Source organism: Hordeum vulgare, chromosome 2H (assembly GCF_904849725.1).
Source record: "Hordeum vulgare subsp. vulgare chromosome 2H, MorexV3_pseudomolecules_assembly, whole genome shotgun sequence".
NCBI lineage: Eukaryota > Viridiplantae > Streptophyta > Magnoliopsida > Poales > Poaceae > Hordeum > Hordeum vulgare.
Genome location: NC_058519.1, coordinates 65,741,026 through 65,813,114, shown reverse-complemented (window position 1 = coordinate 65,813,114; position 72,089 = coordinate 65,741,026). Strand labels below are relative to the sequence as shown.

Below are 72,089 nucleotides of genomic sequence, written 5' to 3'. Positions count from 1 at the left end.
TCAGTCCCGTCAGAAGAGCTATTATGATAGCAAGCACCATGACATGTCGTATGAGCTTGATGATTTTGTCTATCTCAAGGTGTCGCCTATGAAGGGTATGCAGCGTTTTGGCATCAAAGGCAAGCTTGTGCCTCGTTTCGTTGGTCCGTTCAGAGTGGTTGGCAAGAGGGGCGACCTCGCGTACCAGCTTGAGCTTCCGTCAACCTTTGCAAATGTCCATGATGTGTTCCATGTTTCTCAGCTTCGGAGGTGTTTCAAGAACCCCGAGCGCAGTGTGCATCTTCAGGATATCGATCTTCAGCCTGACCTCTCTTATCGCGAGCATCCAGTTGCGGTTCTCGAGGCGACTGAGCGCAAGACCCTTAACAAGTCTGTCAAGTTTCTCAAGGTGCAGTGGTCACACCATTCCGATAAAGAGGCTACGTGGGAACGCGAGGATCACCTCCGTTCCGAATTTCCCGATTTCTTTCAGTCTTAGATCTCGAGGTCGAGATCTTCTTTGTAGTGTGGGAGAGTTCGTAATGCCCCAAGTGTAGGACTTTCCCTTTTTGTAACCTTCCATGTGGGACCACCTTGACTTTGCCATGAGAGTTGCTATGCATGTATGATTTCATGTGTCACCTTCTATTTTGCATTAGCATGCATGCATCCATGCCATCTCATTCCTTGCCTTACCTTATGTTTGCATGTCATGTTCATGTTGGGTTATGTTCTTACTAGGAGTTAGTATTGTGGTGAGATGAATGCATGTGATCTTGTTAGGTGTGATGTTGTGGTTTGGTAATATCTTGTGTTGATGCTCATGTGATAATGGTGTGTGGGTAGGAGTGAGTGCTAGCCATTTCAAGCTCTTAGCTATGTTAAATCCTTTTTCCCTCCTATTATCTCATGTCAAAATTCCTTCTTCCCAAAAGTGATTCTAAAATGTGTGGTGGTTAGAGTAAATTGTGATTATGAGGAGGTGTATTTTTGTTGATTTATTCTTTGGTTTTTAGAGGTGCAAATAAACCCAAAACAGTAAATTAATTACTGTTTTGCATTTATTTCAAATGGCTCCAAATATTGCTTTCCTATTTTATTCTAATGGGCCATAATTCCTTATGACCAGCAGGTTTTTCCTTTTGACTTTTATCCCAGTAGTTTATTTTGTGTAGTATTTTCCTCCCTGTGTGGTTTTTGCCTAAATAGAAAACCCCCCCTGTGTATTTCTTCTCTTCCCGGACGCAGCATGGGCTTCCTCCCGTGTTGGCCCAGTACGTCTTCCTCCCGTACTGGCCCAGTAGGTCTTCCTCCCAGCGCGAGGAGCCCAGGCCAGCAACCCCCCTCCTTCCTGACGCCGTCTCACCCCCGCGCGTGTTGCTTTCCGTCAGAACGAGAGAGAGAGAGAGAGAGAGGAGTTGACACCGTGAGCAGCAACGTCGAGGCCCCTTATAAGTGCGTTGGCGTCCGTGCCCTCTCCCCCTCATCTAGGGTTCCTCCTCCCCTCCCATCTCGCGCCGCCACCATCTCTTTCCCCATCTCTCTTCCACTCTTCTCTGTCAGGTAAGGTAGTGGTAGGAGTAGCAGCAGACAGTAGGTCATCGCCGGCGACCGTCGCGCCCCGCCTCCGTTCGCCGCCGTCGCCATGTCCAGGCGCTCGGGGTGGATCCCTGTGATCCATTCCCGGCGCTAGAAGCCCCGGAGAACGGCCACGCCGACGACCCCGAGCCCGTCAAGGACGTGCCCGCGGTGTCTTCTCCTCCCCTTCGGTTCTGCAGCGCAAGGACGTCTTCATCGACGGCTTCTTCCCCTCCGGCGCTCCTCCTTCCCGAGCGGCGCCCCCTCTCCTCCCCAAGGTGAGGACGTCGCCTCCCCTGTGCCTCTTCCTCCTTAGAGCGGTGGAGCTATCGTGTGTTCGATGTCACCCTGCATGTTACGGTGTTGACAGTCCAGCAGGTGGGATCCGTCGTGCAGTAGCTTAGCGTGCACGAGTTGGGCAGCAGATTTCTTCCTCTCGTATGGAAGTGTAGGTGTGCAGTAGTTGTGGCCTTCCTGTCGCCTTGTTCTCGGTAGACGCAGTGCAGCCACGTAGATTCGTGCGGGTTCTCCTCCTGTCTAGGGCGCCATGCGGGCATGCACTAGCAGCAGCAGGGTCCCCTTCCCGCGTAGATAGGTGTTCATCAGGTGCAGGCTCTTCCCCTCGTCGGTTCGCAGCGTCGTGAGCAGAGTACGTCGCGGTAGCGCAGCGCAGCAACGCCGGCAAGGGAAGCCCGTCAGGATCTCTGTCGCTGGCGTTCTCAGTAGACAGAGGGTGATTTCTGTTAGCTTTTTTGTATGAGTTTCCCCCCTCTGTCAGTTATCTCATCGTAGCCCAGTGGTCGTTCTCATATTGTGCCTGATGAGAGGTTCTGGGTTCGATCCCCCCTCGGCCTATTTTTGGGTTTTGTTGATTCGGTGCACAGTGGCCAGTGAAGCATGTTCTCTTTGCTTCCTTCCTCTTTACAGTCGACATATGTGTTGGTGGTGCAGTGGCTAGGTGGTGCCTTGTGTACCAGGAGGTACTGGGTTCGATTCCCAGGACCCCTGATGTTTGTTTTTGCTATCTTTTTTTGCTGCCTTTAAATTGTTCTTCCTCTTCTTTGTGCTTGGGCAGCAAGGTGGCTTTTTATTCCTTTTCCCTGCTAGTATAGTTAGGTTAGATTAATTGGGTGTGTGTTTTGCACACAAGGGTTTGTTAGATGATGCTAACCTTGAGATGCCTATGATGATTACATCTAGTGGTGTGAAGTACACTTGGTAGGAGTTGTGCATGATAATGTGGTTTCTTGTGAGTGTTGTTCTTATGGTATGAAAGTAGCACTAGTGTATCATGTGTAGCCCATCTTTTGAGTTTCAGGTGGGCTAAGTTGATCTTGTAGTTTCTTTTGCTAGCATGGATTTAGTGGGGTGGATGCCTCCCCCTCACCACATGGACTTGAGGTGATGAGTTGCACTATGTGGCTATCTTGTTAGCATGTGTAGGTGTGGATTACTAGATAAGCTAGGGTAGTTTGTTGTGGGGGTTGCACTTTGAGGATGACATGATTCCTAGGGTGATCCTAGTAATGCAAATGAGAGTGTGTACCATCACATGCCCATATGTGGGGGTGTGCATACTCTCTTGTTAGCTTAGAGTTATTGTGTGTTAAGCTTGATGCTAGTGCTAGTGAGGTATTGTGTGTGTTGGTGTTGTTGATGTGCATGACACAAACATGGGGTTCAAACCCCCATGTCACTTTGTCATTGTGCACATAAAACTCACCTATGTACTGTCATCTTAGAAGCATACCTTATGGAGTTGCATTTACATTTTGTTGGAAGTTTGGTCCTTGATTCCATGGTATAGATGGAGCCCAAGGGCATGGATCTTTGTGTGTTAATAGTAGGGGTTTGTGCTCAACACCATAGTGGTGTCAATCACCTCTTGGTAACATGTGTGTGCAAACTATGCCTAGACAAAGTGGGCATGTGGCTGGAAAATTCCAGATTTTTGAACTCTGAAAATTTCACTAAGTCTGGGATGCTGGAAACATTTTCTTACCCTGTAGATGAGGATGTTCTGGTCATTCTATTGAGAACTGGACTTAGTTCAGTGCTAGTATTTTGAACCTGGTATGTGTTTGAAGCTTCCTGTCAATTTTCAAGTCATTTGGAGTCCAGTTGCTTGTGTTTTGATTGCTGTCAAAAAGCTTCAGAACAGAAACAGAAACTCAGGTGCAGGAATTTTCACTAAGTCCCTGAGATCTGATGGTTTTGGGAAAGTTTGTAGTCTTGTATCTTCTAGAGTTTAATTCCTTTTGCTGTGATTCTTGCTGGGGCTTGTAGTGTTCTTTGTGAGAAACAGCCACATATATTATTTGTCATGTTTGAAGACCTGTAGCTATGTTGCATGTTGCTTCCAAACAGCTAAGATGCAGAAACTGGCAGATTATGTAGTTTTGCCATTTTGTTCAAAGTTTGTGCTTAATTGCTGTTGTGGTGATCTACCTTGCTCCATTTCATTCATGTTGTGTTAATATATGTCTTGGCAACCTGGGAATACCAGATTTGTGCCAAATGTGTGTGAGGTGTTGATTCTTTCACGTAGAGCTTCATATCTTGTATCGTTGATTCCCGTTGATCCGTAGCTCCGTTTGCAATGTACTTTATATGGTTTTGCACCGTTTTTACGAGCTGCATATGTTCATATCATTCACATGCATGTCCAAATAGTTTAGTGCAAAGTTCTGTCCAGAAACTTGTTGTAGTTTATTTTGCTTGTGCTAGTGATAGAAATAGTGGTGCATGCTCAACTTTCATCTCATGCATCATGTGATTGTTGCATTTGGTGGTGTTGCTGTTCATTGGCTGTTATTCTTATGTTGGGTAGCACCGGGAGCGGAGAACGAATACGTGGAGTTAGGAGAGTACGTGTAGGACGATCCAGAACCATTCCAAGCTGAGGATATCACAAGCAAGATGATATGACCTTGATCCCATCTCTAGACTTGTTATGTTAGTTTCGACTCCATGTCAAATTGCTCGCTGCCTACCACTGAAAATATATTGCCTCTTCATATGCCATGAGCCTATACATTGAACTCTTTCCTAGCAAACTTGTATGGCTAGGTAGACTTGCTCAGCTACTAATGTTAGCATTGTTAGTTGCAGGTGTTTTAAACTCATGTGGTGACATGAGCTTGATATCATTATATTAATTTCTGTTATTTAATTAATGTATCTATATACCTGGTAAATGACGGGAGGCCTGGCCTTTTGCCGGGTGTCTTGTTCCGTTATTGCCACCTTAGTTACCGGTTATCGGTGTTTGATTCCATAATGATCGCTCCTAACACGTTTGGGGTTGTTATGGGGACCCCCTTGATAAATTGCGTAGTGTTAAGGCTTGTCCGGCAGGACCCAACATTGGTACTATTTGCTAATCACCTAATAATAATCTGCATAGGGAATAGCTACCCCGAGGAATTTAATCAACAACCCGGGCCAGTGCTCCTCATGAGTGTTGGTCCAAACCAGAGCAGCTTATTACGCTCCCCGGGGCAACTCGGTGTTTTGGCGTGGTAACCATCGCTCATCCGGCGTGTCCTGAGACTGAGATACGCGGCTCTTATCAGGGTCGTCGACACGTCGGGAGGTCCTGCTAGTCTTGTCTTGCCTTAGCAGTATATCTTGCGTATAGGAGTCCCGGTGAAGCTTTGGTTTTCCCCAGAGTTGAGGTTTTCCTCTAAGGAATCCGACGAGATCACGAGATTCGTGATAGAGGATGCCTTTGCGGCCTGTGTTCGTTTGTGATGGACTAGTTGGAGCACCCCTGCAGGGTTTAATCTTTCGGAAAGCCGTGCCCGCGGTTATGTGGCAACTTGGAAATTTTGTTAACATCCGGTATTAGAGAACTTAAACATAAACTAATAAAATATGCCAACTGTGTGCGTAACCGTGACTGTCCCTTCGAAGATCTCTCTTCGATCGGGAACACGGTGGGGTTATGATTGACGTAGGTAGGTGTTCAAGATCACTTTCTGATCAAGTATTCTCGATCGTTAGCGTAGACCACTTTCACTTCATTTTTTGCGTAAGTTAGCCACTTATTCAATCATAGGTTGCAGCAGCTTGAAACACTCCATCCCTTCCTTACCCAAATAACGTGACTAGATTTGGCACCAAGGTCCTAGATTGCTGAGTCCCCGTGGCTCACGGATTCCTCCAAAACTCCCAGCAGGTACAGGTATCCCGGAGACAGATGATCCCGACGGCACCCAGCTGGCGTGGTAGTACGACGAGGAGACAGATCGCCTTTACGTGAACTATCCAGAGGACTGAGCCGTGGTCGTGATCGTGGGCCTGCAGCGGGTAGCATAGCATTTTCCTTGTTCTGTAGTCCGTACCGGAACTACCTTGTTTGTATCTGCGTTGTACTATGTATTGTTAATAAGAAGACAGTTGAATCCCAGATTGTCTACTGTAATTATTATTATGTGCTATGTTTACTTGCTTGCGAAACGCTTAGATGCGCTTCTTTCCTATTCGGGGCCTCGACCCCCAGATCGGAAAGGACCGCATCTTGGTCGTTATAAGTTGGTAATCAGAGCCTTACGACCATAGGAGCCTTTGTGTGATCGTATTTGGCCGAGTCGAGTCTAGTAAATGTTTTGAGTCTTAATTATATCAGAGAGTAGATTTCATTTTTCTCCTCTTCTTTGCTCTGGTGAGACTTCCGTCTTAGGAAATCTTTAACTCTACTCCTTTTCTCGCTCAAAATTTTTTTAGGATCACGCGGGTATTTGTGAAATCTATATGATTTCGATGTGACGGAATCATGTCCTGGTGCCTCCTATATGCTCTAAGTATCAGGGGAGTTGAGCTCCAGGGATTATCGCGCACATCGCCATCATTCAGATTTCTGAGTATCTAAGAACGAAGGGTGTTCGTTGTTGCTTCAATACGGGTAGTGGTGAGATGACCCCGACGTCCCCAGTACTGGTGTAGATTGTTCGGGGGTACTACCACACTTTGTATTGTTGTGATCACGAGGATCTGTTGTAGACGAAGGTCCGAGATGCTGGTTGTGTGTTGAAGGATGTGATACAGGTGACGGCTTAGTTTAGGAGTTGTGTGAAATACTCCTTGTATCCGGGTGCCTGATTGCATGACCAGTTATTTCGGGAATTCATAGGTGGGATATCTGGTAGTATCTTATAGGACTATCTTCCTACAGACGCTTGATTGAGGTTTGGGAAATCTCGATCATATGTTTGTTCCGAGCAGTTCTAGCTCACACTTGTTTGATGTGGCCCTTATCGGAATTTTGTCGTCTGTTACTTTGAGAATGCACTCTTGCTTTGTTGTTCGAGTGCAATGCTAAATTCTATTCAGATATTATGTCTTTTGATTCAGCTTATCTTCAATTATTCTCTGGACTAATATGCTGTCCGTCTTCAGGATGGCTCCACCAACTCGTCAGACCCCAGCGCGTGATGATATGCCGCCTCCACCTCCTCCTCCGCCACCGCCGCCGCCTCCTCCTGCAGAGGCCTGGCAGGCGATGATGGCAGCTACCAATGCAAATACTCAGATGTTGTTGCAGTTGATCCAGGAGAGAGCCAATCATCAGCAGGGCAATTTCCAGGAGGGTGGCAATCACTTCGCCAGTCTGAGTCAGTTCCTGTCAAACCAGCCTAAGACGTTCACTTCTTGCGACCAGGCGTTTGATGCGGAAGATTGGATCCGTGATATGAACAAGCATTTTGAGTGTAGCAATGTGCGTCCAGAGGATTATGTCAAGTTTGCAACATTCCAGTTGAAGGGGCAGGCTTCTATTTGGTGGCAGCAGCTTAAGGACTCCAGAGGTGGCAGGGTGATGTCTTGGGACGAGTTTTGTCGTGACTTCAGGTCCCACTACATTCCTTCTAGTTTTGTTGAGGAGATGCGTGAGAAGTTCAGGCGCTTGAAGCAGGGCAGCAATTCTGTGTACAAGTACAATGTCAAGTTTCACGAGCTGGCCCGTTACGCGCTGCAGGATGTTCCGGATCAGAAGAGCAAGATATATCAGTTCAGGGGTGGCTTGAAGGAGGATTTGCAGTTAGCACTCGCTTTGCACGATCCTGAGGAGTTTGACAAATTCTATAACTTGGCTCTCAGAGCAGAGGCAGCCTTGCTCAGGGTGGAGAACTCCAAGAAACGTTTCAGAGATTCCAGCTCCTCCTCGACTCCGGTGGTTCAGAAGCAACAGAGGTTTTGGGTTTCTCCTCCTCCTCCTCGGCACTCTCAGCAGCCGAAGCACTCAGGTGGACGTGGTTCTTCCCACCCACCCAACCCTGGCTTCCAGCAAAGATATCAGCATCAGAAGCAAGGGCCTCCTCAGATTCAGTTCCGGCAGCCAGCAGATGTCACTTTGTCACAAATGTGGGCAGAAGGGTCACTATGCCAACAAATGCACTTCTCAGCTCCGTCTGCCGCCTCCTCCTCCAGGCAAACCTCCTAGCAACGCTCTTGTGAAGTTCAACCCCAGATCAGCTCGAGTCAACATGGTGAATGCAGCTGAGGCAGAAAAATCATCGGATGTGATCATGGGTAATCTCTTAGTCAATGATTTTCCTGCTAAAGTCTTGTTTGATTCTGGTGCTTCGCATTGCTTCATCTCCAAGCCTTTCCTAGCTAAGCATGATATTCCTGCAATTCATTTGGATAGTCCCTTCCGTGTGGTTTCTCCGGGCATGCGCCTGAGTTCGTTCATGAGGGTTCCGGATGTTTCTATCAAAATGGACAATTATGCTTTTCTGGCATGTCCTATTGTCTTGGGCAAGTTCGACATTGATTTGATCCTTGGTATGGACTGGTTGGCCATGAACAAAGCATCAGTTGATTGTGCAGCTAAAGAAGAGAAACTGACCCACTCTTCGGAGGATGTGATTATATTCGCGGCGCGCGATGACACAATCCGCTTGTTCTCCTTGAATGAAAAGGGTGAGATCAATCCCATTGAGCAAGTTCCAGTAGTCTGCGAATATCAAGACGTGTTTCCTGAAGAGCTGCCAGGCATGCCTCCGCACCGTGAAGTGGAGTTCGTCATTGAGCTTGAGCCAGACATAGAGCCAGTGTGCAAACGGCCGTACAAGCTGGGTCCAGAAGAGTTGAAGGAACTCAAGAGGCAACTCGATGAGCAGGAGCGTTTGGGTTTGATCAGACCAAGCTCGTCTCCGTGGGGATGTGGTGTTCTGTTTGTCAAGAAGAAGGATGGTACGGAACGGCTGTGTGTCGATTACCGCCCATTGAACAAGAAGACAATCAAGAACAAATATCCACTTCCGAACATAAATGAGTTGTTTGAGCAGCTGAAAGGTGCTAAAGTATTCTCCAAGCTTGATCTCAGAATGGGCTATCATCAGATTCGCATTCGCGAGGAAGACATTCCAAAGACGGCATTCAGGACCAGTTTTGGCTCATATGAGTATACGGTCATGTCTTTTGGTCTGGCTAATGCTCCTCCGACTTTTTGCCGATTGATGAACTATATTTTCTCGCCATTCAAGAATGAGTTTGTCTTGCTTTATCTCGACGACATTCTGGTCTTTTCTGAGGATGAGGAAGAACATGAGAAACATCTCAGGTTGGTGCTTGATAAACTGAGAGAATACAAGCTGTATGCCAAGTTTTCCAAGTGCTTGTTCTGGCTGAAAGAAGTGGTGTATCTTGGGCATATTATCTCTGCCGAGGGCATTAAGGTTGACCCGTCCAAGGTTCAAGCCATTGTTGAATGGGAACCTCCGCAGAATGTGAAGCAGCTTCGAAGCTTTCTCGGTCTTGCCGGATATTGCAGAAGATTCGTTGAGAACTTCTCCAAAATCGCCAAGCCGCTCTCTAGTCTTCTTCAGAAGGGTGTCAAGTATGTGTGGTCTCCAGAGTGTCAACTGGCTTTCGATACACTCAAAGAGAAGCTTACCTCCACTCCGGTATTGGCTCCTCCGGATGATTCCAAGCCGTACCAGGTCTTTTGCGATGCTTCTCTCCAGGGTTTTGGTGCAGTCTTGATGCAAGATAGGAAGGTGGTTGCTTATACCTCCAGGCAGCTGAAGCCTGCGGAGAAGAACTATCATGTGCACGATCTCGAGCTAGCAGCTTTGTGCACGCCTTGATGACTAGGAGACATCTCTTGTTGGAACGTAAGGTTGAAGTTTTCACCGATCACAAGAGCCTCAAGTATATCTTCACTCAGCCTAACTTGAATCTTCGGCAAACACGTTGGGTGGAAATGCTCCAGGATTTTAATCCGAGTGTTGAGTACACGCCAGGCAAGGCAAATGTTGTGGCAGATGCATTGAGCAGGAAAGCATATTGCAACAGTCTGATTCTGCAACCTCTCCAGCCGGGTCTTTCTGAGTCTTTCAGGATCTCAATCTTCAGCTGGTTCCTCAGGGTTTTCTTGCGAACCTTCAGATCTCTCCTACCTTGGAAGATCGGGTCAGAGCAGCTCAGCTACTTGATACTATGGTGAAGAAGGTCAAGATTGGTGTGGGGAAGAGTCTTCCAAAGTATAAGTGTTTCACTCTTGATGCCAGGGACACTTTGTTTTTCGAGGACCGTCTTGTCGTCCCGAAAGGTGATCTCAGGAAGGTGATCATGGAAGAAGCTCATAATTCTCTGCTTTCTATTCATCCGGGAAGTTCCAAGATGTACCATGACTTGAAGCAAACGTTCTGGTGGACCCGTATGAAGCGTGAAATTGCACAATTCGTTAACGAGTGTGATGTATGTCGAAGGGTGAAAGCAGAACATCAAAGACCAGCGGGCCTCTTGCATCCTTTGACGATTCTCGAGTGGAAGTTCGATCACATTGAGATGGACTTCGTCACAGGGTTTCCGAAGTCCAAGAAGGGCAATGACGCTATCTTCGTCGTCATCGACAAATTGAGTAAAGTGGCGAATTTCCTTCCAGTCAAGGAGTCCATTTCAGCAGCTCAGCTGGTAGAGTTGTACACCTCGAGGATTGTCTCGTTGCACGGTGTACCTATGATGATCTCATCAGATCGCGGGAGTATCTTCACTTCCAAGTTCTGGGACTCTTTTCAGTCTGCTATGGGCACGAAGATCCGCTTCAGCACAGCGTTCCATCCTCAGACTAGTGGTCAAGTGGAGAGAGTGAATCAAGTTCTTGAGGACATGCTGAGAGCCTGTGTTATCTCGTTTGGCATGAAGTGGGAGGATTGTCTGCCTTTCACGGAGTTCTCGTATAACAACAGTTATCAAGCTAGCGCTGGCAAGGCTCCGTTTGAAATTCTCTATGGCAGGAAGTGTCGTACTCCGCTCGGCTGGTCCCAGACAAGCGAGCGTCAGATCCTTGGCAATGATATGATAGAAGAAGATGAGGAGATGTGTCAGATCATTCGCGACAACCTCAGAGCAGCTCAGTCCCGTCAGAAGAGCTATTATGATAGCAAGCACCGTGACATGTCGTATGAGCTTGATGATTTTGTCTATCTCAAGGTGTCGCCTATGAAGGGTATGCAGCGTTTTGGCATCAAAGGCAAGCTTGCGCCTCGTTTCGTTGGTCCGTTCAGAGTGGTTGGCAAGAGGGGCGACCTCGCGTACCAGCTCGAGCTTCCGTCAACCTTTGCAAATGTCCATGATGTGTTCCATGTTTTCAGCTTCGGAGGTGTTTCAAGAACCCCGAGCGCACTGTGCATCTTCAGGATATCGATCTTCAGCCTGACCTCTCTTATCGCGAGCATCCAGTTGCGTTCTCGAGGCGACTGAGCGCAAGACCCGTAACAAGTCTGTCAAGTTTCTCAAGGTGCAGTGGTCACACCATTCCGATAAAGGGGCTACATGGGAACGCGAGGATCACCTCCGTTCCGAATTTCCCGATTTCTTTCAGTCTTAGATCTCGAGGTCGAGATCTTCTTTGTAGTGTGGGAGAGTTTGTAATGCCCCAAGTGTAGGACTTTCCCTTTTTGTAACCTTCCATGTGGGACCACCTTGACTTTGCCATGAGAGTTGCTATGCATGTATGATTTCATGTGTCACCTTCTATTTTGCATTAGCATGCATGCATCCATGCCATCTCATTCCTTGCCTTACCTTATGTTTGCATGTCATGTTCATGTTGGGTTATGTTCTTACTAGGAGTTAGTATTGTGGTGAGATGAAAGCATGTGATCTTGTTAGGTGTGATGTTGTGGTTTGGTAATATCTTGTGTTGATGCTCATGTGATAATGGTGTGTGGGTAGGAGTGAGTGCTAGCCATTTCAAGCTCTTAGCTATGTTAAATCCTTTTTCCCTCCTATTATCTCATGTCAAAATTCCTTCTTCCCAAAAGTGATTCTAAAATGTGTGGTGGTTAGAGTAAATTGTGATTATGAGGAGGTGTATTTTTGTTGATTTGTTCTTTGGTTTTTAGAGGTGCAAATAAACCCAAAACAGTAAATTAATTACTATTTTGCATTTATTTCAAATGGCTCCAAATATTGCTTTCCTATTTTATTCTAATGGGCCATAATTCCTTATGACCAGCAGGTTTTTCCTTTTGACTTTTATCCCAGTAGTTTATTTTGTGTAGTATTTTCCTCCCTGTGTGGTTTTTGCCTAAATAGAAAACCCCCCCTGTGTATTTCTTCTCTTCCCGGACGCAGCATGGGCTTCCTCCCGTGTTGGCCCAGTACGTCTTCCTCCCGTACTGGCCCAGTAGGTCTTCCTCCCAGCGCGAGGAGCCCAGGCCAGCAACCCCCCTCCTTCCTGACGCCGTCTCACCCCCGCGCGTGTTGCTTTCCGTCAGAACGAGAGAGAGAGAGAGAGAGGAGTTGACACCGTGAGCAGCAACGTCGAGGCCCCCTTATAAGTGCGTTGGCGTCCGTGCCCTCTCCCCCTCATCTAGGGTTCCTCCTCCCCTCCCATCTCGCGCCGCCACCATCTCTTTCCCCATCTCTCTTCCACTCTTCTCTGTCAGGTAAGGTAGTGGTAGGAGTAGCAGCAGACAGTAGGTCATCGCCGGCGACCGTCGCGCCCCGCCTCCGTTCGCCGCCGTCGCCATGTCCAGGCGCTCGGGGTGGATCCCTGTGATCCATTCCCGGTGCTAGAAGCCCCGGAGAACGGCCACGCCGACGACCCCGAGCCCGTCAAGGACGTGCCCGCGGTGTCTTCTCCTCCCCTTCAGTTCTGCAGCGCAAGGACGTCTTCGTCGACGGCTTCTTCCCCTCCAGCGCTCCTCCTTCCCGAGCGGCGCCCCCTCTTCTCCCCAAGGTGAGGACGTCGCCTCCCCTGTGCCTCTTCCTCCTTAGAGCGGCGGAGCTGTCGTGTGTTCGCTGTACCCCTGCATGTTACGGTGTTGACAGTCCAGCAGGTGGGATCCGTCGTGCAGTAGTTTAGCGCGCACGAGTTGGGCAGCAGATTTCTTCCTCTCGTATGGAAGTGTAGGTGTGCACTAGTTGTGGCCTTCCTGTCGCCTTGTTCTCGGTAGACGCAGTGCAGCCACGTAGATTCGTGCGGGTTGTCCTCCTGTCTAGGGCGCCATGCGGGCGTGCACTAGCAGCAGCAGGGTCCCCTTCCCGCGTAGATAGGTGTTCATTAGGTGCATGCTCTTCCCCTCGTCGGTTCGCAGCGTCATGAGCAGAGTACGTCGCGGTAGCGCAGTGCAGCAACGCCGGCAAGGGAAGCCCGTCACGATCTCTGTCGCTGGCGTTCTCAGTAGACAGAGGGTGATTTCTGTTAGCTTTTCTGTATTAGTTTCCCCCCTCTGTCAGTTATCTCATCGTAGCCCAGTGGTCGTTCTCATGTTGTGCCTGATGAGAGGTTCTGGGTTCGATCCCCCCTCGGCCTATTTTTGGGTTTTGCTGATTCGGTGCACAGTGGCCAGTGAAGCATGTACTCTTTGCTTCCTTCCTCTTTACTGTCGACATATGTGTTGGTGGTGCAGTGGCTAGGTGGTGCCTTGTGTACCAGGAGGTACTGGGTTCGATTCCCAGGACCCCTGATGTTTGTTTTTGCTATCTTTTTTTGCTGCCTTTAAATTGTTCTTCCTCTTCTTTGTGCTTGGGCAGCAAGGTGGCTTTTTATTCCTTTTCCCTGCTAGTATAGTTAGTTAGATTAATTGGGTGTGTGTTTTGCACACAAGGGTTTGTTAGATGATGCTAACCTTGAGATGCCTATGATGATTACATCTAGTGGTGTGAAGTACACTTGGTAGGAGTTGTGCATGATAATGTGGTTTCTTGTGAGTGTTGTTCTTATGGTATGAAAGTAGCACTAGTGTATCATGTGTAGCCCATCTTTTGAGTTTCAGGTGGGCTAAGTTGATCTTGTAGTTTCTTTTGCTAGCATGGATTTAGTGGGGTGGATGCCTCCCCCTCACCACATGGACTTGAGGTGATGAGTTGCACTAGGTGGCTATCTTGTTAGCATGTGTAGGTGTGGATTACTAGATAAGCTAGGGTAGTTTGTTGTGGGGGTTGCACTTTGAGGATGACATGATTCCTAGGGTGATCCTAGTAATGCAAGTGAGAGTGTGTACCATCACATGCCCATATGTGGGGGTGTGCATACTCTCTTGTTAGCTTAGAGTTATTTTGTGTTGAGCTTGATGCTAGTGCTAGTGAGGTATTGTGTGTGTTGGTGTTGTTGATGTGCATGACACAAACATGGGGTTCAAACCCCCATGTCACTTTGTCATTGTGCACATAAAAATCACCTATGTACTGTCATCTTAGAAGCATACCTTATGGAGTTGCATTTACATTTTGTTGGAAGTTTGGTCCTTGATTCCATGGTATAGATGGAGCCCAAGGGCATGGATCTTTGTGTGTTAATAGTAGGGGTTTGTGCTCAACACCATAGTGGTGTCAATCACCTCTTGGTAACATGTGTGTGCAAACTATGCCTAGACAAAGTGGGCATGTGGCTAGAAAATTCCAGATTTTTGAACTCTGAAAATTTCACTAAGTCTGGGATGCTGGAAACATTTTCTTCCCCTGTAGATGAGGATGTGCTGGTCATTCTGTTGATAACTGGACTTAGTTCAGTGCTAGTATTTTGAACCTGGTATGTTTGTGAAGCTTCCTCTCAATTGCCAAGTCATTTGGAGTCCAGTAGCTTGTGTTTTGATTGCTGTCAAAAAGCTTCAGAACAGAAACAGAAACTCAGGTGCAGGAATTTTCACTAAGTCCCTGAGATCTGGTGGTTTTGGGAAAGTTTGTGGCCTTGTATCTTCTAGAGTTTAATTCCTTTTGATGTGATTCTTGCTGGGGATTGTGTTCTTGGTGGGAAACAGCCACATATATTATTTGTCATGTTTGAAGACCTGTAGCTATGTTGCATGTTGCTTCCAAACAGCTAAGATGCAGAAACTGGCAGATTATGTAGTTTTGCCATTTTGTTCAAAGTTTGTGCTTAATTGCTGTTGTGGTGATATACCTTTCTCCATTTCATTCATGTTGGGTTAATATATGTCTTGGCAACCTGGGAATACCAGATTTGTGCCAAATGTGTGTGAGGTGTTGATTCTTTCACGTAGAGCTTCATATCTTGTATCGTTGATTCCCGTTGATCCGTAGCTCCGTTTGCAATGTACTTTATATGGTTTTGCACCGTTTTTACGAGCTGCATCTGTTCATATCATTCCCATGCATGTCCAAATAGTTTAGTGCAAAGTTCTGTCCAGAAACTTGTTGTAGTTTATTTTGCTTGTGCTAGTGATAGAAATAGTGGTGCATGCTCAACTTTCATCTCATGCATCATGTGATTGTTGCATTTGGTGGTGTTGCTGTTCATTGGCTGTTATTATTATGTTGGGTAGCACCGGGAGCGGAGAACGAATACGTGGAGTCAGGAGAGTACGTTCAGGACGATCCATAACCATTCCAAGCTGAGGATATCACAGGCAAGATGATATGACCTTGATCCATCTCTAGACTTGTTACGTTAGTTTCGACTCCATGTCAAATTGCTCGCTGCCTACCACTGAAAATATATTGCCTCTTCATATGCCATGAGCCTATACATTGAACTCTTTCCTAGCAAACTTGTATGGCTAGGTAGACTTGCTCAGCTACTAATGTTAGCATTGTTAGTTGCAGGTGTTTTAAACTCATGTGGTGACATGAGCTTGATATCATTATATTAATTTCTGTTATTTAATTAATGTATCTATATACCTGGTAAATGACGGGAGGCCTAGCCTTTTGCCAGGTGTCTTGTTCCGTTATTGCCGCCTTAGTTACCGGTTACCGGTGATTGATTCCATAATGATCGCTCCTTACACGTTCGGGGTTGTTATGGGGACCCCCTTGATAAATCGCGTAGTGTTAAGGCTTGTCCGGCAGGACCCAACATTGGTACTATTTGCTAATCACCTAATAATAATCTGCATAGGGAATAGCTACCCCGAGGAATTTAATCAACAACCCGGGCTAGTGCTCCTCATGAGTGTTGGTCCAAACCAGAGCAGCTTATTACGCTCCCCGGGGCAACTCGGTGTTTTGGCGTGGTAACCATCGCTCATCCGGCGTGTCCTGAGACTGAGATAGCGGCTCTTATCAGGGTCGTCGACACGTCGGGAGGTCCTGCTAGTCTTGTCTTCCTTAGCGGTATATCTTGCGTATAGGAATCCCGGTGAAGCTTTGGTTTTCCCCAGAGTTGAGGTTTTCCTCTAAGGAATCCAACGAGATCACGAGATTCGTGATAGAGGATGCCTTTGCGGCCTATGTTCGTTTGTGATGGACTAGTTGGAGCACCCCTGCAGGGTTTAATCTTTCGGAAAGCCGTGCCCGCAGTTATGTGGCAACTTGGAAAAAAAATTTAACATCAGGTATTAGAGAACTTAAACATAAACTAATAAAATATGCCAACTGTGTGCGTAACCGTGACTGTCCCTTCGAAGATCTCTCTTCGATCGGGAACACGGTGGGGTTATGATTGACGTAGGTAGGTGTTCAGGATCACTTTCTGATCAAGTATTCTCGATCGTTAGCGTAGACCACTTTCACTTCATTTTTTGCGTAAGTTAGCCACTTATTCAATCATAGGTTGCAGCAGCTTGAAACACTCCATCCCTTCCTTACCCAAATTACGTGACTAGATTTGGCACCAAGGTCCTAGATTGCTGAGTCCCCGTGGCTCACGGATTCCTCCGAAACTCCCAGCAGGTACAGGTATCCCAGAGACAGATTGTCGTGGTTTTGTCACGGCACATGTCCTCGTGAAAGGACTTAGTATGGGAACCATCGCACTTTGGTGGCGACTCAAAGGGGTTGAACAGGAGGAACGCGGCGGGTTACCCAGGTTCGGCCCCTCGCGTGGAGGTAATAGCCTACGTCCTGCTTGGCGTGTATTGATGTGGATTCAATTACAAGAAAGGCGTAACTCGCCTCACCTAGCACTCGATGATTTCTAACCTCCCTCTCCCCCTTCAGACTCGCCTTTATATATAGGTCGAGGCCTTAGGGTTTTACAAGAGTCCCTTCCTCCTTACAAATCGTGACCACCGCGGTCTCTAAGTCGCCGTCTTGCAAAACCCAAAGACCTTCCATAAATCATAACCATCCCGCGGCCTTGAACCGCCCAGGCTGAGGCCCAACTAGCCCCAAAGGATGAATCGCCTGACTAGTAACCCGGCCCATATTGGGCGGGTCATTTAATAAGCAATATCCCCAACATTAGGCCCCAAATTGACTTGAACTTTCATGCCAATGCTTCCGCTTTAGTTGAAGGTGATTCACTCCTTCGTTTTCCTCCATACGCCAGAAATTTTAACTCGCCAACCGGTACCGGAAAAATCTTTGAGTCGCCAATCCATTTCCCGTCAGCATCTTCCTTAGCCCTCGATCTCCGGGAAATTTAACACAATCCCAACGTATCTTTTAGTGCATCATTATCCCAAATTTTTCGGACGTCATCATGGCAAATCTTTTATTCCCAAACGGTTCCCGCTCATGGAGCCTTGATCCCAGCGCCCGTCCTGATAAATAGGCGGAAGGGACAGGGCTGGCACTGGCCACCTACCAGTCTCGTCAGTCCCCCCCATTATCGCAGCAAAAAACCGCACCGCTTCCCAAGGGTTACGCCGCCGGCCGCAACTTCCGCCCCCGTTCGAGGAGCTCCAGCGCCGCCCGCAAGCCGTCGCCGTCATCAAGCTTCGCACCTCGGTCGATCCGTCCGCCGTCATTGCCCATCGCGTCATCACCGGCAACCTTGCTGCTCGCCCCGAGCTCCGTCGCCGCCAGAGGCCTCTTCGTTCATCGGGACCCCCGCGCTTCCCCAGCGATCTCTGTCACCGCCGGTCTTCTTCGACCGAGAACATCAGGTTAGATCCTCGTTCCCTCTCCTAGGAGTAGGTTTATTCCCTGCTCGCATCTTTGCCATTGTCGTAGCTTTGAAGCTTTCCGCTCGTAGTCATTCATCTTCCCCGAATCCATTAGTCCGAGCGCCGCTAGGGTAGCCAGTGCCTTGAATAATTTTAACCATTCGCTGTTCTTGCGAATTTCTGAATACAATATCTTCTTCAAACAAGGGGCATCATCTGATAATACATTGTTCATCACCTGATAATACATTGTTCATGCTCAGCCATATTCGTAGGCCTTATATCTGTTCGGCAGATCCATTCCTCGTTTACTGTTTGTAAAAAACTGGTTGTAACCTTCATTCCCCCCTTAGTACTTCGGAACGAATAGATTTTACCATCCACAGTAATGTTGCCTTTGGGAATAGCCCTGCTTCGATAAATCGCCATATCAATCCAACCCGGCCTCTTAGTCTGGCGGGTTAACGGGAGCTGATCCCGATTCACATAGTAAATGTTCAAGACATGTAATACCATACTTCTACCTATTTGTAGCATGGGTGCCGTTTTCAAGAGCGATTGGCTTCCTACCAAAGTTGATGATGTTGTTTTAGCTAATTACGTGAAAGCGGGATGTTTGGATCCTCAAGATTTCATTGGATGGCGCACCGGGTTGGGAGAAGACCTCCCCAACCCCAAAGAAGGGGAAATAGTAGTCTTTGTGGAACACTTGGAACGGGGTTTTAAGCCGCCCGGATCCAAATTCCTTAGGGACGCTTTGACCTTCATGAATGTCCGACTCCAGGATTTGGGACCCAATTCTATAAGCAACTTGAGTCAGTTCCAAGTCCTTTGCGAAGCTTATCTGCGGATCGAACCTTCCGTTCCTCTATTCTGGCACTTTTTCCATCTGAATCGCCAGACGGAATTCCACAACGGCCCCAGTTTGGAACTCGGCGGCATCAACGTCCAGCGCCGTAGGGATAGTCCGTTTCCTTCACTCATCATGCCTAGCCATCCCAAGGGCTGGGGTGAATCTTGGTTTTATTGTAAAGAAACGTCCCCTGCTGGTGAGAACAAACTTCTGGGCTATAGGCCAACCCGCCTTCCGGTTAACTTCAAGCTCCCCGACAAGCTCACCGAGGAAGAAGAGTCGGAGTTCGTCCCAATTTTGTCCGAACTGAGATCCTTGACGAACAATGGGTCTTACCGGGGTTGACCTGATCCGCTGCTGGGTCGAATGGCGGATTCTTCCTCTAAGCCGCCGAGATGGTCTAATGTGTGAATTCGACGGCACTCTGGATCATCCCCAATGCTACTTTCACACAGCACTAACAGAGAAAGACATTGTCGCCATCATCAAAAAACTGACCGGCGAGCCCGCAGGAAAGTGCGGCCAAATCGGCCTTAAGCCCTTCTGCAAGATTAACCCGGCGCCCAAGGTAACCAAAGCTGACCCGCCCTTGATCTTTATTCCTTCTGTTTTATTGCCATTATAACTTCATGCCATATATCTTTCCAGAAAGGCGACAAGTTCTGGTCCAGGAGACCTAAAAAGCAAGCCATGAAGACTGCTAAGCCGCCCTCCAAGAAAAACAAGGGCAAAGGTAAATCTGCTGCGGTCGAGCCATCTGAAGTCGACGAATCTCAAGCCGGCGACGCACTTTCAGAGGTACAAATCCGTCCCCTTTTCACTCGCCACCTATTACTTTCGACCTCTTATCCATATCTCCCATACTTCTTGTAACAGAATGAAGAAAACGAAAGCTAAGAGGACTCCGTTGAGGTAATTTCTGTTTCCTCCGATTCATCAGCTTCCCCGCCTAAGCCGGCCCGGCGAATATGTGGGAAAGTCCCCTTCTCACATCCAGATGCCCATTTGGACCCAAATTTCTTATTGAAGAGAACACAGCACGCCTCAAACCGGAAGACACGAAGTCACTCCGGCGATCTAATATCTGGCTTGCCAGCAACAAACAAAAGAAAACCAAGCGAGGTACCTTTTTTATATAAGAACAACCATTGTTCATGCTGCTTTGGATTACATCTGCAACCCGCCTGCATTATTAATGTATAATTCCTGCAGAATTCTCCCCCTCTTCCGGCGACTCAGCAATGTCAACACTTCCACCAATGATTCGAGTTCCGGGGTAAGTCTTTTGCCTTGACTTTTTGAGAGTAATGATCTTTTTCAATTCCTTAACTCGCTTATCTCCTTTGGTTAGGGCACAAGCCAAAAAAAGGAAAACCAGTGGATCAATCCCTGACGCAACTTCCGAACTTCCAAGGAAATCAACTCCGACTCAAGAGGATCCGGGTCAAGCTGAGCCGGCCATGCAAGTGGATCTTCCTGAGTCACCGAACGAAACAGCGGACGCCCCTGAATCGCCAAACATATTGGCAACAGCGGATGACCCAGACGCTGTAGTCATTACTGGTTCCGGTTTTTCCAAGCCGGCGGCGACAGTTCTGTCCAAACACATAGCATCCTCCTCTCAAGCAATCCCCGAGTCTGGGCTCTCCAAGGCGAAGCTTTCCGACTATGCAAATCTGGAGTTTAGAGAACTCTGTTCTGGCTTCGCAAGTCGCCTGGAAGCGAGCTATGAGATGGAGAAAAATCTGCTGAAGATGTTAAACGACAAACATGAGGTAAATTTTATACTCTATATCATTCCCAGTAACCCCCAAGGGCTGGGTCATCAGTAAAAGATGAGCCGGGCCTTAAAAAAAACTTCGCGACCAATAACCCCCAAGGGCCGGGTCATCAGTAAAATGATGAGCCGGGTCTCAATTTCTGTATAATTTTCCTTGAGAAATTATACATTAGCCCCCAAGTGTCAGGGGTATTGCCTTGCAATAATTCTGAGACTTGTCTTTGTTTTAAAATAGGAAAACCTTGCCCAGACCGAACTAGCGCTGGGCGACTTAAGGAAAAACTTAGCTGATCAACAAGATGCCCGAACTCAGTCGGAAGATAAGTATAAATTGGCTCTGGTTGAACTGGAAAAGCTCAAAGCCGAGTTAGAAAAAACTCGAGCTGACCAAAACACGGCTTTGAAGAGAGCAGAAAAAGCTGAAGCAAAGCTGGCGACTGTCCAACAGGAGCTGTCCGGCTTAAAACGTCATATCTCTAACATGACGCAAGCCATCTTCGATAAGCCTTACCTAAATCTCCAATCTTATCCCCTCCTTTGGGCCAAATTCCTGACGTTAAGTTACCGGTTTATCAAATTCCAGGTCCAAGAGTCGCCAACCTGCAAGAAGACTGTGTGTTGATGCTGAAGGCGATCTATACACTGACAGAGCAACTGTACACAGGCAGTGTGTTGTCCGTCAAAGCTGTAATGGGCGCGAAAGAGCCGATTACTTCCATCAAGAAAGTACTTGGATGTCTGTCCACACTTCCTCCCCAGATTGGCGAGTTAACTCGGTCAGCCGCCCGGAAAGGCGTCCTGACGGCCCTGAGTCGCTGCTTAGCGTATGCTCCGGAGATTAATTTGGAAGAAGTAGCCGTCGGCTTCTCTCAGCTCAAAGACGATGGCTCGGAATTCGTGGAAGAGGATTACCAGAAAGTTGTCAAGGATTCTCGGTTGGCTGCAACCCAACTCGCCGCCAGTCTTGATTTAACGAAGTATCAGGCGGCTTATGACGGTAAGAATAAGAAAATCAGCCCGCCAACCTTCGTGGTGACCAACCTAATTCCTCGGCGACCCAAGAATGCCTTCGACTGGGAAGCAGACCTGGCATCAATCTTGACCGATGAAGACGATTTTGCTTCTTTGTCCAGGTGCAATTGGGTCTTGGGCGACTTACAAATCGAAGCCGGTCAGAGCTCACGCCAGGATCTAGCGGAGTAGACTTTTCTTGAATTTGGCCCGCGAGCCATGTAATAGTCAGTACTATCTTTTGATGACATCTTCTGCAAGAAAAACACTTATACCGCTTTTGAGGCGGTTTGAAATATTTGGTCCGCCCTTATAAGAATCTTCTGCAATGCTTAATCCGCCAAGGATGAAACCTTGAACACATCATCTGTGAAAACAAAAGAACTACAAATAGTTTCAGCAAACATGCAGAAAGGATAAAAATCTCCAAGATTAAACCATAACACGAGTAATTTTGTCGGCTCATACGGTCGCGACAGGGGGAGGCGAGTCAGAAGGCTCGTGCACCCACCCTAAATGCAGGTTTCGTCGGCTCATACGGTCGCGACAGGGGGAGGCGAGTCAGAAGGCTCGTGCACCCATCCTAAATGCAGGTTTCGTCGGCTCATACGGTCGCGACAGGGGGAGGCGAGTCAGAAAGCTCGTGCACCCACCCTAAATGCAGGTTTCGTCGGCTCATACGGTCGCGACAGGGGGAGGCGAGTCAGAAAGCTCGTGCACCCACCCTAAATGCAGGTTTCGTCGGCTCATACGGTCGCGACAGGGGGAGGCGAGTCAGAAAGCTCGTGCACCCACCCTAAATGCAGGTTTCGTCGGCTCATACGGTCGCGACAGGGGGAGGCGAGTCAGAAAGCTCGTGCACCCACCCTAAATGCAGGTTTCGTCGGCTCATACGGTCGCGACAGGGGGAGGCGAGTCAGAAAGCTCGTGCACCCACCCTAAATGCATGTTCTGTCGGCTCATAAGGTCGCAACAGGATGACACAAATTGCTCTTTTTAAGGAAGAAGCCCCCAAGTCGGGGAACATTTTATTACTTCATAATGAAACTGAAAAACTTACAAAGCATGGAGTTTTTAAGAACTCAAGTGTAGTAAGGCCGCAAATGGGCAATATTCCAAGGGCGAGTTGACTCAGCCTCTGTAGTCGGTCGATCAGGCCGAAGATCCATCAAGTAGTAAGAGCCATTGCGGAGGTTCTTGCTGACGACGAAAGGCCCTTCCCAAGGGGGCGAGAGCTTGTGCATGCCTGCCCGATCTTGTATCAGACGAAGTACCAAGTCGCCCTCCTGGAAAGCCCGACTCTTAACCCGGCGACTATGATAACGCCGCAGATCTTGCTGATAGATGGCCGATCGAGCCGCCGCTAAGTCACGCGCCTCTTCCAAGGCATCCAAGGAGTCCTGACGCGCCAACTCGTTATCTTGCTCCACATATGCGGCGACTCTAAGAGAATCATGCCTTGTGTCGGTAGGAAGGACAACTTCTGCTCCATAGACCAAAAAGAAAGGGGTGAACCCCGTGGACCGATTCGGGGTGGTCCGGATGCTCCATAATACCGAAGGTAGTTCTTCAACCCAACACCATGGGGTCCTTTCTAGGGGAACCATGAGGCGAGGTTTAATCCCTCGTAGGACTTCCTGATTCGCCCACTCTGCTTGCCCGTTTGACTGCGGGTGAGCAACTGCAGAAATATCAAGCCGGATATGTTCACGGCGACAGAAATCCAGCATCGCTCCTTGGGACAAGTTAGTACCATTGTCCGTGATAATACCGTGTGGATATCCAAAACGGAAAATCAGCTTTTTCAGAAATTTGACCGCAGTCTCCGCATCGCAAGCTCCAACAGGTTCCGCCTCAACCCATTTAGTGAACTTATCAACCGCCACCAATAAGTGAGTTTTCTTGTTAGAGGACATCTTAAAGGGACCGACCATGTCCAGCCCCCAGACCGCGGAAGGCCAAGTAATGGGAATCATCCTCAATTCTTGAGCCGGCACATGAGCCTGTCTCCCATATCGTTGGCACCCCTCACACCGCCGTACTATATCTTCTGCATCTGCATGAGCCGTCAACCAGAAGAAACCATGTCGAAAAGCTTTTGATACCAAAGAACGTGACCCGGCGTGATGCCCGCAGTCTCCAGAATGGATGTCGTTTAGGATTACGCATCCTTCCTCGGAAGAAACGCACCGCTGAAAGACCCCTGAAGCACTTCGTTTATATAGCTCGCCATTAATGATGACCATGGACTTGCTACGTCGAACGATCTGGCGAGCCAAAACTTCGTCGTTGGGTAACTCGCCACGAGCGAGATAAGCCAGATAAGGAAGAGCCCAATCCGGAGTGGCATGGAGAGCCGCCACAAGCTGAGACTCGGGATCTGGTATCGCCAATTCCTCCTCCGTGGGTACAGTCACCGATGGTTTATGCAAGACATCCAAGAAAACATTAGGGGGGACCGGTTTTCTCTGTGAGCCGAGTCGCGAGAGGGCATCAGCTGCTTCGTTGAGTCGCCGATCGACGTGATCAACCTGGTACCCATGAAAATAGCCCGCCACGTCAGATACAGCTCGCCTGTAAGCCGCCATCATAGGATCCCGAGAGTCCCAGGTACCCGAAACCTGTTGCGCCACCAAATCTGAATCCCCAAAGCATCTGACTCGGGTTAGGTTCATCTCTTTTGCCAGTCGCAAACCGTGAAGCAGAGCTTCATATTCTGCCGCATTATTTGTGCAAGGGAACATGAGGCGGAGAACATAGCAGAACTTATCTCCTTGAGGGGATATCAACACCACACCAGCCCCCGAGCCCTCCAACTGCCTGGATCCATCAAAGTAAATAGTCCAATAGGTAAGGTCAGGCCGATCTTCCGGAGCCTGAAGCTCCGTCCAATCGTTAACGAAATCAACTAGTGCCTGGGACTTGATGGCCGTGCGGGGGGTATATTGTATGTGATGCGACCCAAGCTCTATCGCCCATTTGGCGATTCGCCCTGTTGCCTCCCGATTTTGGATGACGTCACCGAGGGGCGCGGAACTGACCACGGTGATCGGGTGCTCCTGGAAATAATGTTTAAGCTTTCGACTCGCCATGAACACCCCATAGACCAGTTTCTGCCAATGTGGGTATCGTTGTTTGGAAAGAGTTAACACCTCACTGATAAAGTACACCGGGCGTTGCACCGGGTATTCCTTTCCTTCCTCCTTTCTTTCGACGACCACAGCCACGCTGACCGCTTTGGAATTCACGGCGATATACAGGAGCATAGGCTCCTTTTCAGTCGGGACTGCCAGGACCGGCGGGTTAACCAATTGATGCTTCAAGGCCTGAAGCGCCTCGTCTGCCTCCTCTGTCCATACGAATCGGTCGGACTTCCTCAACAATTGATAAAGAGGAATCGCCTTTTCTCCGAGGCGGCTCACGAAACGACTTAGAGCCGCAATGCGACCCGCCAATCGCTGAACTTGATTAACATTCGTCGGCTTGCCGAGGGAAGTAACCGCTTCAATTTTGTCCGGGTTAGCCTCGATGCCGCGCTCCGATACCAAGAAACCCAGTAGTTTTCCCGCAGGTACGCCGAAAACGAATTTGGTAGGATTTAGCTTCATCTGATATACCCGTAAATTATCAAAGGTTTCCTTAAGGTCTTCCAGAAGTGTCTCCTCCCGGCGGGTCTTGATCACAATGTCGTCAACATAAGCATGGACGTTGCGGCCGATTTGGTTATGAAGACAATTCTGGATGCAGCGTTGATAAGTCGCCCCTGCGCTCTTGAGCCCGAACGGCATGGACACATAGCAAAAGGCCCCGAAGGGGGTTATGAAGGCCGTCTTCTCTTGATCTTCCACAGCCATTTTAATCTGATGATAACCTGAATAGGCGTCCAAAAAGCACAATCGTTCGCATCCCGCCACCGAGTCAATGATTTGGTCGATGCGGGGAAGAGCGAAAGGATCCTTGGGACAAGCTCTGTTGAGGTCCGTATAGTCGATACACATACGGAACGTGCCATTCTTCTTGAGTACTAACACCGGGTTAGCCAGCCATTTGGGATGAAAGACTTCCACGATGAACCCGGTGGCTCACGAAACGACTTATCATCCTCAGCCGGGATCCTTGGTATCATCGGCCTCGGCGTACCTAGTGAGGGTGTCCATCAGTTCGCCCATATCCTGAACTTTCCATTTGAGTCGCCCCAATTTCTGGACCAGCGGTTCATAGTGGCAGTTGTGCTCGAGGATAAGCACAGCTTGCGCTGCCGTGATGCCATCCGATGAGTGGATAATTTCCGCGACTCGCCGCGACCAATGGTGCGCCGACTCATCCGGGCGTTGTACGCAGTGTTGTAAGTCGACGATCGTCATCGGCCATTTACAGGTTCCCCGGAAGTTTTTGATGAAACGCTCTTTTAGCTCGGCCCAGGACTGGATAGAATTGGGGGGTAAGTTTTTCAACCAAGTGCGCGCCGATCCCTCGAGCATCATGGTGAAGTACCTAGCGCAAACCGCCTCGTTTACGTCGAGCATGTCCATGGCGATCTCATAGCCCTCGATCCATGATGTTGGTTCGAGATCTGGTGTGTAATTAGGCACCTTTCTTGGTCCTTTGAAATCCTTGGGCATTCTTTCGTTTCAAAGGGATGGGGACAAGCAGGGCACCCCAACTCGCCCTTCGGTCCCCGCGAGGGGAGTCTGGGCCTCTTGAACGACGAGGAGACAGATCGCCTTTACATGAACTATCCAGAGGACTGAGCCGTGGTCGTGATCGTGGGCCTGCAGCGGGTAGCATAGCATTTTCCTTGTTCTGTAGTCCGTACCGGAACTACCTTGTTTGTATCTGCGTTGTACTCTGTATTGTTAATAAGAAGACAGTTGAATCCCATATTGTCTACTGTAATTATTATTATGTGCTATGTTTACTTGCTTGCGAAACGCTTAGATGTGCTTCTTTCCTATTCGGGGCCTCGACCCCCAGATCGGAAAGGACCGCATCTTGGTCGTTATAAGTACCGACCTAGGAGCCCCCTTGATTGATCGAACTTGGCCGAGTCGAGTCTAGTGAAAAACTACTTTGAGTCTAGTTATATATCGGAGAGTAGGATTCTTTTTTCTCCTCTTCTATGCTCTGGTGAGGAATCTTGACGTAATAATTTATTCTACTCCTCTTCTCACTCAAAAAAAATTTAGGATCACGCGGATATTTTTGGAATCTATATGATGCCGATGTGACGGAGTTCTGACTTGGTGCCTCCTATCTGCTCTAAGTCTCAGGGGAGTTGTGCTCCAGGGGATTCTTGAGCACATCGTTATCATTCAGATTTCTTAGTATCTCAGGACGAAGGATGTTCGTAATTGCTTCAATACTAGTAGTGGCGAGATAACCCCGATGTCCCCAGTACTGGTGCAGATTGTTCGGGAGTACTGCCATACTTTGTATCGTTGTGATCACGAGGGTCTGTATTAGATGAAGGTCCGAGATTCCGGTTGTGTGTTGACGGATGTGATACAGGTGACGGGTTAGTATAGGAGTTGTGTGAGATTACTCCTTGTATCCGTGTACCAGATTGCATGACCAGATATTTCGGGAATTCATAGGTGGGAATTCAAGTAGTTGCTTATAGGACAATCTTCCAACAAATTCTTGATGTTAGGTTGGGGTTCGACATCTAGTGGATTCGTTTGTTCATGGTCGACTTACAACAGTACACGTTGTGTCTTAAAGAGTCCTTGTAGCTTGCTACGACTCGGGGACGCTTCATATGTCGGGTGCACTACTTGATGGCTACTGTAAAATCGAGCCCGTGTGATCCTGTCCACGAAAATATCGGACGAAATCTTCCTCATGAGTTTGTTCTCGCTTGTTTCATAAGCCTCACCCTTTGTTTTGTTGGAATGTGGTAATTCGTGTTGCTTCGATGTCAATTGGTGATTTCAGATCTTTCCTAATCTGTGTTCTCATATTTTTTATGTGAGAATGCAAATACTTTTGCTTAATAAATTCTCTTGTTAATTCTTGTCAACCGGAGTCGTCATGTTAATTCTTTTCAACCGGTATGTTTCTCTTCTAGTAATCCTATCCTCTCCAATTCTTGCAGATCTTTCTCGCATTTATTCCGGAGTTCATCTCATCTGTCCCGAGTTGTCTTTGTTTTTCCCCACCCTCCCGCCCTTTTTCTCAGTGATTCAATTTTCATCCAAGAGTTTTCTTTTCATTGTGCTTCCGCTATCTCTTCTTCCTTTTTGTAGCCGGTGATTCATTGTGAACATTCTCAGGAGTCGAGTTCATCATTTCTTCATTTTGTTCCTTCCCGGTGAATTTAATTCAGCTATCCGTGTTCATCATATCCTTTTCATCCTTGTAATTCTCTTTCATGTTGGAGATTCTTTCAGCCTATCTTGGTTATTCATTCCTCTCTTTTCATCCGGTGCGTTGAAGATATCTCAGAGTTTCTTGTTTCAGATCTTTCATTATTTCAAGGTTCTCAACCTCATCTAGTTTTCATTTGTACCGGTGCAATATCTCTCCTTATAATCAGTTGTTTCAACGGTGATTTCTTTTAGTGGGCCCATAACCCACAGGTTTTTTTCCCAGGATCTGTTTTAGCTCTTGTAATCTTCCGGAGATCTTTAATTCTTTTCAACTGTGACGTAAGTATGAATTTCATCAGTCATATCCCTTCTTCAAGATCTATTTGAATTAATTCTATTATTTGGCTCAACCTTGCATCCTTCTTTATTCCAGAGTGTCTCAGCTATTCTTGGTGTTGTTCCTCGTCATCATTCTCAGCTTGCAAATTCGAAGGAAACACTCTCTCAGTCTTTTCCCATTCTTGTGAAGATTGTCATCTCAGCTTCGCGTTATCCTCTCATTTGTTGTCAATCATGAGTAATCCCTTTCATGCTATCCGGTGCAGTTCTGAGTTGTTTTTATTTCTCGTTCCTCCGAAGGTCATCATTTGAGAAGATTCGTCGTTCTCAGCTTTCAGCTTTCATCCTCAATTCTTCTCCATTGTTGTCTCTTCGTTCGTCTCTCGATTATCCGGTGCCTTGTTCAAGTTTTCTCTCAGGTGGCTCATGAGCTCTTCATTCTCATGTTTCTCCATTAATTCGTGGTGTTCCCATGCAATTGTGAATTATTACCGGTGTTTCTGGCAACATTTCTTCTAGTTTGTGCTTTATCTATCTCTCTTTAATCTTTTCAAGAGGAATAAGTTGTATGCTAAATCTGTTGCTTGTCATCAATTAAACTTGATGAAGGATAAGCATAACATAATTCTTATTCTTGTTTCATAATGATTTCAATTCTTCTTCCAGAGTGACTCACGATATCAATTCGTTTCTCAAGTGTTCTTATCTTTTCTTTTCCGGAGTTGTAAGTTCTATCTAGTTTATCTCCGTGAGGCTTCATCTAAATCTTGGCAGGTCATAATCATATTCTTTTCTACCTTCATATCTTTGCATCGTTCATTTGTATACGGAGGTCCTTCTTCGTGGTTCATCAAGGATGTGATTCATTCTCATGTGTTCTTCAAGATTCCTGTTGGAATACCTCAAGTATTCTTTCTCTTCCATTTTCGGTGCATTTGTTCTTCCGTTATCCTTTGAGGTGGTATTATAGCATTCTTGTTAGTGTAGGAGCCTCGAAGAGTTTTCCTTTCAAGAATGAGATTATTAAACCCACCAATTCTATGTTCATCGGATATTTTCAACCCATGATTTCTTCATTTGAGCTATCTTGGTTTGGGTTTCACCTAAAGCTTTTCCTATGGATTACGCTATCATGGTGCTTGTCATTAATCCAAGTTCTCAATGTATCCTCTTGGTGTAAGATTGTTCATATCTTGTTTCTCCCAATCTATCCTTGTTTCTTTTAGTGGTTGGTTGTCACCTCATATTGGTTGAGATGATCTTCATAAGCCCACTACTATCTTGTTCTTTCGTTGTTGGTTTTCCAACTACTATGTCAATTCTCTATCTGGAGGCTCTTCAATTCTATTGTGATGGTAGTTGTCATTCTTTTTCTTCATTCTCTTCTTCCATATGAGCTAGTTCATATTCTCTTGTTCCGGAGGCATTGTGATATTGCTCTTTTGGGTCTATCTTGTTGTTCTAGCAAGATCATGGTCTTCCCTTGCTCTATTTAGTTGTTTGTTATGAATATTGTCTATTTCTTCCATCTTATCGAATTTTTTTGTCCCATTTTCCTACCGAAGTGCTGCCGAAATTTTCCGTGAATTCTTGCTTCTTTCTCATATCAGTCCTCATCTCCTTGCAACCTTCAAGGATCGTTGGTTTCACTCGTTTGTCAAGAAGCGACTAAATTTTACCTTGTTCTTTCTCATCCTCTCCCCCTTTCATTCTTGGATCTCGGGGCGAGATCCTCTTGTAGTGTAGGAGAGTTGTGACAGCCCGATGCCGACGCTCCAGAAGATTCCCCTTTTTCTTTCCGTTTTCGTCATGTGTCTATTTTGTTTTGTCGCATCATCATCGCATCATGCGCATCATCAGCATTGCATCGGCATCCCATTGCCGCCGTTTTTCAAACTTGTATCCGCTAGTAGTTGCCGGTTCTCGTCGTTGTCCGTTCTGAGTCCGACCGCACTCGCACGCGCCCGCGGCACCGTCGAAACCCTGTTTTAAAGTGTGCGTTAAACTTCCTCTGATGGGGTTGAGATTTGACGTGCGGTCTTTATTAGTTATAGCTAGGCCGCCTGCCGGATTTTGTCGTGATCGGAGTCCGTATGGTACCCGAACGGTCGAGTAGCGGCACCGTATTCGGTCTACCGTCGGACGTCTATCGGTGTTTTAAAATTCGTTGCCGCGCCGCCCGTTCTCCCTCTCGTCTCCGGATATCCACTCTCCACGGCCTCGTAACCATTCCCGCGTTCAGAATCGTCTGAATCCGACTGCGCGGTTGAAACCGGGGCGGATTTTCGCTAAACCTAGCCCCCCCCCATTTGCCTATATATAGACCCCTGTGCATTTTTAGGCAGCCAACCCCCTCTGCCTCGAAATCCGCACCACCCCTCAAACCCTAGCCGCCACTCACTATCTCTCCCTCACCAGCCGCCACGGGCCCGCCGAGCCCAGATCGGGCCCGGCCGAGCCCATCCGGCCGCCGCCCCCGTTCTCCTCCCTGCCCGAGCTCCTCCCGCTTGCGCCGCCGCCAAGCCATCCGCGCCACCAGCCGCCTTCGCCGCCTGCCCGGGACGCCAGCGCGCCGCCTCCTCTCGTCTCCAGCGCGCCATCCTGGCCGCCTCCCGTCGGCCAGCCGCGCAGCTCCTGGCCGCAGCCCCGCCATGGTGGACTTCCCGTCGCCTGGTCCCCTCCTGTCGCCGCCGGACTGCCATAGCCAGATCCGGGCCGGCCAGCCCCGGATCCGGACCCCACCTGCGAGCGCTGCCCCGTGTCGTGCTTCCTCGCGAGTACTGCGAGTTGTTCCCACACCGCCATGGCCGCTCGAGAGGAGCTCGAGGCCACAGCCCCGCTCGCTCGCCGCGGCTTCAGGAACGCCCCGCCTGGGCCGGCCTCCTCCCAGCGCGCGTGGGCCGAGCGCCAAGGCCTAGTTGGACCAGTCAGCGCCGAGGCCAGCCTGCCTCCTCCTCTCCCGACCCAAGTGGCCTAGGTGAGCGCCTCCCTGTCTATTTTCTGCCAAGCGAAATGATGCTAAGTTGCACCCATGCTTTTGTTAGACCGTTAGGAGGGATTCGGCCCATAAGGATTTATTTGATTCTTGTGGTTTTTAGCAGTTTCACGAAATATGCTTGTTTTTCAAACGCCCGTAGTTTATTAACCGTTAGTCGGATCGGGGCGTATGTTATATGGTTTTGGCGTAGAATTTTGCGTAGAATAAGATTATCCAACTTGCATAATTGTTTGACATTGTTTAGTGTGCCGTATGCCTAGAAACACGTGCTGTCCTATTACGTTTCCGACCCGTATAATTTCTCGTGCGTGTCCGGACTGCCCATATACCGTAGATTAAATGTCCATGTTTTACGAATCATTTTTGCATGTATTTTAGAGCGGTCAATTGTATTTTTACGTGTAGGGATTTGCCGGTAATTTATTTTCTCGCGTATAGGCTATTTTTTCTCGCATTTATGTGCGGCATTATTTTGTGTTGCAAACCCCATATATTTTATATGTTTCCGGGGTAGAAAAATCCCATGGATTTTCTGTGCAATTAGTTTTATCTTTTGAGCAAGTTAGTTCGCGCGATATTTTGTCGTGATGCCCTTTTGTTTAATTCGTAGGATTTATTCCGTGCTTCGTTTGAATTAGTTGTCAACTAGGGAGTTCTTCTTAGATGTTTTGTTTAGCCCCTGGTATTTTTGGTTGCAATAGAAATGCATGTTTAGGTGTGGTTTGCTGGCTCTCAAGTTGCTAGAAATAGTGCTGTTTTAGAGTAGCTGAAATATTTCTAAGTCTGGAATCTGTTATATTTTGTTGCTGTCTTGTCTTGCTTCTATCTTTTGATCTGTAGCTCTTTTGAGGTTGGTCCAATGGAGTTAGTTGTAGCCCTTATGTTTTTCTAGCATGATGTAAATTTTCATGCCATTTGGAGTCCTGTAGCTATAGGTTTTGCTGCTGTCAATATTGCTTCAGATCGAAAACTGCACTTTCATGACGTGTAATTTTCACCAAGTCTGAAATAGTGAGTGGGATGCCTTTTTGTGACTTCTTTCCCTAGTGATCCATGATGCCATGCTAGTTGTTGTTAGTTGTTCGTAGTAGTGCTTCTTGCCCTCTTCTGTGCCATGCCTTGCATGAGTTTATCGGAGTTGTGTAGCTCGTAGTTGTGGGGCGTAGAAAATGCTATGTGGCTGATTTTGGCAGATTGTAGTGATTTCTTGTTTTGCTCGTAGTTTTCGAACCGTAGCTCCGTTTTGATCGTGTCCTACATGAAACTTGCTTAGAAACTCATGTAGTTTCATTTTATCTTGCTGGTTGTATATTTTGAAGTGCTCGTGACCGCCGTTGCACACATATTGCATTCATGCCATCATATCTTGCGGTGCTTGTATCTTTTGAACCGTAGCTCCGTTGGAGATGTTCTTTATGTGTACATTGCTTGAAATGACGCGTAGAATCACGTGAACCTATTTTTTTGCTGTTTAAAAACCAATTAAATGTGTTAATTCAGATCTGGACAGAATTGTAAATTAACATGTGAGGTCGTTTCGGAGGTGCTATATGACATTTCCGACCTCATTTAAAATGCCTAGATAGGTAGTTTAATTGCGCTTCACCTCTTGCCATGTTTAACCACAATTAATATTGCCGTGTATATAATCGGGATAGGACTAAATAATTAACGTGGAGTTTCGTCAATATGCAACTCGTTGCATATTGAACTTCACTTAATGTGTAGTGTTTGATTGTGTGAATTGTCATGCTGTGGCTTGCATGTATTCAGCTGCTCATGCATCATTTTGTGTTGTGCATCGTGTGGTGAATTCCGTGTGATGATTTGTGTTTCCGGTTTGCTTCGTCTCGATAGAGTTCCGCAAGCGTGTCGGATGTGAGGACCCGTTCGACTACGTCGGTTCGTCTGCTTCACGGAGGCATTCTTCTTCCAAGCGGGATCTCAGGCAAGATGATCATTTCCCTAGATACCATTACTATCATTGCCATGCTAGTCTTATCGCTTCTATCGATTATGTCTCGTTGCCTACCACCTGTTAAATATCAGCCTCTCAACAATGCCATGAAAACCTTCAACCTGTTCAACCTAGCAAACCACTGATTGGCTATGTTAGTGCTTGCTTAACCCTGTGTTAGTGTTGCTAGTTGCAGGTGCAGTTGCTTCCATGTGATAACATGGGTTCCTTATTATATCACCATATTAATGCTATTTAATTTAATGCACCTATATACTTGGTAAAAGGTGGAAGGCTCGGCCTTTCTAGCCTGGTGTTTTGTTCCACCTTTGCCCCCTTAGTTACCGGCCACCGGTGTTATGTTCCATAATCGAGCGCTCCTAACACGATCGGGGTTGTTATGGGGACCCCCTTGATAATTCGTTTTAGATTAAAGCTGGTCTGGCAAGGCCCAACATTGGTACTACATTTGTCTAATCACCTAATAAAATTGCATAGGGACCCGCCGGCACCCGCGGACTATTTTAATCAACCCCTGGGCCAGTGCTCCTCATGAGTGTTGGTCCAAAACAGAGCAGCTTATTAACGCTACCCGGGGCAACTCGGCGTTTGGCGTGGTAACCATCGCTCATCCGTCGTGTCCTGAGAACGAGGTACGCGACTCCTATCGGGATTGTCGACACGTCGGGCGGCCTTGCTGGATTAGTTTTACCTTTGACGAAATATCTTGTGCATCGGGATTCCGGTGATGCTTTGGGTAATCTCAGAGTTGAGGTTTTCCACTAGGGAATCCGACGAGATCGCGAGGTTCGTGATTGAGGATTTCTATGCAGCTTGTGGTAATTTGTGATGGACTAGTTGGAGCACCCCTGCAGGGTTAAATCTTTCGGAAAGCCGTGCCCGCGGTTATGTGGCAACGTGGAAACTTTGTTTAACACTGGTTCTAGATAACTTGAAGTTAACTTAAATAAAATATACCAACTGTGTGCGTAACCGTGACTGTCTCTTTCGTGAGTTCCTTCTTCGTTCGAGGACACGGTGGGGTTATGTCTGACGTAGGTAGGTGTTCAGGATCATTCATTTGATCATGAGTAGTTCACGTCCGTTATGCGTAGATCTTCCCCCTCTTATTTCTTGTACTCGTAAGTTAGCCACCAAATATATGCTTAGCCGCCGCTGCAACCTCACCACTTAACCATGCCTCACCCATTAAGCTTTGCTAGTCTTGATACCTTTGGAAATGAGATTGTTGAGTCCCCTGTGGCTCACAGATTACTACAACACCAGTTGCAGGTACATGTAAAGGTTACTTGACGCGAGCGCGTTGATTGTTCATTTGGAGTTGCTTCTTCTTCTTCTTCATCATCGATCTAGGATGGGTTCCAGGCCGGCAGCCTGGGATAGCAAGGATGGACATCGTTCTTCTTTTGTCGTTTGTTTCCGTCCGTAGTCGGACCCTGCTCTTACTCTTGATGATTATGTAATGTACTGATGTGACTCTGATGTAGCATGTGGCGAGTGTAAGCCAATTCTTCATATATATCTCTTCTTTTCAGTACATGTACTTGTAACGATATCCATTCTTGCGACACGACGAGATGCGCTTCTATCCCTGACGAGGCCCTCATGCCAAATTAAGGATAGGGTCGCATCTTGGGCGTGACAGTTTCAACCTACTTGTCAACCCCCACAACAAGAACAATGACACAATATACTAGAGAATGTTGGGTAGGTTTCGAGCCAAAAGGAACAGGTTGGAGGTCAAGGAGGTATACCTGAACGACCGAAAATACACTTAGACCAATGAACGAAAGCGCCCAGCCATGGAAAAGATTGACCATGTTCTCACCTCTAACTGTTGGGACGATATCCATCCAGCAGCTTTACTCGGAGCTTTGGGATCCGCGATCTCGGACCATTGTCTGTTGCTCCTAGAGGTAAACGCGGAATTTACATATGGGAAGCGATTCCGGTTCGAATCCTTCTGGCCTAATGGTGATGGGTACTTTGAAACAGTGGATACGACTTGGCGATCGATCAATCCGTCAGGTAACGCGTTTGTCGTGTTGGATAGCAAACTCCGGGAAACAGCTAAAGCACTCCAACGATGGAGTGATAGGTGTATTGGGAATGTCAGAATTCAAATCGTGATTGCACTCGAGGTGATTGGACGGCTGGATGCAGCAATGGACTTGAGAGTCTTATTGGATCAGGAACGTGGATTGCGCAAAATCTTGAAGAGGAAGCTCCTCGGTCTTTGTTCCCTCCAATGATCCATTACTAGACAGTGATCGAGGGTACTGCACCTGAAAGATGGGGAGGCGAACACTACTTTTTACCACCGCCAAGCCAAACATAGACAAAGGAAAACCCGATCCTTTCCATCCAGTTGGAGGGCCAAGTGCACACGGGTCAGGAGAACATTACGAGGGTGGTGGACGCGTACTACAACAATCTGCTGGGATCGGTCCCCGAACGGATGCATGGCCTCCACTTGGACACCCTGGGGCTGCCCGCGAGGGATCTAGCACACTTGGAGGTGCCCTTTACATGTGAGGAGGTGGAGAAAGTGATCAAAAATATGCCGCTAGACAAAGCACCAGGGCCAGACGGGTTCACATGGCGCTTCTACGCGGCGTGTTGGCACATCATAAGGGATGATTTGATGAGGGTGTTGGAGGCGTTCTATGGTGGAGACGTGTGTGGGTTGCACGCCATAAACAAGGCCACGGTCACACTATTGTCGAAGAAAGATGGAGCGCTCGACATCAAAGATTTTAGGCCAGTAGCCTCAATCATGGAGCGGTCAAGATTTTGACAAGATACTTGCCACGAGGCTTGCCGATGACCTACCTCATCTAATCGGAAACCATCAGAGTGCTTTTGTGCATGGAAGATCCCTTCACGACAACTTCATGCTCGTACAATGCACGGCCCGCGGGCTACATGCATTGAAGGACCCCCACGGTGCTAGTGAAGTTGGATATATCAAAGGCGTTCGACTCCGTGCGATGGTTTTTGCTGGAGGTCATGGCGCAGCTCGGATTTGGCCCATGGTCGACTTCCTCGATTTGTGGACCCCTTGCAACATCTTCCACGAGGATTTCTATGAACCGAACACGTGGGGACATGATTTTCAACTATCAAGGACTGCGCCAGGGGAGCCCCCTATCGCCGATGTTGTTTATATTGTGCATGGAGCTACTACATCGCCTGTTTGAGCGAGTGACCGATGCGGGACTTCTCTCCCTGCTGGGCAGGACAAGATTGCAGCAAAGGGTATCCATGTATGCAGATGACGTAATAATCTTCTTTAAGCCTAAGGAAGGGGATCTCCAGGCATGTGGATCCATTCTTGAGCTATTTGGTCATGCTTTAGGATTAAAGATCAACCTGCAAAAAAGCTCAGCCCTTCTAATACGGTGTGCACCGAAGACATGCAAAGGGTGACCGACTTGCTCGGATGCTCGAGTGCTACATTTTCATGTCGATACCTAGGGCTCCCACTCTCGGTTAGGAAACAAACAATGGCACAATTCCAGGACTTGGTGGATCAAGTGGCGGCATGTCTGCCAACGTGGAAAGTAGCATCGCTACCCAAGAGCAGCCGGCTCCTGCTAATACAGTCGGTATTGTGTGCCATCCCGGTTCACTCCATGTTAGCCATGGACTTACCGCCGAAGACGATCAAGGCGTTAATCAAAATCTGCACGGGCTTTCTCTGGTGTGGCAAGGTGGATGATGGGGGTGGAAAGTGTGCGGTGGCTTGGGAGGCGCTATGTAGACCAAAGTGGGTAGGAGCACTTGGCGTCCCAAACTTGAGGTGGATGAATGTGGCTCTCCAAGCTAAATGGTTATGGTTGCAATGAGCTAACCAAACGAGGCCCTAGGCGGAATTCAAGTTTTCCTTTTTGGATGAGGCAAGAGGGATCTTCCAAGCAACCGCAAGAGTTTCGCTGGGAGATGGATGCACAACTCTATTTTGGGAAGATCGGTGGATAGCGGATATCGGATACAAGAGCTCGCCCCACTAGTCTACAACAAAGTACCCACTCCCGCTTGGTCTCTGAGGCGCTAGCGGATACCACATGGGCTCACGGCGTGGGGCCAAAACTAGATGCAGTCACGCTTCTCCAATTCCTTGAGATTTGGCCACGGGTGGACGTCGTACCGCTGGAAGCACATCAGTCGGACCAGCTAGCCTGGTCATGGGAGAAGGACAGTCAGTTCTCGTCAAAATCTGCATACTTGACAAAATTCGCACGCGTGGAAATCTCGCCAACGAAAGCTTTCACATGGTCGTCGCATGCACCTATTCGATGTCGTTTCTTCGCGTGGCTGGCCCTAAGAGATAGAGTGTGGACGTCCGGTAGGCTGGCACGAGAGGACCTCCCGCACCAAGACGCTTGCCCGTTCTGCGATCAAGCCGATGAAACAATAAACCACCTTTTGATCCAGTGTGTGTTCGCGATGGAGGTTTGGTCCAAGGTCAGTCAGGCGTGGGCCGCGATAGGGGTGGCACCATCCGTACGAGACGAGCTGGAGGCGTGGTGCACGAGACCGGCCCTCTCAGGTAGACATGTCAAGACCCTACGGGAGTTGTGAAAACACATAAACTCAATTGTGTTTGATGGGATGGGGCTGGACACTCGGTATGTTGTTCGACGGATTGCCTCCGAGTGTGTGTGGCGTGGAAGCAGACGGGCATCCTTCACGACGACTGGGAGGTGTCCTCGATAGCCTCTGAGTGTGTGTGCGTGGCGTGGAAGCAGAGTGTGTGTGTGTGGCATGGAAGCAGACTAGCATCCTTCACAACAACTGGGAGGTGTCCTCAATAGCGATAGGTGTGTGGGACGATGGTGAGTAATCGACTTAGGATGTTGTAGTGTAGGGTGTGGAGTGTACACTCACATGAACGTTATGTAAAACTTGTGTTTGGGGCTTCTTCCCCCTCTCTCCTCTTAATATATGATTTGCGTATTCAAGAAAAAATACAAAGATAGTTGGCCCATTTGTGTCAATATCAACAATTTTCTTGTTCAAGAAGACTCAATTTAATCACCTATGTCAATTATGTTGCCATGAATAGCTTTTAAAAGTAATTATGACACGTGCTAAGGACATGGCTGTAGTTTTTAGTTTTTACAGGCAGCCTGAATTCGGTGTACCTCAGGAAAGAAAATAGTGCAACATCCAAGAGGTTAACAGGGTTCATCTGCCACAATTATGACGAAAATCACAAGAATTATTTGTTGAATCTCATTCTCTAAGAGTCATGTCCTACTTTCGAACTTGGACATGTTACCCCTGGTTCATTCATGCTGCCCTGCTAAACCAACATAATCAGACTATGCCAATACCGGCAGGAAAACAGGGCTGCAACCCCAGCTTCCTTCCTTATCTACACTAACACCATACAACCTAGCGGACCGGTTCTGCTACATAAAGTTATATTCACAGGAGATATTAACTAGGGAGGCACTAGGTGCTCGTCAGGCTACAAAATGTGATTCGCATCCCTCAAAACCACGGGTGCCACGTCGGATCCATCATGCACAGGTTCCTCGAAGATAGTGCAGACTCCACCAGCTCTGTAACGCCTCTTTGGACAGACTGGGGCGGTTCTGCCGTGTTCTCCTCCTGAAATACCAAGATGGTCAGAGATCACACAACTTAAATGTTGTCTGCAAAGATCAAGCGCCACACAAACATCATCTTCAACAAACTGCCTACCTCATCAGCAAGATAATGTGGTGATATGGATTTGATACGGTTGATGACGTGATCCACATTGTGCATAACCTTTTGCTGGAAATCCAATGGGTTGATCATTCCAGCGGCAACTGGAACAGACGGAATGCCAAGCGGCCTTCTCCATGACCAAGATAACAGCTCGTCGCGGAAAAACATAGCCAGATGATGCCATATGTGTTGGGTTTGCTGAAAATCATAAAAGCAGCAATCTCAACATGGGGCACATGCAATAAAACTAAATAGATGCACCCTATAATGAATCGTCAAGCAGAATCGGTACCAGGATAAGATCCTATCTACTCTTAGTCTTAGAGAATATATCCTACAAGAATCACCTATGCTGGGTGGAAATACTCACTTTAGGTGAAACCACAGACTGGGCAGCAGAACACATGGCAGAAACGATGAGACCTTCGACGCCAAAATTTGAGAAGAAAGCTTGCATGTTGCGTGTCAACCTAAATGGAACTAACTCATTGAACTCGATCAATCCATTTGGATCATAAGCTGCAAAAAAAATATCAAATGTGAGTGATCATCAAGTTCTACATGCCATATTCTACAAAGACTGATTACTGTCCCTCAAAAACAAAAACATTAATGATCATCAAGAAGAATACCTGGATGGAAGTCAGTCTGGAAGATCTTCCCGGTATTTTTCGCAAACAGAATTTTGTTAGGAGCCCTGCCACCAATCTGCAACATGTATGACATGAAGCAGGACAGAGCCACTTGGATTGCAAACTGTTTCTTGAAAGTCCAAAGGTGGTTGCCAGTTGGCAGAATTTTGTGCATGTACTGGGAGAAGATATTGTCATTTACAATACTTTTAGTAATTTCATTGTATGCTTGCAAACGTAGTTCCACCACTTGTTCGGGAGAAACCTGCCCTGAGATGGCTTGATTTAGCTGCTCTTTAAAAATTGTTATAGGTGAATCAGCTTCTCTGTTATGCCGTGCACAGTTGATTTCATAAACCTCAAGGAAAGTGCTGTACATCAAATCATCCTCTACCATCCGAACCTGAATAATAAAAATTGCTATGTCAAGACATGTTCATTACATACTACCTTGAACCTAAAAGTTCAGGATAACAGATTATTATCAGGTAAAGAATAGGGCAGAGGCAGAGGGTTACTTCACCTGAGACCAAACAGGAATAATTATCGGGGTATGGATAGCAAGATGGCGACGTCTAGACTCCTTGTGTTTGTCAAACATTTTGTTTAGCACACGGAAAAGCTGCAGCATTCTTTCATCACTCCGAGCATTCGGAGTCAATGATGTCTGAACAATAAAATGGCGCTGTGAACCATCAGAACCAATAAGTGTCAGGCGTCGAAAGCTACTACCATGCCTCCGGACAATTGGTATATCAGGTCCAACTCTGTCCAACTTGACAGTGTGATCAGGCGCAACCTCCTGCAAAAGAAATACAAACAATAACCAGTCTGGCGAGTAGTACAGTAAAAAACTGGTGGGTAGCATAAAACTTTCAAAAGAATGTGGGGCATTATCTTGATCTGACAACAATCATGAGTGAAATAGTTCAAAAGAATTAGGACCAACCTGATCTGTAAAATACTGCCCCGGGAGTTCTACGTCAACAACATGAAAATCCCTAAGTACTTTACTTTCTTCCTCTAGCTTTAATACAGCAGGGAATCTGTCCTCAACATTACTCTGCAGAATATTCTTCCAGTGCTTCAATCTCTCAGTAAGTTCAGCAAGGGTTGACGGAAATGTAGTAGCACTATCTGGGTCAAGGTCACGCTCAAAATCTTGCTTGTACTCCTTGACAAAATCAACGTGTTTGTTAACAGCATCTTGTGAAAAGCAAGCCCTGCATACACCAGAAAGCTCCTTCTTGAGAGATTGTGGAACCTCGCCTGTGGTTGCAGTTGGATACTTGTAGCAGCGATGAAGCAGTGCATTAACCACAGCAAGAAGTCTTTCCTCAGGAAGAGTAACAAATCTTGATCCAATTTCAGACAGTAAAAGCTGAAACAATCATGAAATAACATTAGATTATAAACCTTCATAATAGACGAACTAATGTACATAAGCATCACAGCTTTCTGCCGATTTTAAAGGGTGCCATTGTTTTAACAAATTTCCTTACAAATGTGCAAACACCCCAAAACTATTTACTCCATAATAATAGAGAACAGCTAGTGGTTTAGAAATAATATCTCACATATACCACGCTTTGGAGATATGTACAATAATATGAGTAATCTTCTTTCTCATTAAACTATTTTGTTGTTTCTTACCTCGAGTTCGTTGGCTAGATTGGTATGCTTGCTCCTAAGAGCTTCCATGATGTCCTTTGCAGCATCAAATGCACTTGCTGCAGAAGTGACCCAACCAAGTCCATTGTTACGTCTTAGTGCATTTTGTGAACCCTCTGCACCTGTTGAGCTCTGTTGACCTTGATCATGACTGGTACTTGTACCACCTTCAACAGTAGATCTGTCCACTTCTTGTCCTTGGAGGTTGCCCCCCTCATGAGAACCTGTAGCACCACCTGACTGGGCGGCCTGATGACCCTGGTTGTCAGAAGCCAAATTACCACCCGTGCTGCTGTTATTCGCAGCATTGTTTGCCAGCATAGCTTGTTGCATGCGCTGCTGAGCCAACATATTTCTTCCCATTTCAGTTTTAGTAGCAACATCACGCCGCTCCATCAAGTATGTACGAAGCCAATAATACAAGGCCTGCATGAACAACTTTCAGATGCGTACATCCAGAGACAAGAATATGCATTTCTGAAGTCCAAGAAGTTCAATAACAAGAAAGTTAAAGCATTGATTTTACCTGTGGATAAACCTGAGCTATCTTCAGCAAAACCAATTTGCAATGTTGAGCTTCACTTCTCTGTAATGATAGCAACAATTGAGGGATCCAAGAAAGCCAAACCCAATGGGGCAGCTGCTCAAGATATTTATCTAAAGCCCTTCCGACTGGTTCATTTTGCGTATCAAAACTGAGAAGATAGAGAATTCGAGCTAGATGGCTCCTTGAGTTCGAAACTCCATATTTAACGCCTTGGAAAAAACAACTTGCGGCATACTCAAGCCAAACCTCTTCTTGTGTTTCTTTGAAAATCTGCAAAAAGGCACACAATCATAATTACTCAACAAATCTGTAAACTGAACAGGCATTGTTAACAAAGAGGATCATAGCCATACCATGTCACAATAATTTCCCCAGCTAATCCACCCTTTTGGCAAATGCTTAAAAAGGGTGATTGCATTTGAATACGCACCGTTTGCATTCTCGCATTCATTCATTTTCAACATGAAGTCGCCTTTCAGACGAAATATTTCTGCTTTATTTTTCACAGGGAAAAATTCCAAATTGGTGTTATTGATCAAGTTAAGACCACTGACGAGTTCGCCTTTCATATCTAAGTATGCCTTAGCTTGTTCGCATATCTTCACAAATGCTTCCTGCAATCAGATCAGAACGTAAACTAGTAAAATAGACATTGAGGAGTGTGCAGTAATAGAAATTTTTCATGGTAGTGACAGTCACCTGGACTTCCATGGTAGCATGCCCATACATCTTATCAAGTATAGTAACACAAACATCAGGAAGACCATGCTTGCGAGTGATGTGAGCAAGCTTATTCACATTCCAAGCCTTGTCTCGGTAACCAAGATGATGAAGTTGAGGATTTGTTTGGCCAAAATCCTTGAACGCATCTATTACCGAATTGTACATTTCATTCCTCCATTGGAGCAGGTCATACCAAATAGTCGTATTGTCCCAATCGTTAGGAGTCCTAAGTCTCCATGTCTCAAGGATATCCTTGAGATCAGCAAATGAATTCTGGTGATTTGAACTGGCACCGGAGTTCCCTGAAGCTGGTTTATTCCCATTTGCAATGTCAAGAAGTATTTTAGAGGATTCTTTCACTTCAACCAACTGCTGAAACTGCTGCAGCAGAGGCATTCGGGACTGCACAGACATGTCAGGCAACTGCCACCACTGTTCTAGTGCGAGTTCAACACCCTTGCTGACGAGGTTCTCAGCTTCTCCAACACCATTAGTACCTTTGTCATGAAGAGTGAAAAATGCTTGAATCAGACGTAACTTTGGTGTCTCTTCTACTTGAGCTTTCGGAATTACATGCTCCTTCATATATGTCCAGTCAGGTGCCTTCCAGAGGCAGTCCAAAAGAATCTCATAATTCTCCACACCTTTTCCAAAATCAGCCAATACTTCCCACTGGCCTAACTGAGTTGCACAGGACAACCACTGTTCTTCCCAGAGACACATTTCAGCTTTTGGGACGGTATTATTGTATGTGCCCTGAGTTGCTTTGATCATTGCCTGGTAAAAGAGGGTTTGCGCCTGCTGCCAATATCCATGCTGGACAAGTGATAGCCCAGCTCTAGTTTCTGCAGTGATTGATCTTCTCTTCCATAATCCATACCTCATGTCATCTTCATTCAGAAGCCTGTATAACTCGGCCAGTGACTCGGAGCATTTAGCCTCATTCATAAGCAGCATGTGACTCTCAAGTAATGCGATTGAAGTGTGCCAGGCATTGCAAGTTTTTCCAATATATTTGATAAGCTCGCTAGGCATGCGTGGTTGAGGGTGGCTCAAATGAAGACCTTCAAGTAGTGCTTGGGCTACATTAGGCCTGCATCCCTGCTGCCTCTTATGGTAGTCTTTTGATAAAAGTGCAATTATTGGCTTGGCTAGCGCAACTTGTTCCTCTTTCTGTAAAGTAACCCAAACAATTGGGAAGACAAGAACCCACAAATGATATGCAACATTGGGATCAGCAAAAGCAAGTTCTTTCAATGGAGCCATTACATCTGCCACCTGCATAAATTACAGATAACAAAGGAATTAGTTCTTAACATGGATTACATTCAAGACAAAGATTTCTTGCACGCAAAACTGGCAAAAAGGTTAAATAAATACATAGCCCCATCCAGATTAGCCTGTCACTATGAAAATTTAGAATGGTATTTACCACAAGCTTGCTTGCTTCATTTAAGAACTGAGAATGCCTCATCGTAAGAGAATCAAATGACAGGGAAGTGCCATCCAAGCTTTCATGAGCGTCGGGAACCTGCTGTGGCATGATAATGCGATCTGGAACTGGACCCGCTATCGTAAGCGGGGTAAGTCGAGCAGAATTTGAGGCAAGAGAAATTGGTTCATTTTCAACTAATATAGCTAAAATGAGATCCAAGCCTTGTTTCAACCAGAAAACATCACTCACAGCTTCCCAGTCCTGAGTCTGTATTATAAATTGCAGTCTAGCAAATAACGTCTTTCCCACGTAGTCATGGTAAAGCCTGAAAAACCGCTTCCTCATTTCTGGATCTTTAGCCCTAAATCCAAGCATGTATTGTCTCTCAACCTTATGAAAATATTCTTGCCTGGAAGCCAATGGATATCTGCACAAACAAATAAATATCAAATAGAAACCAATACTAATAAAAACTTGCTGCATAGAGATGTTCTTACTTGGTAGAATCACCACAAAGTGAATAAAGAAGCTGCAGATACTTTGCATCCCATTCTTCTTGTGCGGATGAAGAGAAACTTTTCCTGTCAACCATTGATAACTTCTGAAGATAGGTTACAATATCTTTTGGGTTAAGCGAACTAACGGAGCCAGCTGATGAAACAAGTCTGTAGTCATCCTCAATCCAAGCTTTTATCATGTCTAGTATGCATAGAAGAACACTGGAATCGGTGCCTCTCTCTGAAAGAAGTGTTTGAAGTATTTGTCCCATATTTCGTCTGTACTCAGAAGAGCCCATCACCCTCTCACTTATGAGCTTTAGGACAGTCTTCATGTTACATATGACAGTAGAATCCACAGTAGGGCGCGAGCTAACAGCTGAATCCATTTCAGGCCTCTGTCCCTAAAAGTATTGCAATGTCAATTGCCAAGGTTAATCAAACCAGTGTTCACTGAGTCTTGTCAGAAGATTTATGCATGGAATAGTAACCAAACCACATAGTTAAACGATAATAACAAATACTAGGTTTAGTCATGAAATGGGCAGTTTTGGTTCCAACGGAAAAGTTACAAGTAATATGAAAAAATTAACCAAAAGAAAGCTAAGGGACAAAGTGAAAGCTGAGGGACTGAAACAGATGCTGACATTTAAGGGTAGAGTGACAACTAGTCAATCATGTACTACCTCCGCCTGGGTTTATTAGTCCCCCTTGTATTTTGAGTCAAATTTTGTGGCATACAACTTATATTTTGTGGCAAACAACGTATATTCAGCTGTTAAAATTGGGCACAAACACGAAGGGGGCCAATAAACCCGGACAGAGATAGTATGTGGATACACAATGCAACAAAGTTTGCTGTGCAACTAAGTTAAAGTGACCTGTGTTTCACCAGATAAATTATCTTGATGTCACCGTTTATTCAATTCATCAAATATAATTAATCAATAACGAGGTTTGCAACAGTCATACAAGTAAAAGATAAGTGAGATCCAAGGATAAGAGATCGAAAATGCAGATTGCTTGCGGTAAAGTATGTTAGTGTGTTAGTGCATCAAGGTAAGTTAAAAAACATAACAAAATTAAGTAAACATACTTGTCGGGCATGGTTGCCAGCAGAAGATCCCATATCACGTGCAAGACGTTGCAGGACACGAAGAAGCAGCGCAATAAATGGATCAATGAAATTCTTTTGTACTTCTGCAAGTGCATTGAGGACGAACAGTGCAAAGCTAATTATAGAGTTAGCATTGCTAGCTTCTAGTGTTATCTGTGGAGTTGTCACAGCAGCAAGATGCTTCTGAATGAGATCTTGAACCCTTTGATACAACAATTTTATATCCTGCGGTGTCGTAGCCGCTTCAAGTGGAAAAGCACTGAATACCATCTTTAGCAAGGAACAAAGAGACTTTCCAGCATCCAGCATTTTGTTATTGAAGCAAGGTTCCAGTATCTAAGCACAGGAATTCACAGAACATATCAAAGATTATATACATCTGTCAAGACCCCATCAAAAATAGGAATCTAAGGAAGACCTTGTCAAGAGAAGAGAGATAGTTCTGGAGCAACTTACTTGAGAAATATGATTGATGTTATTCCGAATGAAGAGGCGGGGTTGTTTTTCCAAGACTTTGTTCATAACATCAAGACCCTGTGCAAGTGCCGTTGCAGGATCCTTTGACTGGGAGGGTGTCAGATTCCCAAGCAGCTTCTCAAGATAATTGAATTTAACATTGGCATTGGGCCAGACTTCCAAAGCTTGTGTCAACAAATCAAGAGCTTGCTTGTACATTGAACTAGATTCTTTTTCCTTGGGTTCAATCACCAGTGACACCTATTCTCCAAATCAATGAATTCATATCAGTATCCACTAGTTCAAACCAAATACAAAATGTGGCGTGGACATGCTGATTGTTTAGGAGAGTGCTGACAAAAGAGCAATGAGCCAGCTAATCCACAGGTCCCCTTAAGGAGAAAAAGCACAGGTTATCAAGTTGAAAGAAAATTATCCTTAAGGGGACCTGTGGAAATACAAGAAATATACCTTAGAAATATTCATGTATTTTGAAAGAAAATTATCATTTTAACGCACACAATCTACTGATGCAGCTCAGTGTGTTATTTAAAACAAAGGCGTAAAACTAAAGAAGATAATCACCCTTATAAGGAAAGTAATAATCATCTCCTCCATTGCAGCATTGGGTTTATATTCCTCATCCGGTTGTCCAGAAGATCCTGGTGTTTCAATATTAGGTATGGAAGCCCCACCAGGTGACATCACAGGAAGAGGTTGTAAGCCTGGCTCAACCTTTACCCTCTTACTCAAATCATCAGCAAACATGGGAACGTCTGAAGAGCGTTTTGGATCACCACCAATAACAGTAGGGCTAAGCATATCAACAATCTGATTCTGGCTCTCACTTTCCTGCACAACTTTCATTTCACTCTGCCTCTGTCTCTCCCACGCCACTACCAATCCAGCAAGTTCGATTGCAAGACGACGGTTTTCAGCAGTTGTGTTGTATGGTAATCCAAGACGACTAAGAGAATTAACCATCTGGGGAACAAAATGTGCTCTGCAACTATAGAACAGTTCTGCATGGCGAACAATAAGCTGAAATATGTGAATCATGTTGGGAATAGAATGGCCTTCCTCCACAAGGATTTTCTTCGTGTATCTGATCCATATTGGCATGCGAGTATCCCCAGGAGGGAGTCTTCTAGGGAGAGCCGGCATAAGGATATCAAGAGCTTGCTTTACTAGCAACTTATTTTCTGGTTGGCATGTCCGCAATAGAGCAATAAAAACCTGGGCAACATAACAGGTCAGGCTGGCTTGCTGCATAAGCTGATATTAAGCTGGTAACAACGCACAATTGTTGCAGGAGAAATTTATGATAACCTACCTGTAGAATTATCTTTTCAGGGGCTTGATATGCCTCTAAGAAATGGCACACGTTCACAAAGGCCCACTGTTTGCTGGAATTGTCTTCACGTTTGAGATGGTTCCAGCCAAACTTTATGAGTTCCTTTCGATGGTGAACAAGGTCATTCTGAAGATACTTCAGAAGTAATGTGGCAAGCTGAAGGAGTTCTATTCTTAAAGGCTCATCATATTCAGCACTGACCTAGACACATGAAAAAAAAAAAATCCATTACCCTCATGAAGAGAAAAAGACCAGGCATGTATTAAATAGTGGACTATAGTTCACCTCTTCCGGAGGATCAAGAAGCTTGTCAACAATAATTTTAACTATAGAAGGATCAACAACTTCCCAACTTTGTCCGTTTTGGAAAGAATGAGCTAGCATTGGAAGAATGAGTATCTGCATAGCAACAACCAAATGATCTTGCCCGTACTGTTTTAGTTGGAATATGTTCAGAAAGTGGGTCAGAATAGTTTTCTTCAAATTTGGAGCATATCCTTCAGCAACCTAAATGCAACATGTAAATGTGTAAGAAATGGCAAGCACTCAGAAAATACAAGCGAACAACTTGCACGAATTACTAACACGAAATGGGGTTACCTCTATGACATAAAATTCCTTCAGAAAGCTATAATCTATTCGGCTTCGGTACAAGAATATTGATAGCATATCAAAGAGTGCACTAACTTCAGTACGATCGTGCCTTAAGTAATTCAGGAAGCATTTTATGAGCCGTTTGCTTTCCATCACCTGGTCAGAAAGCAAATATATTAAAAAAACAAGATCTGGATAAAGGAAATTTGCAATATGCTAAGAGATCAAAGTAATTCACAATATTTAAGACAGCACGAATAAGTTGCATTATCTTTAGTACCCTACCAGTGGCGGACTCTAAAGGTTTGACCTCTCTTTTGCCGACATCAATTGCACTAATAAGTTGCAAAGGAATGAAGTGTCTTGCAACAGGAACGCAACTACCAAACTTCAATTACAAGCAAGTATGTGCATAGGAGTGAATAAGCACTCAGTGCAAGAGGAAGTATGTGCATCGGAGTGAATAAGCTCAGTGCAGCAGAGTATTCAGATAATGCAGACCAGAAATAATATCCATGTGACAGTACTAATTGCTTAGGATTGTCAAACTGCACCACTGGTAGGGTACTAAAGTAGCATTTCAGAAGGATCTGTGGAGCACAAAAATTGCCAGAAGTTTTAAGTGTTATTAAAACCTTTAGAGTCCGCCAGGTTTTATTTTTCTTGTGCCATAAACTGATGTTGGCAAAAGAGAGGTCAAAACTGAAGCAACGAACATCTGAAAACAAAATACAAAATTCGAAAAAAGAGTCCAACTCAAGAGCCAAATATGACCTGATACACAGAAAGATGACACAAGCAAGCAAAGAATGCAGGAAATAAATAAGTAATGCACAAAACAGAAAATTAAGAAAGAAACAGGAAAGGCAGCTAAAACATTATTGTCAAAATATCAAAGATGTTATACATGACCAGTGTACAAAGGCATCAGGAGTAACTGGAAAGTGAAAACACCTACCTGGGGTAAACTCAATTCCTGCTCGTTCTGTAGGCGAGCAATTCTTGCAGGTGATTTCCAAGCAAGCAGCAATGTGTCGAAGACATCCCTGTTGTCACGGAGCCACTCGGGCATCAATTTCACAAGGGTCGAGATAAGTTCTAATCCATTGAAATAACTATCTGACCCAATAACCATGTTTGATGAAGATTGGACAGTAAAACTATTGGTTGTGGCTCCAACTCCTTCATCCTTTACCGAGGACAACAACTGATTACCAGGTCCCGAGGATGGTAGTTGAGCCGCACCTGCTTCAGTCTGAGAGATAAACTGTGAAAAGGCACTGGCAAGTATCTTTTGAGGTGACTTCGCAAGCTCATCCCGTAATTCCCCAGTATCAGAGCAGATAATGTACATAAACCTGTATTTTAAAAGGAAGGATTAATCTTTTTTGGACGTGATAAATATAATTACCCCTATGCTAATCATAGGAGCAAGAGGTGCATTTCAAAGTTGATAATGTCACAGGACCAAATGCTGTTCACATATGTATATCTCCCAATATAACTTCGAAGGGGACAAGAAGATGTCAGCAGATAACAACAATCTAATGCAAGAATAATTTTGGGGATGTTATTTTTTACCAACCTATTATTTCAATCACCTGGCCGGTGTCTAATTTCAGAGATAGTGGTAAACTAATCACCTATGTTATATGTTGCAAAAAAATGTGCATTGCACTTGCAGAATGCCTAAAGTAATTCCTTCTGAATTATGAAGGTACAGTGGTAAAGTACAGTTTTGGAAACACATCTAAATATGAATCCATAATAACCCAAAAAATCACTTCTGGATTAAGCCAGCTAAAGTCTTTAAGTTAATTAATCTACCCAAGTTTGGTACAGTAGTAGCATATAACCACAAACTGCATGCAGTACTAAACTGTGCTTTTGAAGGTTCCCATTATTGCACAAACAAAGTAGTACTATTCATACATCATCAATAAGCGCGTGATCTGGTAAAGTGTCTACCTTCTGAAATACTTTTGATGACTTAATCGAGCAAGAAAATAGTCCACAGCCTCCACAGCATAGCGGTTCAAAAACTTGGAGAGTGGAGCACGGTAAGGGCTGTTGATTTCACTATAAAATTGGTCTTCAGGAAGTGCGCTCTCCAAATCTATTACCAAGGTGACAAGGTCATCCAAGAACTTGCTCGCCGCCGCGGGGAGAAGGTGAAAAAGCTCAATCATAGCTGCACAAGCAAAGAAAAAACATTACATAAGACCATATACAACTACCAAGCACAGTTTATAATCATCACGACTTTGCCAAACAATACAAGGATGGTTTCACATAGGATCACTATTTTTAAATGAATCGGATATTTCCCAATGAAGATTATAATCATCCATATCTAAGTAGGTTCATGTAAAATATGTCACAACTCACAAAGTTAGTTAAGTCTTGTAACCAATTGTTGTACAATAAAATACGGTTTATAAATGTAGAGTATCATGTAATCCTTCCCACACACAACATCCTATTTGAGAGAAATAGAATACATGATGAAGGAACATAGCAAAATATGTCACCTGCAGCTATTTTTGGTTCATCTCCAGTTTTCCAAGATTTTTGACTCTGGGCAAGCTTTTCTGGCTCCAGCCATTTTTTCAAGTGATCCAATAACTTTGCACCCAAAGTTACATTGAACCAATTTGACAGTAATTCAAGCAGACGGGCCAATCCTTGGAGTAACGGCATGGTGAGACTCCTTGTCTGTGCTAAGTTAACTAAGATGGGCCTTAAGCTACTCTGTAAAAGATCTTTTGGCATCCTCTGTTGTTGAACAACCTATAAATGCAATTACAAGTGAGAACATAGCACATGGAAAACTTTTTTATGTCGAAATAGTTATTAGTAAAGCAGAAATTAACAAACAAAAGGCTTAACAATTAAGAAATATTCTGATTTCCATTGCAAAGTGTCAATATAACAGAACATAAGTACAGATAAACGTTACCTGCCGAAGTCCCTCCTTGGCAACATTGACAATTTCAGTTGTCCTACATGTCAGAGACTTGAAAAACATTGAGATAATCTTTGCCCGCAATTCACTGTGAATTGGAGCTTTCAGATCTCCCCAAGCCATCGCAGTACAGAGCAGTTCAATGCATGCAGTTCTTAGTTTATTCCATGTCATGACTATTTTGGCATTCATCAGCTTGGTGACCCATACCGTTTCATCAGCCTCCGCAATTTGCAGTGCTTCTTGCAAAAAATTGACAAGCTCAGGCGACAACTTCAGAAGAGGTGGTCTTAGTGCTAGACAGAAGTTCAGGGCTGTAACAGTACCCACCTGTGACAAAAAGAAAAGGAAAGAAATCAATCAACTGATATTATAAAAGTTCAGTCTGGATGAGTAAAAAGTTAGGGATCCAAGGAAACCTGTTGCTCAACGTTCTTCGAACGCAGAGGTCGTGAAATCAGAGGCTGAAGCAATGGTAGATACAAAGGCTCAAGCAATTCAGAGACTTCACTGCCGGTCCTACTTGCAAGCAGTGATAAGCATGCCTGCACATTCTTTCTCACAACAATTGAAGCATTGGGGTTAAACAGCTCGAAAGCAAGAAACTCAACAACTCCCTGGAAACTTTGTCTGCGGGGTTCACTGTTTGCTTCATCTGCGTTGTTTACTACCCGTAACACTTGTGTTAGGACATGGTTTGTCTCCTCCTGCTCTTTGTTTGCATGCACTGGAAGCCTCTTAAGAACATATATAAGTCCACGTACAACTCTGACCTGAAAGATACATAGGGTTTCCACTGACACTTTACCAACCAATGCTCCAAGGCCTATTACACCACCCATCTGAGCTTGCCACGTGCTACCATAACAACAGTGCAATAATCGGGGCAATAGTTCCTCAAACACGGCAACCCGCACACTCGGGGGAGGAGAATATACTGGATTCAAAGATGGACTAGAAACGAGCATAGGAGTGCTTGGGCCTCCTCTTAGCACACTAGTGTGTTTCACCCGTGCGAGAAAGATTAGTGTCTCGGCGAAAGTATTCAAAGCAGATAGAGCAGCTTTTGCATGTTGACGGTTTTCACTAGATAGAACTTCAACTAATGCATCCAAAAATATTAAAGGGTCCAACTCCCGGAGATTAGATGATGTGGTGCTTCTTGGTCTAGACCCCATGGTGATGCTAGATGAGAGGGACGAACCAATAGGCTGCCCAAATCCAGATTGATTGGATGATGGCGAATCAACATGGAAAAGTATAGCAAAATGCCGGCATATGTCAACAACAAAGTCATCCTTCTCATCTTGAAGACTGGTATCAGCTTTAGCGGCGATGATAGCTACAAGCAAAACCTTGAAGACAGATCTTTCTGCCAATAATTGTGTCTTTGTCTTCACACCTAAATCTCCCTAAAAACAGATAAAATAAAGGGAAGCATCAGTAAGAGACAAATCAGTAACCAAACGATAAGACGGCTAGAACACAGAGGCCAAAAAATACTATGGTTCCAAGTCCAGAATCAATTACCACTAATCTGTGAAATCATTTTGCTTTGGACATGGATCACTAAAACTTAAGGGCTAAGTGATCAACAGATCTGCAAATAAGAATCTAAAATATCTATATGCATAGCACTGCCAGACATCTGATTAAACACCTAGTTGCAGTTAGCTACAATCAGAAGTGCACATATTGCATGCAACCCAAAAACCACATGTGCCAACTTGGCAATGATGAAGGCCCAATATAATCTGAAGAACGAAGATAAATTCACTTGTAGGTTAGTTTAGTAGAAATTACTAGTTCAAAATGACAATTATTAACAGTGGCTTTTAGTTTAGTACTCCCTCCTTTCCATATTAATTGTCACTCAAACGGATGTATCTAGCACTGAAATATGTCTAGATACATCCATTTGAGGGACTACTAATATGGGACAGGGAGAAGTACCTTATTCAGTGCCATATTGGCTATCATTTACAAAGAGGTTAACAGGTAAATAAAAGCCAACTGTTAATTCCACAAACATACTATCATCTGCAAAGTTATATCAAGTAACTTCAAATGAACACCAGGTCAAAATAAACCTGACTACATTTTAGCAACTTCGGTAACAGGTAACCATGGAATGTACAAATAAGAATATCATATTCCATGAGATAATAAAGGTCTGATTAAACAACACTTCAACCCATTCTCTTTCTTGTGCTGGATACTGATCCAGTCCTTAATATAATGAATTGAGGGTGTCATTTATGACACATGTCACAACAATATTAGCATATGATAGGTCCAAATACTGTGTGCATCTTAGGGTCAGAATTTTAAGATGTAGATTGTAGACTCGTACATTCTAAAGGACATCAAAAGGAGAAAGGGGGGAGCACATATTAATATTTAATGCTAGTGCTCAATAGTATACACAGGATGTCTTGAGGGAAGTCTTAAATAGGAGTAGTATACCAACCTTCATATCTGAAGCATCATTGCGACGCCTTGCGGGATCTAATGAAGATATGAGCAGATGCCCAAGAACTCCAGAGCTCACACCCTCCGCAGGTACATTTTCTCTCAAATTTAACAAAGAATTCAAGCATACTCGAATAAACTGAAGAGCCTGTTTCCTGTAGAAAGCCTCCATACCGGTACCTTGCATAACAGCACCAACAGCAAAATGTATGCATCTGTCCAGAGGAACTAAAAAGGGTGTTGCGGGCTCAAAAGTCAGAACTAAACGAAGTCCATGTTCCGGATTTTCTTTGCATTCAAGTGCTAGGGGCTCCTTCAGAAATCGCCTGTTTCGACCGCCTAGCTTACCTAAAAGTTCCAACGACTTTGTACCCCATTTGTAGGGAAGGGGCCTTAAGTGAGACCATAAAGCAAGAATGACCTCAGACATTAAACTTGCCATGCTAGGTTCCAGAAAATCAGGATTAAGGCTATCGATCCAAAATTCAAGTGTACAAAGAGCTAAGCTCACAAGATCATCATTCCCTTTCAGAGCAAGAACAAGAGGTTTCATCAAACGAGGAATGTGGGGTAGCAATGAACTCAAACGGGCAGGTAATATCAGGCAAAGCTCCAAGATTAAGTCCCGCATATCTTCAGTTGTTGGCCCATCAAGCATCGAGAGTAACAAATTGAGGCAAGGTTGAAGAGATGGAATAAGATCACGCATCAAAGAATCAAATTTAGCACTGTTCAATGCACGGAACATGCTACGGAGAAGGTGCATATAACCAAGAGGTTTCTCAACTTCAGTGGCACTCTTCATGCAAACTTCCATTATTACTTGCACGTGTGGCTGAAGAGTGCGTTCGCAGCTTTCTGGTGCCTTTGCGGCAGCAATAAACAAGAAGCGGAAGAGTTGCAAGACAAGCTTTGCTGCAGGTGAATCTGGTTGTTTCAGAGCATCAAGCTTCGAGCTAACAAGGAAATTAATCAATACATCTGTGAAGGGGCGGAGAACCTTCGGAGCTTGCAGAAGGGAAGAAAATATGTGTAACAGCTGGTTGTTGGTTATCATGCAATCAAAAAGGTCCGGCATGCAGAAGGAGAACATATCCATGATATCGCGAGCTTCCATTATAGCTAGCATTTGTGAAAAACATTGCAGTATGTCCCTCTCCTCGTCTTTCTCCTTAAATAGAGCTAAACAGTGAACACCAGATTTTAGAACACCTGAAGTCTTCCGCACCTATAATAGATGGTCAAGATTTATTACAAAAACTCAAATCAAACCAAGAGGAAGAAAGGCTCGGACAGAGTATGTACCTCATCCTCCCGCAGTCCCCTGAAGGGTTGAACTGACAAATTAGCAGATTGCTGATTCTGTTGCTGCACAACACATGATAGGATATAAGAACTTAAGGACTAGAGAACAAAGAAAATGACAAGCAGTTAGCAAATTGCTGATTCCGTTGCTGCACAACACATGATAGGATATAAGAATTAAGGACTAGAGCACAAAGAAAATGACAAGCGGCCAAATTTACTGCAACCTCCGTCCCAAAATGTAAGACCATCAGTGTCAAAAATGGTCTTACATTTTGAGACGGAGGGAGTATTTAGCAATTCAGAGTTCATAATACCTGTGGGCGTGGCCAATGAGCATGGGTTATACTCCAAATTATTGTCTTCATTCCTGGTGGGGGTTCAATATGAAAATTGATAGTTCAGACGTGTAGCCACAATATGCATGTAATCGCTTAAAAACTTTGAATGGTGTGAATACTGTATATCAAAGTGCATACCCATTACGAGTGTCCTTATCAGACTTTTGTAATCATTAACCTCCTTCGTATACTCCAAGGGTGGTTGCAAATTCAACACAGTCTGCAATAAATATCAAAATGGTTTAATAAACAACAACAAAAAAGCAGCAGCTGTATCAGATTTAGCCATGGATCCCTCATAAAGTTTCATAGTGCTTGGTTTATCAGATTCAGCTGTATCACATCAAACACACCTGTAATGGGACTTCGAGCTTCATTCTCAAATTTGGACGTTCCTTCCCTTCCTCAACTTCTTCAAGCAACTACAGAGAACAAGAGTAAGGTAACATAATATAAAGCAATAAATGGAAATGATGCAGCATTACTGGGTGCTTGAAAGCCAATTTAAGTACTGTGGAAGTAGATCATGAGATACACATTAGTAAGCACAACATGAATTTACCATTACATTTTCAGTTCTCATGTATAAAGAAGCTGAAATTGAAGTAAATGATAGCAACCTTTTCATTGTTGTTCATAATAGAAATCTTAAGATCTGATATGTTCTGTTGCAGGACAAGATGGAAATATGTAAAATATGTAGAGATACAAAAGAGACAGGGCAACCAGCCAATCACACAAAGCTACATGACACTTAAAGAAACCTTATCTCCTTAGCCAGAGTGAGCAGAGAGCCCTTAGGTCAATCCTAAAGTTGATGATTGGGCCTTAACAATTAGGAGTACTAGACAAAATTATTCCCCATGCTTTTCATACCTTATCACCTGCTTTTCTGGATATTTAGCAAACAAAGTAAAACATGCCACCAAATAGAAACATATTATGCGGATAGGCAATGACAGCAGGGAGAACATATCATGCCGGTAAGGGTCAGTCAGTTCTTTTGGGTAGCTTAAAAAATAAGCTGCCTTTCCCTGGCTTAAAAAATAAGCCGCTCACAAAATTTGTTGAGGCTTCTAAACTTGCAATTTTGACAACTAGTTAAGATGCCCCAATGAATGATGAAGGCGGCTTATGGAAAAAGCTGGAGAGGAAGCGGCCTATTTTTTAAGCCGTCAAAAGAACTGGCCCTAACTAGCAGGGGGGTCATAAGGATAGTTGGGGGAGATCTTATGATAGCTACTTTACTGAAACGCACGAAGGCCTGAACTTACTTTGGCCTTGGAAATTCCGAATGGTAAGTAGATTTCTACTAGAATAAGACTGCAACACTGATAATATGAATCTTCTGTTGTGTATATAGTTTTGTATACTTCTACTCCCTCCGTCCCATATTTCAGTGCTAGATACTTTGTTTGAGCGACAGTTAATATGGGACGGAACATAAATTCCATACCAAGAAATAGGGACCAAGACTACCAACGCAATCCTACACACATTTGCATTAGGAATTCACACAGCTAGCTCATACTCCATTACATACAGACCCTGCAGAGATTCAGCTGAACTGCCCCATTGTTTTGGAACATAGCAGCATTAGAAAATATTGCCTGTGTTTTATAGCTGTGCACTGTAGTTCTGCAGTTCGAACTATTGCAATATCTAACCCATGTGTGTATAATGTGCCAACGGATTGAAGAAAGATCCTGAAGTTACTATATACCTGAGGAATCGTGCGCTTCAGTGTCCTAAATTTCCCAACAAATGCATCCAATATGCGCCCCTGGTGATTGGCCAATCAGGAGTATTTATTAAGGAAAAAGTAATCTTTGATATGTACATTATGAACAAACAATTCTTACCAACAATACTCGTGCTTCATCCATGCTTTGCTGGTCAACACCTTTTTCGTATATGGGCTCGACCTAGAGTGGAGTGGCACCAAAAACATTGGCAGTTTACAAACGCTATTTTCACTAAAAAATACTATTTATCTTTATGGTTATGCATGAATATTGTATTACAGAAGGAAAAACTAAACAACAAAGGTAATGTACAAATCACTAGAGTTATCTCGGCACTCTGGAAAATCACGGCGACCCCAGGACGCCAGGACGCCTAATTGCATAGGTCATCTTCGGCGAGAGTTAGACAGTGAAATACAAACAATAAATGATACCTCATACGGCAAGTAATTTCTTTAATAAATATACCATTTTGGTAGGAAGTTAGGAGACATAGCATCCAAGTTTATCTAATGTGAAATGTAAGGTACATAATATAGGATAAGCATATTTGTAGAAGAGAAGAGAAAAGAAAAAGGAATGGAAAAAGGAAATAACATAAAAATGTAGCAGGAGTGATTGCTTGGACCATCTGACGATGTTAGGGATAGCCCTTGCTTTTTTTCCGTATGTATTTTCCCTCCCGGTAGACCACCGCCACACAACACAGAACAATAGGGAGAGAGGAGACCCGCTGATTGATGGATAAATCTATGTACTATGGTCTTTGTGGGGCTGCAGCACATAGTCCTTTGTGGGGCTGCAGCACATGGTCCTTGTGGCTGTTAGGATAGAATCCTTGACCATCAAGGACTGGCGGTTAGGATAGCATCTTGGACTAGCATCTTAGCAGCATCTTAGACTAGCATCTTAGCATATGCTTGGCTGGCTAGCAGCCTATAAATATGTATCCCCAACCCCTCAGGTTGGCATGGCATTGTGTGAGAAATAAACCAACGAAAATTGTCCCAACTCTCCTAGTGTCATCCACAACTATCAATGCTCAGGTTGAAAGGTCTAACAAGTGGTATCAGAGCCAGGTTATCTTGTACCCTGAGCATTTCCTGCTCACCTCTCTCACCGGGAGCTGAGCAGCCTAAGCCGGTAGCAGCAGCTGCTCCGGCTGCCCCTAGTTACCTCCCTCCCTCCGGACTGTCGAGCAGCAGCTCGTCAGCAACAGCCTCCTCTTCACGCAACAGCCCCCCTGCAGCGAGCCATGTCTGCAGGTTGCTCTCAGCACACGGCTACCTCGAGCATACGGCGCCGGCAGGAGGCCGAGCGCGCCGTGGCAGAGGAGCGTGAGCGAGCAGCTGTAGCAGCAGCTGCTGCGGCAGCAAGGGTGTCAAGGCTGGCTGCAGCGGAGCTGGCAGCAGCGGAGGTAGAAGCAGCCAGGGCGGAGGTAGAAGCAGCAGCGGAGGCAGCACGTGAGGCTACAGCAGGTGCAAAGGCACTCCGCGTCGGCTCCGGCAGCTCCAACGGCTCCGCGCCTGCGGACGACGGCGCCGACGCAGACCGCGCCAAAGTGGCGCAAGAGCGGACAGCGCAGTGGGCAGCCGAGCACGCCCGCGCTCCAGGTGGAGGTGCGCACGGCGACGGCGGCTGCAACGACCAGGACCGCGGCCTCTACGAGGTCCGGACTGTGGTCAGGGATGTTGTCCCAGTGTTGGGTGGCCTACCCTCACTAAAACCAACTACGTCGAGTGGGCCGCGATCATGAAGATCAGGCTCCAGGTGCGGCGGCTGTGGGAGGCAGTCCAGGACAGCAACGTCGACCACCAAGAAGATCGACGGGCGCTGGACGCCCTCATCGCCGCAGTCCCGCCCGAGATGCAGTTCTCGCTTTCCAACAAGCGGACTGCCAAGGAGGCTTGGGACGCCATCGCCGCGGCACGCATCGGCAGCGACCGTGCTCGCAAGTCCACACTGCAGGCACTTCGTAAGGAGTGGGAGAGCATGGCTTTCAAGCCAGGTGAGGACGTTGATGACTTTGCTCTCCGTCTCAACACTCTACTGCAGAAGATGGTGAAGTTCGATGCCACCTACACCGAGGAGAGAGCTGTCGAGAAGCTTTTCCGGTGCATTCCCGAGAAGTACAAGCAGATGGCTCGCTCGATCGAGTCTTTGCTGGACCTCTCCACGATGACGATCGAGGAGGCGATAGGTCGCCTCAAGGTCGTCGACACCGACGAGTCACAGCCTCCCTCGGGGCCCATCACCACCGGCGGGAAGCTGCTCCTAACTCGGGAGCAGTGGGATGCCAGCCTTGGTGACAAGAAGAAGGGGGAGCCTTCTTCCACGACGGGCGGCCGCAAGCGCGGCAAGCAGCGCAAGGCGCGAAGGGGCGGCAAGGCACAAGGACGTGCCGAAGGTGACGCCCGCGGAGGTGCCAAGGACGGCGTCGCTGGCAAGCCCAAGCCGGCACAGGACAACAGCTGCCACAACTGTGGCCGGCTTGGCCATTGGGCCAATGAGTGTCGACAACCACGACAAGGCCAGGCTCACGTCGCACAGGCGGCGGAGGAGGAGACGGCTCTGTTCATGGCGCATGCAAGCATCGAGCTACCTTCAGCGACACCAGTCGCAAAGGCTCCCCTCCACCTCGACGAGCCAAAAGCACACGCTCTTCTCGGCGATGGCTCCGGGAAGGACAAGACTGCGGGGTGGTGCCTCGATACCGGCGCCACCCACCACATGACCGGTCGAAGGGAATTCTTCGCCGAGCTCAACTCCGACGCGCGAGGCTCCGTCAAGTTTGGGGATGCCTCGGCTGTGGAAATTAAGGGCGTCGGCTCCGTCATCTTCACCACCAAGACGGGAGATCACCGGCTGCTCACCGGTGTCTACTACATCCCCGCGCTAAGGAACTCCATTATCAGCTTGGGACAGCTGGATGAGAACGGCTCACGCGTGCTGATTGAGCATGGGGTCCTACGCATCTGGGATCGCCAGCGTCGCCTTCTCGCCAAGGTACCCAGAGGTGAAAATCGACTCTACGTCCTTGATGTGCAGGTGGCACAACCGGTCTGTCTCGCTGTCCGTCGGGACGACGAGGCATGGCAATGGCATGAGCGCTTTGGGCACCTTCATTTTGAGGCCCTGAAGCGTCTAAGTGCCAAGGAGATGGTGCGAGGCCTGCCATGCCTCGACCATGTGGAGCAGTTCTGCGACATCTGTGTGCTGACGAAGCAGAGACGACTCCCCTTTCCTCAGCAGGCGAGTTTTCGGGCCAAGGAGAGGCTGGAGCTCGTGCACGGAGATCTGTGCGGCCCGGTGACGCCAGCCACACCAGGAGGTCGACGCTACTTCCTGCTGCTCGTCGACGACCTCTCTCGCTACATGTGGGTGATGGTCCTCGGCAGTAAGGGAGAGGCGCCGGACGCCATCAGGCGTGCGCAGGTTGCTGTGGAGGCGGAGAGCGGCCACAAACTGCGCGTGTTGCGCACTGACAACGGTGGAGAATTCACGACGGCTGAATTCGCGTCGTACTGCGCTGATGAGGGCATCCAGCGCCACTACTCCGCGCCGTACAGCCCGCAGCAAAACGGCGTCGTCGAGCGGCGCAACCAGACGGTTGTGGGGATGGCTCGGGCTCTCCTCAAGCAGAGAGGGATGCCGGCTATTTTCTGGGGAGAGGCGGTGCTAACGGCCGTCTACATCCTCAACCGCTCGCCTACTAAGGCACTCGACGGCAGGACGCCGTACGAGGCCTGGCATGGGCGGAAGCCGACGGTCTCTCACTTGCGGGTCTTTGGCTGCCTTGCGTTCGCCAAAGAGCTCGGCCACATCGGCAAGCTCGACGACAGGAGTACTCCGGGAGTCTTCATCGGCTATGCGGAGGGCTCAAAGGCCTACCGCATCCTCGACCCAGAGACAGCGTGTGCGCACGGCGCGAGACGTCGTGTTCAACGAAGGGCGAGGGTGGAAATGGGACAAGGCGGTGGACGACGGCTCAACGCCGACGTATGACGACTTCATTGTCGAGTACGTCCACTTCAAGGAAGCTGGGGGAGCAAGCAGCTCCTCTTCGCCGAGCACGTCTACCCCAGCCCCCAAAACTACATCGACTTCGGTGCCTGCTACACCGACGGCACCACAACCGGCGACGCCGCATACTCCAGCCCCGACAGTCACCACTCCGGGCTCGTCTTCATCAGCACCAGCTCACGCAGAGCACAACCCGATGAAGTTCACTTCCCCGCTCACCCACGACGAGGAGCGCATCGACGCGTATCATAGCGGCGAACCGCTACGGTATCGTACGATGGATAATCTACTCGGCAACCAGCCGGTGCCGGGACTGGTGCCACGCGACCTGGAGGCGCAGCTACAACTCGCGTGTGAGGACGGCGAACCTCGGTCTTTTGCAGAGGCCGAGAAAGACGCGGCATGGCGCGCCGCGATGCAGTTGGAGATGGATGCGGTCGAGCAGAACCGCACCTGGGAGCTCGCTGACCTCCCTCGTGGTCACCGCGCAATCACCCTTAAGTGGGTGTTCAAGCTGAAGAGGGATGGAGCCGGCGCCATCATCAAGCACAAGGCTCGCTTGGTGGCCCGAGGCTTCTTGTAGCAGGAAGGAGTCGACTTCGACGATGCTTTCGCTCCCGTGGCACGGATGGAGTCCGTGCGACTTCTCCTTGCGCTAGCTGCCCAGGAGGGCTGGCGTGTCCATCACATGGATGTCAAGTCGGCATTCCTCAACGGCGACTTGAAGGAGGAAGTCTATGTGCATCAGCCACCGGGATTTGCGATCCCTGGCCAGGAGGGCAAGGTACTCCGCCTGCGTAAGGCTCTCTACGGCCTACGGCAGGCACCTAGGGCGTGGAACGCCAAGCTAGACTCCACGCTAAAGAAGATGGGCTTCGAGCAAAGCCCGCATGAGGCGGCCGTCTACCGACGGGGCAGTGGAGGAAATGCCCTGCTGGTGGGCGTCTATGTTGACGACTTGGTGATCACCGGCATCAAAGATGCAGAGGTGGCGGCGTTCAAGGAAGACATGAAGGCCACCTTCCAGATGAGTGATCTGGGGCTCCTCTCCTTCTATCTAGGGATCGAGGTGCACCAGGATCACTCCGGGATCGCGCTTCGACAGTCCGCCTACGCCAAGCGCATCATTGAGCTAGCTGGGCTCACCGACTGCCACCCAGCTCTCACTCCGATGGAGGAGAGGATGAAACTGAGCCGCGACGGCACGACGAAGGAAGTGGACGCTACGCAGTACCGACGCCTTGTGGGGAGCCTTCGCTACCTCGCCCACACACGGCCGGACTTGGCATTCTCCGTCGGCTATGTCAGTCGGTTCATGGAGCGACCGACGTCGGAGCACCAGCAGGCAGTGAAGAGGATCGTCCGCTACGTGGCAGGGACCCTCGACCACGGCCTCCACTACCCTAGGTGTCCGGGGGCGGCACACTTCGTCGGGTACAGCGACAGCGACCACGTCGGCGACATCGACACCAGCAAGAGCACGAGCGGGATCCTCTTCTTCCTCGGCAAGTGTCTCGTGAGCTGGCAATCGGTCAAGCAGCAGGTGGTGGCCCTGTCCAGCTGTGAGGCCAAGTACATAGCGGCCTCCACCGCCTGCACTCAGGCGCTCTGGCTTGCTCGACTGCTTGGTGATCTCCTCGTCCGAGACACCAGAACGGTGCAGCTCCTGGTGGACAGCAAGTCCGCCCTGGCCCTGGCAAAGAACCCCGTTTTTCACGAACGGAGCAAGCACATCCGATTGAGGTATCACTTCATCCGCAGCTGCTTGGAAGAAGGGAGCATCGAGGCGAGCTACATCAACACCACGGACCAGCTCGCAGACCTGCTCACCAAGCCTCTTGGGAGGATCAAGTTCCTCGAACTCTGCTCCAGGATTGGGATGATTCGACTCTCCCACAAGACGACGTACAAGACTTAGGGGGAGAATGATGGATAAGTCTATGTACTATGGTCTTTGTGGGGCTGCAGCACATAGTCCTTTGTGGGGCTGCAGCACATGGTCCTTGTGGCTGTTAGGATAGAATCCTTGACCATCAAGGACTGGCGGTTAGGATAGCATCTTAGCAGCATCTTAGACTAGCATCTTAGCATATGCTTGGCTGGCTAGCAGCCTATAAATATGTATCCCCAACCCCTCAGGTTGGCATGGCATTGTGTGAGAAATAAACCAACGAAAATTGTCCCAACTCTCCTAGTGTCATCCACAACTATCAATGCTCAGGTTGAAAGGTCTAACACTGATAGAGGTGATCGTTGGCAGGCAACCATCGTATCCTGACATCATAATCATAGGCCAGCAAAGCCATGATCGAGATTGAGATCGAGTTCAAGGTCTATGTTCAAGAGGAAAAAATCAGATCTGCTACTCCAATATCGTGGAACAGATGTGACGGTGGCAGTGACTTTACTCGCTTCCTCCCCTATCCCCCTCTTATCCCCTCATTTCCACTCCTTCAAAACACCCACCAAAGTCCAGCTGGCCTCGTTAAGCCCACTGACACCAGCCTCCAGCAGCCAATATGATTTGAAATCCTTGGTAAATGTCATTTTTGTATACTAAAGAAAGGAAGAATAGTAAGCATACCAGATTAAGCATTAGACGGGCAGACGTCGTATGAATTACGAGAGTTAACGAAGAATCATGCATATTCCGAGAGAACAAATAGATGATCCGTGACAACTGCACAAAAGAGAAGTTACTGCTTTAGTATAAACATCCCCAAAACTAGGTCATGAATATAGTAGAACAAAGCAAAAGTCTGCTCTCATAGATACTTGTGTAATCTTTGCTGAATAAGGAAAATTACAGTATCTGTGTTACAGCTGGAAAAAGAAAAATCTAACAAAGCACCTAATCAAGCAAACAACTAGCTGTTTAAGCCTTTATATTGGTTGTGTTTACAATGAGCAAATAAGATAGTAGTTCTCCCTCTAAAATCTACGGAATTGCAGAAATTATGGGTGTGTTTGATTTTAAGCCCGATTCTACCAAAACAAAATTCTACCTGGCCAAAAATTTGGCCATGGTTTCTCGTGCCCATGATTTGGCCAATGTTGGCAAGAAAAATAAACTAACATAAGCAAAGGAGCAAGGCATGTCAAAATATTGGTAAGCATCCAAACAATGACCAAAATTTAGGCCAGACCCAAAAAGTTGGTAAAGCATGTATTGGACATAAGCCGGACATACCCTCTGACTGAGCAGTGCCAAATTTGTGATCTTGTGAAATAAAATAAATAGTTTAATGTAACAAGATTTGCATGGAGTTAAAGAATAAGATCAACCAGCGGAAGGGTTAGGTCTCCTCGAACATAATGCACCAACTCTGCAAGAAGGGTATAAGCAAGCGGCCTTAATGTTTCGATACAAACTCGCCCTGTGCCAACCAAAACCCTGGAAGACAAGCAATTAAGAGTTAAAACTTGTCTGAAACCAAGAAGAAAGCATGACATGCAAAAAGCAAGCAATCAAGTGCTCCAATATAACAGGGCATAAATGACATAAGATTACCATGTACCCAGTTCAGTTGACACGGCAACCGTAAGAAAAGAAGGATACGATCAGCTAACACCTAGTACCTCATTGACAGCTCAGTGGATATGGTATTTCTCTGCTTACAGTTTTACAGTTATTTTCTACAGACTTAAATTGAAGAGTTCAAATCAATACAAATCAAGGGGAGGGATGATTTTTTATAATTCCTAGGTTTCCAACTGCTTTGAATTATCCTTGTCTTCGATGAAAAGGAATTTATGTGACCTTGTTTAGTTGGACTTTATCTAAAAATATTCAGCCCTCCAAAAGTAACTTCAAAAGGAAACACCGAAAGAAACAAGTGGTCATGAATTATGAGATAGCTAGCTAGCACACCACATGGTAAACCATCTTGCCTCTGCATTTAAAAATCATGGAACGAAATATGGTAGTGAGCATTCAAGAAGTGAAATGGTTTATGTACCTTTCATCAAGAAGTGTGTCAATCAAGGGAAACAGTCCACGCCTGTATTCAGTGTTGAGAACTTGCTTCAGCCCAACTAGCAGCTCCTGGAATTACATAATTGTAAGTGTTTCAAAATAATGCATGATGCAGCACCTAACTAAGGAAGTTTTCAAGTCATAGTAACCTTTCTTATGGAAACTGAGTCTGCAGGGCATGTAACAAGCAATTTCACAATACTGCTGCATATACTGTTCTCATATGGCTTTATATAATCTGCGTTGCTTTTTAGCAGGTACGTCAGGAACGACAATGTCTGCAGCACAAACCATCAATCGGTCAAGAACTCCACAGGCAAGGCAACAAAAGTATAGTGAACTAAGCTCTACCTTGACTTGCGCACCCTTTAACTCAACAAAGGGTGTCTTCAGGTGAGGCGGCACCTTGTCTGGCCCGTTCTCAGCAATTGCTTCCACCATGAGTGGCAATAAGAACGGGATATTTGTCTGCACCAGCTTGGCATACAATTGAAAGAGAAACATCACCACAAGAGGGCTCTCGGTAACTATCTTGAATGACTGTGCGCTTGGATTGAGTTGTCCACCACTTGGCACTGCCAACATGCCTGGGCCATCGGCAGTGGGGTCCAAATGCTGATTGGACACAGGAGCAACGACATTGGCACTGGCATTGGGGTTATCGAAGAAATGCTTGACAGTAAATTTGAAGTTGCGGTATATTGCAACAACAAAATCAAGAAATGGCTGGACCTCTGCCTCAACAGTAGGGCGGAAGTTGCGGAGAAGGTCAAATACGATTCGAATGGCAAGAAGGGCATTGTCCTCATTGTCCTGTGTCAGCACGCGGAGAGAGAGCTTGAGAAGATCCTGGACAAAGGGTCGCAGCACCTCACTGTGCGGAAGCCGGTTGAGGATCTCGATCACCACATTGCGCAGCTTGTGCTCAGCGTTTTCAGTGGCCTGTGGCGAGGTGTAGGTGCTCAGGATGGCTGAGAAGGCCCTGAAGTAGCATCGAAGGAAGTTGAGGTAATCCGGAGTATGTGTCATCTCCAAGCTGTCCCGAACTTCCATCACAAGCTGCAGCCGGACTTGCACAGCTGCAACATAGTCAAACGGATGATTAGGCGTCGGACCATCGAGCCAAAAGAATCACCGGCTCCAGAGAAAGTATTACGGCTTTCAGTATTTGCAACTTGGGATCGAACAAGAAGTGTCATTTACTCCTTTATGGTGAATTTCGACAGGAAAGTGGAGAGCAGGCCGTTTGACAAGATTCTACCATGGAGAACTACATGCTAGATTAATGGGAAAAAAACATGGAACAGCTTCATTCGGTTCCAGGCAGCGGAAACCTGACACTGCAGAACTGTACATTGGGGTGGCAATATACCTCTAATTAATCCACGCCGTATAAAAAAGATACAGGCTTAATAAACCAGAAGGGGGCTGCGGAGATTCAGTAGGGTAAACAGGACTGCAAGAGCGACAGTCTAATAACTGCAAACAAACAAACAAAAATGTTGCGAGGAAACAATGGGCGGGCAAACTACAGACGATCCGCCAGCCCCGAGCGAAACCGCGAGCGCGTCACGCAAGCACGACCGCAGAATTGACGCGGCGGCCGGCACAATACAAAAAAGCAGGTAAACAGGGCATGGGGGGAGGGGGGAGGGGGGACGCGGGGGCGTACGTAGGTCGGGCTCGAAGAGCTTCTGCGAGTGCAGCTCCATGTTGGAGCTGTTGATGGGCGCCATGGCGGCCCCAAGCCCGGTCGGAGGACGGGCGGGCCACAAACCCTACCGCCGCGCCAGGGCTTAGGGTTTTGGGGGATCTGCGCCGCCGGGAGGGGGGCGCCGCCGGCGGCGGCCGGGGAGGGCGGGGGAGCGACGGGAAGCCGCGGAGGGGAGACGCGCGTTCGTTCTTTCCGGCACGGGCAGAGGGGAGAGCCGTGCCTCGCGCTCGCGGGCGAGCTGAGGAGGGTTTGGGGAAGGGAGGAGGGAGGGAGGGGAGAGATGGAGACGACGGGAGAGAGAGAGCGATGGTTTTAATTAAGGGAGGGTGGTGCTGCGTTTCGGGCTGGGTTGGGTTCGGTCCCTCTGCTGCGGTCGGGCTCGTGGCTTCGGAAGGAAGGAAACCGAGTGCCGATCTCAAGTCAATGCTCCCTCCAAATGAACACTCTAAGGTCTTGTTTGAAACCGTTCCGCTCCGTCACATCCATTTTAGAGCAGTTTTATAGAGAATTAGCTTTTTTAAAGAGAATGTTTGATTTTCATCCAGCTTCAGCTTCATGCATAAAAAATTTGATGGAAATGATTTATTTGATTGGACGAGAGAGGAGAAACGAAGGGGTGTCCACTTACTGTGGCACTGGTGGGTACTTTTGCTCCAACTACAGCTTCTATAATTTTATGAAGCTCCTCGTAAAGAGCTTCATAGAAAACAAAAAGTTGGATCCCAGATTCTAGTTTTTGTGTGGAGTTGTATATCATGGTGCTACCCCGTTTGGCTTATGTTTTCCAGAACGGAGCTGAATTTTCTGTAGTAGAGCAGTCCCAAACAGGCCCTAAAGTTCTGTCGTTATGTGCTTCTGAATTTGTCTAGTACTGTATCTATTTTGGCTGGAATTTCCCTTCAAACTAAAACAGAAAAATGGAAAAAAAATTGCAACCATTGTACAATTACATGTTGCTAATCTTTGTGATCGTCCAAGAGGTAAATAAAACAAGTGTCGAAAGCATGCTACAGGCAGAAAGACCATTGTCGTGTTTGTAGGATGTCTTTGGTCGAGGAATCATAGATGTGTTGGGTTGAAGAACGGAGTGAAATGGAATGTCATGGTTACATTATGTTGGAATGGGTGGGTTCTGTCTTGGTGTTCGGTTGAGGACCAATGGGTCTAATGGAATGGAGATGTTTCGGTATTTGGTTGCACACATGGAATGTAATGGGTTTGGTTTCAATTTGTATGTTCTCATACGTTTATATAGTGAAGTGAGGATGGGACGGTCATTTGTTAGTATGATTATATAATTATCTCCTCTTGCACCAAAACATATCTTACAAGTTATAAAAGAACAACTAGTTAACTCTAAGCACTAAAGTTTGGGTTAATGCTAATGAACTACTCTCTTTATCCCATATTATAAGATGATATTACATCTCATATACTTGCATATTGAATGTAATAATGTCTTATATTATGAGATGGAGGAAGTAGTTGGCTTGTTATCATTGAGTTGTAAATTAGAGGAACAACAAGAAGTGGCCGATGCAAATCCTAATACCGAGGAAGAACTTAAAGACCTCATCGTCATCCTGCTTGCCATTAAGGTTGGGTCGCTGCCACACCAAACAAGCAAGGTTGTTGCCGCCCTCCACTGGATCCACCGCACCCAACAGGCATGGTCGTCGCCACCCCTTCCACAGATCGGGTCATCGTCCGCCAGCCCTCCAGTTAATCAGATCGCTGTCGCGCACAAAAGTTCAATTGTCGTCACCCGCAGGTCAAGCCGACGCCTCGAGTAACATTTGGCCCAAATCGATCGCTACCCGATATGCTGCCTAGATGGGGTGGTGCTTGTGAGAAATAAGGGGAAACGAGAGCAACATGCGAGTGGCGGCCTCCAGCAATGCCGGTATGAGGGGTGGACGAGAGGTGAGGGAGGTTGGTTTTGTTTATGGGAGAGGGGTAGAGATGTGAGGCGTTTTGCATCGTTCCCTTGATTTGGAGGTACAAGCACATTCCAGATATAGTGGAATGAAATGGTTTCATCTTTTTATTTGGTATGAGTAATGAGGTGGAATAAAAACGGTTAAGTCTCGTTGTTGATTTGTGGATTAGAAGGAATAAAAAAATCAAGTTAGTGTTTCCTTTTTGACAATATATGAAACATTGATTATACATTTAGAAGCATGTTTAAATTTTAAAACAACGTTTTATTTGTTTTTTGTCACCACTAACTTGTATGTCGCTTCACAATCAAATCACATAAATAACATCAGTAGTCCATGAACAACCATATATTTACCAACAAATAGACATGATCCTCAATAATGGACCATGGAAAATACACAAATTTACAATTCAAACAAGGCAAGAACAATCATGTACACAATTCAATGTACGGGATTATAATTTGTTACTCGCACACGCACAAGTGATAGAGCATGATGTCCATGGTGCACCGCGGCATGCAACTCCTCTCCAAGTCGTCGGGAAATACCCACATGTGTTATGACATCGTCTACTCGCATTGTGCGAGCTGCTTGATAACCCACAAGTGTAGGGATCGTGTGTAGCCTTTTCCGATTTCAATAAGTAAGAGTGTCGGACCCAACGAGGAGCGAAAGGTAAAATTAATATTCTTTCAAGTTCTATCGACCACCGATACAACTCTATGCATGTCAATGCTTACTTTACCTAGAACAAGTATGAAACTACTTTGTGGGAATAAAACTATAAATACTTTGTAGATGTAATACATGGTTTTACAAGCTAATAAAGAACATGGAAATAAAAATTAGGTGATGTTCTAATGGAAGAACAATAAAGCAAATATACCGAGTATGAAAAAGTGGTGGTAGGATTTGCGAGATTGTCCTAGGCAATTGATAATCAGTAATCATTTTTGCAGTTTTATATGAGGGGGGCATGAGCTAGCATGCTTTCCATACTTGGATCATATGCATTTATGATTGGAACTCTAGCAAGCATATGCAACTACTAAAGATCTTTAAGGTAAAACTCAACCATAGCATTAAACATCAAGTCCCCTTTACTCTCATACATAAAAAAAACTCACTCGGTTGTAAGCTTCTCTCACTCTAGCCACCCACTATAAGCAAATCATAACTATATTGTAATTCCCTCCAGCGGAGATCCCTCATGTGTGAGCGGCATGGAAGGCACCTTAGGACAACACCAAAATAAACCATGCAACTCATACCAATCAAGATCATCAATCAACCCATAACACAAAAGAAATGCACTCTAACATCATAGGATAGCAACAACTCATTGGATGCGGGAGAGTGGACCGTTGTAAATAGATGAGGGAAGGTCATGGCGGTGGTGATGACGGTTGAGAAGTTGTTGATGTAGATCCTCGTCATGATGGTTGCCCTGTTGGAAATATGCCCTAGAGGCAATAATAAAATAGTTATTATTATATTTATAGTTCATGATAATTGTCTATTATTCATGCTATAAGTGTACTAACTGGAAACTGTAATACATGTGTGAATACATATATCACAATGTGTCCCTAGTGAGCCTCTAGTTGGCTAGCACGTTGATCAATGGATGATCATGGTTTCCCGATCATGGAAATTGGATGTCATTGATAACGGGATCACATCATTAAGAGAATGATGTGATGGACAAGACCCAATCCTAAGCATAGCACTAGATCGTGTTGTTCGTATGCTAAAACTTTTCTAATGTCAAGTATCTTTTCCTTAGACCGTGAGATTGTGCAACTCCCGGATACCGTAGGAGTGCTTTGGGTGTATCAAACGTCACAACGTAACTGGGTGACTATAAAGGTGCACTACGGGTATCTCCGAAAGTGTCTATTGGGTAGGTACGAATCGAGACCGGGATCTATCACTCTGTGTGAACGGAGAGGTATCTCTGGGCCCACTCGGTAGAACATCATCATAATGAGCTCAGTGTGACTAAGGAGTTAGCCACGGGATGATGTGCTACGGAACGAGTAAAGAGACTTGCCGGTAACGAGATTGAACAAGGTATGGGGATAACGACGATCGAATCTCGGGCAAGTATCATATCGATAGACAAAAGGAATTGCATACGGGATTAAGTGAATCCTTGACATCGTGGTTCATCCGATGAGATCATCGTGGAACATGTGGGAACCAACATGGATATCCAGACCCCGCTGTTAGTTATTGACCGGAGAGTGTCTCGATCATGTCTGCATGCTTCCCGAGCTCGTAGGGTCTACACACTTAAGGTTCGATGATGCTAGGGATATATGGGAATAGTGTACGAGGTTACCAAAGGTTGTTCGGAGTCCCGAATGAGATCCCGGACGTCACGAGGAGCTCTGGAATGGTCTGGAGGTGAAGATTGATATATAGGATGAGGGGTTTTGGACACCGGAAATGTTTCGGGTGTCACGGGTAACGTACTGATGTCAACTTTTCTTCCCCTTTGCAACGGCACCAGAAGAATGCTGCTAGCACTCTCCGGCAATCGAAACTAGAAGAATGTTGTTGACGGCTCACAAGCGCATGGGATCGTAGCAGTTTTCGAGGGTAGAGTATTCAACCCAAATTTGTTGATACGCGAGACAAGAGGTGAGAGAATACTCTCGAGTATTAGCAGCTGAATACGTCAGATTCAACCACACCTGAAAGATTAGTATCTGCAAGCAAAGTAGTAACAACAAAGTAATATGATAACAACGGTGTCAGAAATGATCTGTTGACGACAGACTATTCCTAACGATTGTATCAATGGCGCCAAGTTGCCTCGTTGACGGAGATTGTCAGTTCCCGTCAACGACCAGCGAACCAAAATTGTAGCAGGTAGCAGCAGTGTTATGAGCAATAGCAGTGGCAAGGAACAGCAGTAGTGACAGCAGTAGCAAGTAGCAACAATAGCAAGCGACAATAGTAGCAACAGTAGCAGCAGAGCAAGACAAGTAACAGTAGTAGCAGCAGCAGAGCAAGACAAGTAACAGCAGTAGCAACAATAGTAGCAGCAGCAGAGCAAGACAAGTAACAGCAGTAGGACAAACTCGTAGGCAATGGGTCGGTGATTTGTTTGGATGATATTCATCATGCAACAGTTATAACACGGAGAGATATGTGGCTAGCTCCCGTTCGTCAATGTGATATAGGCATGCATTCTGTGTGTCGTCATACGTGCTTAGGGAAAAGAACTTGCATGACATCTATTGTCCATCCCTCCCGTGGCAGCGGGGTCCAAAAGGAAACTCCGGAATATTAAGGTTCTCCTTTTAATAAAGAACCGGACCAACGCATTAGCACTTGGTGAACACATGAACTCCTCAAACTATGGTCATCACCGGGAGTGGTTCCGGTTATTGTCACTCCGGGGTTGCCGGATCACAACACATAGTAGGTAACTACAACTTGCAAGATCGGACCTAAAACACACATATATTGGTGATAACATAATAATTTCAGATCTGAAATCATGGCACTCGGGCCCTAGTGACAAGCATTAGGCATGGCAAAGTAGTAACAACATCAATCTCACAACATAGTGGATACTAGGGATCAATCCCCGTCAAAACTAACTCGATTACATGATAGATCTCATCCTACTCATCACCGCCCAGCGAGCCTACTAATAGATTACTCACAAACAACGAAGAGCTTCATGGAATTGGAGAGGGAAGAAGGTTGATGATGACAATGGCGACGATTTCCCCTCTCCGGAGCCCAAGACGGACTCCAGAACTGCCCTCCA

At 46.3% G+C, this 72,089-nt stretch overlaps 1 protein-coding gene across 1 annotated transcript; it reads right to left on the bottom strand.

Annotated features, from left to right (window-relative positions):
* Positions 1–38,277: 38,277 nt before the first annotated feature.
* On the bottom strand, positions 38,278–66,491 carry LOC123425027 (transformation/transcription domain-associated protein-like). Its single transcript, XM_045108698.1, has 36 exons — positions 66,318–66,491; positions 64,997–65,724; positions 64,795–64,923; positions 64,629–64,714; positions 63,955–64,063; positions 63,254–63,349; positions 56,764–56,826; positions 56,625–56,684; positions 55,255–55,323; positions 55,040–55,121; positions 54,878–54,930; positions 54,561–54,623; positions 53,254–54,483; positions 51,203–52,195; positions 50,778–51,113; positions 50,350–50,608; positions 49,787–50,009; positions 48,777–49,176; positions 47,825–47,974; positions 47,510–47,731; positions 47,204–47,425; positions 46,456–47,106; positions 45,871–46,131; positions 45,394–45,750; positions 44,298–44,701; positions 43,798–44,227; positions 42,342–43,643; positions 41,996–42,256; positions 41,622–41,912; positions 41,078–41,521; positions 40,374–40,805; positions 39,948–40,226; positions 39,425–39,827; positions 39,163–39,311; positions 38,784–38,990; positions 38,278–38,690 (listed from the first exon to the last, which is right to left on the bottom strand). The coding sequence occupies exons 1-36, from the start codon at positions 66,379–66,381 to the stop codon at positions 38,571–38,573; spliced, it is 11,628 nt and encodes a 3,875-aa protein (XP_044964633.1). The 5' UTR covers positions 66,382–66,491; the 3' UTR covers positions 38,278–38,570.
* Positions 66,492–72,089: the final 5,598 nt, after the last annotated feature.

Excerpts from the sequence above, each read along its gene's own strand:
- LOC123425027 (XM_045108698.1), bottom strand. The coding sequence starts at position 66,381 with ATGGCGCCCATCAACAGCTCCAACATGGAGCTGCACTCGCAGAAGCTC. Across the intron at positions 55,122-55,254 it reads AGCTCGAAGTCCCATTACAG|ACTGTGTTGAATTTGCAACC; the intron begins GTGTGTTTGATG and ends TATTTATTGCAG. Across the intron at positions 49,177-49,786 it reads CATCAAAAGTATTTCAGAAG|GTTTATGTACATTATCTGCT; the intron begins GTAGACACTTTA and ends TTTAAAATACAG.